Raw genomic sequence first — 72,089 nt, 5'->3', positions numbered from 1 at the left:
AGTTATACAGAACATCAACAACACCCCACATATCACTTTCATCCATCTCTCCCCGAGATGTCCAACTCATACTCAAATTATACTTTTACATTCACAAGCATATTATCACAATAATTTAAACATCTCTCATGCATTCACATACTGTCACATAAATCAAATTACAGTATACATTCCAAACATGTTACACATTTAACTCAACCCAAGAGCAAGGAACCTGGAACCGAACACCATTAAATTGAACACAATTGGCCGAACGCTAAAACCGAACGCCATATTAAACTGAACAAAATTGGCCGAACGCTAAAACCGAACGCCATATTAAACTGAACAAAATTGGCCGAACGCTAAAACCGAACGCCATATTGGATCGCGTACTGTTTGGACGAACGCTCAAATATCCAGCCTCATCATGACCGAACGCTACCTATGAAAAGTACCTGGGGACGAACCTCATCGAGAACGAAGGCTAATCGTCACTAATGTACCAATACAAAACGCTACTATCACTAGGACGAACGCTAACACTTTCTACCTGAGAGTATAAGACCGAACGCTATTATCACTTAACACATGATCAAGGCCGAACGCTAACATCACTAGGACGAACGCTAACTGATCACTAACACTGGCTCAAGGACGAACGCTAAACTATCACTAGCACATGCCAAGGACGAACGCTAACTGATCACTAACACGGGCTCAAGGATGAACGCTAAACTATCATAATACATGCCAAGGACGAACGCTAAGTTATCACTAACACTTTCCAATGGACGACCGCTAACTGATTCCTGACACATACAAAGGACGAACGCTAACTCTCGCTCGCAGGGCACAAGACCGAACGCTCATGACATTTTGGCCGAACGCTAAATTGGTCTAGCAATTGGACGAGCGCGCGTTCTGCAGAATTTGGCAGAATTATGCAGAAACACCAGATTTCCAGAAACCCCATTTTTTTCACACCCTTCTTCCCAGACTTGCATCAGACACAATTTATTTCAACCTGAAACTAAGAAATAAATCTAACTCCCCTCACTTCACCATAACCAACCTGAAACAATACGTGTATCCACTCACTATCCATTCTAACTATTTCCCAGAGTTCTTATTTGGTAAACTACTTGTCTAATTTTCATCTTACTTTCCCCCAAATTGGTCACCGGAGAGGGTTCAGATGTCTGAACGCATCAGACTCACCTTCGGCGCTAGCACATATGACTAGTCACAACGTACTGGACCAGGCCAGGGCTGCTCTATGATCAGGGATGTGCCAACTCAGGTTTTTAAGCCCCCTCTATCCTACCAACAAAGAAAGGCTTTTAACAAGTTATGATTTGTCTAATTTATTAGAACTGTCCTACATTGTTCTAGACATCAAATACCCAATTATATATATATATTTATCACCCATCCCCTCACAGTAACCTTAAACAGTACCTCTACACCTACTTACTAATCACATAACCCACATTACGTACTCCAAACCCCTTCAACAAAACAGTACAACCAACCAATATATCCAAGTCAAATCATGTTCAGCACATTATGGTTACACAACTTCCACACATCCAGCAGATACAAATCAATATGCTCACCACAAAATATAATTCAACAGTACATAACAGTTTAAATCAACACACCAATTCAGGACTTAACATGCATATATCTCATAAATTAATTTCAAACAAAATAACTAGCTCCCCTTACCTTGAAGATGAGCAGTATATCCTATTGGAGTTCCCTAACAGTACCCTCCACACAGAGCGGAACTTGACAGAACCTACAAATCACCATATTGGTGATAAAACATAGCTCTTAGAGCTCAAATAGACAGAGAATGGAAGGAAAACGTACAAGGTACGTGAACCTAGCAAATTCGCATGCCCTAGGTTCTAGAACAGTGAAAGAGAAGGGGAAAGGAAACTTACCGGTCGGAACAAGAAATTGTTCCCTGGAAACGAAACCCCCTACTCCACAGACACTTAGGCAGCACTAGAATCAACTTTCTATGGTTCCAGGTTCAAAGTATCTAGAGAGAAGGCAGAGAAAACCTTTAGGGCAAGAGTTTTTTTTTAGAGTGAGAAAGGAAAAATAGAAAGAAGAATCTGACTTTTGGGGAAAGACCCTTGCTAAGGTCATGTTCCCTTAGTTTGGGCCTGGCTGCCTCCAACTGGAAACACAATAAAGGGGAAGGAGGATAATTAAGTCTTAAAAGGGATAAAAAATAAATGCACATCTAGGAACAAGGGATATCAACAAAATATGTTTATCCAATCCAGCGCTCACTTGCAAGCTCGTAGCCATTCGGATCGTCACCAGGAGGGTGAAGAATTGATATGCAAACTCGACACCAGTGCAGTCAAGGGAAATGATATTGGTTATTTTCACTTATAGGCACCGGTTCCACAACCGAAGCATATACAGGCAAGGTAAAAAGAGTATGTTTTTTGACTCGGTTCGGAACCGAGGCATAAGGGTTCGGATTCTATCTCGATTCACAGACAACCGAGGCAGTAGAGTGTTTTTATTTTATTTTTTTTTTAGTTCCAAATGGCACATCCATTTTTCCAGACCGAAAATGGAAGGTATGCAACTTTGTTGTCTTGGATATTAGAAACTTCTTTGATTGCGTCGAGTACAAAAACCACTGTCATCTTCATCTTTGATGAAGGGTTTAAATCTGGCGAGGCCACCAATTCCACTATATGCTTGGCTTTTGTTTGTAGCTTGATACGTTGTCGTTGAGGCTATCAAATTAATACTACTTTTCAAGTCAACTTCAGTATTGCCAAGTAGTATTTAAGAAAGTAGATAGGGTTAACGTAACCCTGAGTCGTCTCCCAACGAACACGGAATTTCTTTTGAATATCTGACTCTTATGAATGTTATGCAATGCTTATGAATAAAAGTAATGGTTGAAGAATGTTTAAAGAATAAATAAGAAACTTAAAAACAGTTACGATGAAATAGGCTAATTCCACTGCTTTTCCAAGATAGATTCATCATCGGTTATTCACAGATAATTGTTCAATTGATTATTATTTAAGTTTCAAATTAATTAAAATACATTCTTAATTAATTTGAGGGCGATCATGCACTTAACCAAAGTAAATTCTCAATCAAATGCAAAACCTTACTAGATTATTCAATTAATTTCAACCAAAGTAAATTCTCAATCATGTCTATTCTTAAATCTCCTAACCAAGTTAAAAGTTAATCAACCAAAGTAAATTCTCAATTGATTATAGTTGAAATTATTACTACCAACCAAAGTACATTCTCAATTGATAGTAAAAACCATTTAATCATATGAAAGTTCCTAAACTATATCAAAGTAAATTCTCAATTAAATCCAAAAACCCTAGAACTCATATAATCAATATGCATGTAGATTCAAACACATTATGATGCAAAAACCTTTACTTTTAACAAGATAGAGAGATGAAAGACATAAAGAGAACAACTTAAACCAATAATCAAAGTAAACAATTGCATTAACTGAACGTAACCTCAAAATCCATCATGGAATTACAGCAGAATAGCCCTAGATGCTTAGCTCTCCATGAATGGAGTTGAATACAAGATGAAAGAAAAGTGAGAGGAGTATGAGAGAATGAATGAATTAAGTGAAGTTCCCTGAATCTCTTTATATAGGGCTTGATTGGGTTTGGACTCTGAATATTCAGTTGACAAAATCTTTTATCTTATATCTTTCAAATAACTAAAAGATTTAGATAATAATAACATTATTTGGAAGATATTTTCTGTTGATATTTCCAAATTAAATTAATTCAACAACTAAATTTTATCTTTTAGCTTTTTCTGTCTTTCCAAAATTGCACAAATAACCTGAAATTGTCTCTATCTGCACTTTAGCCCCTTCTAATTTTCCGAAATTGCAAGAAAGCCCCTCAGTTGACCAGACTTTGACTAGAGAAGGCTTATTAACCAGCTTTGACCAGAGGAGGACGCACCAATGGGAGCTTGCCACGTGGCTGCCCTCTTCCTTCCCCAATTAGGGTTTCAGATTGAGGAAAAGGCCTTCCCCCTTTTCGCCGTCTCCCTGCGCCGCTTCCCCTGCTCTTGCGTCTTTGATTCTGTTATGTTTTTGGATTTGTAGGTGGAGGTCCAATTGCAGAGCGGGAAGGTGCGGTGGCGTGTGATGGCTACCATGGAGGTTGGGCAACGACGAGAACGCAAGAAAATTGGATCTCTGTGGTTTTTCTGAGTGCAGGTGCGACGCTGGAGAAGATGAACGAAGCTTGGATAGCAGCGGCAAGGAAGAAGAGACGCTCTTTGTCGCGATGAAGGAAACAAAGATGGAGAAGCATGATCTCACCGTTTGTTGATGGCGCGACGGGCATGGGGTTTCTACGGCGGCGCGATTTCGTGATGTTGATGGTGGTGCGCGACGGAAGAGATAAACAGTGGCGCGATTGGGTTTTCTGGGTTTTTGGATTTGCAGGTCTGAGATGATGATTGGTCGTGGAAGAAGCTCGTGCGACGACTGCAAGATGGTTGCGGCCATGGCAGCGGCGGTGCTGTAGTGGCAAACACCGAGTGGCGTGGACGCGGCAAGGTGTCCCGCGAGCTAATGTCGCGATCAGAGATGGAGATTGATGATGGAGATCGCGGCGTGGTGGTGACACGAATGGTGGTCCGTTGATGCGCAGGCGAGAAAGGAGGAGATGAACGGTGATCGTGGCGGTTGCGATAGCGGCGGAGCAGCGCGGCGGCAGTTGACGGCTAGGGTTGGGAATTAGGGTTTCTCTGTTAGAGAAGATGATGATGTGGCAAGGGAGGTGATGTGGCGGCATGTGGTTGGCTAGATCTGTGAGGGGAGGATTTGGACACGTGGCATGATCTGGTGCATTCTGGCTTAGGAGGGGTATGGGTAGGGAAATTTAGGAGGTGTATTTAGAATAGGGTTATTGTTTGGCTTAGTATTGGGCCTGGTTAAGAGAATATGGGTGTATGTAGAGAAATTGGGAGGTGCAAGGGTAAAAGTTGTCTGTTTGGCCCATCTGTACATTGTTTTCCAAATAAAACCTGATTTTGGGCCTTTAGTTGCCATTTGGACCAATAGAACTTATAATTTCAGCTGCATAAATAAACGTAAGAACATCCAAGAATATTTTATGCGCTAAAACTCACTTTTTACGTCTGTTTTAATTCCAAACACAATATATCAAATCATCACAAATCCTCTTAAAATCAATCATTCAAGAACATGAATTTCATCAAAAATTTAATTTTAAAGCATAAATGTGGGCATAAATATGCACTCATCACACATCCATTTTTCCAGACCGCAAATGGAAGGTATGCAACTTTGTTGTCTTGGATATTAGAAACTTCTTTGATTGCGTCGAGTACAAAAACCACTGTCATCTTCATCTTTGATGAAGGGTTTAAATCTGGCAAGGCCACCACTTCCACTATATGCTTGGCTTTTGTTTGTAGCTTGAAGATCTGACGGATCTGGATTGCCAAAATCCCAACTTTGACAATAAATGTAGTCGTGCTTCCTTTCCCAAGGCCCTCGCTCTCAATCCATATGTGACCTCCCATGAGGTTTACAAATTTCAATCAATTTTGTGGAGGAGTCAGACATAATAGACGAAAGACTATCATTATTTACGCTTATTGTAATAAAATCCATTTAGCATATTGAGAATTGAGAGACTACAGCAAATTCAAAATATTATTCGATGTTTCCCCCTACCTTTTACAAATTGTAAGCCCAAGACCTGCACCACTGCTAGAGGAGGATTGATATTCCTTTAGAACAGAGAAACCTGTAGAACAGAAGAAGAGGAGGATTGGGCGTGAATCGAAACCTGTAGAATAGAGAAACCCAAAAAAACCCCAAACCTATTACCTTACCTACGTCACCGGCGAGTATTGCCATTAGCGTCACAGCTCCTGACTCGCCGCCCAATCTCGCTAGAGAGAATCACAACTCCTCGATCTCCTCTACTCGGAGCTGCCGCGCCGCGTTTCATCGCCTCTTCCTCCTTCACGCCCTGCCACCTACGTCGCCGGCGAGTATTGCCATCAGCGTCACAACTCTTGACTCGCCGCCCAATCTCGTCGGAGAGAATCACAACTCCTCGATCTCCTCTACTCGAAGCCGTCGCGCCGTGTTTCATCGCCGCTTCCTCCTTCACGCACTACCTTCACCATGCCAAATGTCGTTGGGCAGCGCCTCACCACCATGCAGCTGCTTAAGTCAGAAACTTTCATTTAAATAAACCAATCTACAGTGAAGAGGGGGAACGCGAGCAGCAAGGGAGGCGAGTAGTAGTGGAGAATGCGAGCAGTGGTGACGGGGTGCAACGGAGGAGGGGCGACCACGACGACGGAGGCGTAACGAACGTGGCGGTGGAGACGCGACGAGGGAGGCGCGAGCAGTGGTTGAGACTGAGTAATGGTGGTGGAGAGCAAAGTGTAGAGAAAGAAGAAAACTCTTCGCAAAGAAAGTGTTTACGCGAGGCAGTAGCACCCTAAAGGTTCCAGCACTCAAAATAATTAACATTATATGCCTCGGTTCCCAGGCCACCGAGGCAGCCTTGCCCAAAAAGGTGTTAGAGGCTACGTTTTACTTTATGCTTTTTGTAGCGTTAGGTGTTTCGGTTTTTTCTGATAACCAAGTTAGTAGCTCTGTTTCCAAAAAGGTGTGATATGAAAGGTCAGAATTAAATCAAATCTGAAGGGTTATATGCCTCGGGTGGTTATTTAACCGAGGTAATAGAGCTATTATGCCTCGGTTCCAAGAGAACCGAGGCCTATAAGTTTGCTAAAATTGCAAAAGTGTGACCGCATTTTCATATGCTTCGGTTTTCTATAAACCGAGGCGTATTAGCCGTGTTAGTTTCCCAATTTTGCACTAGTGCGACCATCAGGATAAACTGGAATTTGAATATCTTTATATTTTCATGTATTAAAGAAAACAAGATAAAAATGAGTCAAACTAACCATTGGGATGCCATATCTCAAAGGTAAATTTCACTAATGGCGGACTATTTGGGTAGTTGGGTGGAAAGCTCATAATGGCATTAAAATATCCTCCCTCACTACACAAAAATTAATGGATTTTTCTCTTACTTGGATATTGTAGTCCCTCACAGCTACAGGGATGAGTTCAGATCCAAAGTCATTAGAGTTAGGATGGCTTATCCAACTTAATAGGAGTGATTTATACTACTTAAATGCAACTAACCTGCTCAGATAACTCCCTTGTAGGACACAATACAATAGCTCATGGACGTCTGGGCTTCAAAAATATTCTGTTCAATTGTTAATCCCTTGTTCAACACAATACAATATTCTATTAGCCTTCAACACTACTTATATTGAATCCGCAGATCAAATGCATATACTATTGATAACAGTTGAAAAACTGTTATTTTCATGCTTAAAATTGACACAAAAAGCAACCTTTACACTTAGAAACTAGCTTGAAATCATGCTTTTCTTCATATTTTCAGAAATAAGAGAGCTGGACAGGTTTATGCTTGATTTCAGTGTTTTTGTGCAGGTTTTAAGGTGAATGAAGTGAAGAAGGAGAGAGATGGAATCAGAAAAGACATCAAAAAGTGCAAAAGGAGAAGCCGAAGTCACCGCTCAGCGGCAGTTTACCGCTGAGCGGCACTCAGGAGCTTACAGGAGGTCCGCTGAGGGGCAAAATGGCCGCTGAGGGGAAGAAACGACTCACGCACTTACCGCTGAGCGGCACTTTTATGGGCTTGGACCTAATTTTCTGTAATTTACGAATAATATATAAGCTTTAGGGTTTCCTAGGGTTAGTATCTTTGGCTGGAACGAAGCAAACACTCTCTCTTCCACCCCTTTGAAGGAGGATCTTGGATGCTGAGGCTTCCTCTTCACCTTTTTAGGGTTTTATCTTTCATTCTTTCATTGTTATTCATCTAGGTTCACCATGAATATGGTGAACTAAACTCTGTATGTTTGTTGGGGAATCAATGTAATCTTTTGAAGCTCTCATATATGGAATTTGTTTTTACATCTTTTATTTAAGATCTATGCTTTCTTTCATCATTAGTTAGGGTTTTTCCTCTTTGCTTAATGCTTGCACTGTTTAACTCATTCGATGCATGATTATTGAAAGGTACTTTAGAGAGTGGCATTAACAATGATGATTTGAATGTTGAATTCCTAAAATATATGAGAGTGGATAAGATGAAATTGACCCCCAACAACATATTCATACATATATTTCATTGAAAGTGTTTATCTTATGATTTTGCCATTGATCAAAACTTCATGCATACATATTTAATTTTCGTCTTTTGCATATAAAATCCAAATATTTTGTCTTTAAGTCTTAGCTAATCAATAAACCACACAACTAAACTAGGCCGTGAGTCCTTTGGGAAGAACGATACTTGGTCTTACCAAGTTTATTACTTGAACGATTCGGTCATACTTGCCGATTGAAAAACAAGTTTGTGACATCATATTTTGGTGTTCATAAATTTGTCCATCAAGTTTTTGGCGCCGTTGCCGGGGACTCGTGGTTTAACTGGTTAATTTGTGTGATTATTGATTATCTTTGACTTTAATTTTGAATTTCTGTTTTTATTTTTTCGGTTTTTATTTTATTTTATTTTATTTTATTTTATTTTCTGTTTTCTGTTTTTATCTTCTCCTATATCTTTTTGTGCTAACCAAATATTCTAGGGTTTTGTGTTCTTGTGTATGCAGGAGGCAATTCGAACTAGGAGCAAGAAAGCAACAGAACCTCTTCTTGAAGGTCTAGACGAGAGTAGACGGAGGAGAAGAATCCGAACATCTAGAGAACTTTTCCCTCCTCCGGAAACTCTGTTGCAACCGTCACCACAAGGTTCTGTTCATAGCACAGAAAATATGGAGAACAATAATATCAGAAGAACTCTTGCTGACTACACCAATATAGCTGGACCTCAGCACTTTAACAGTATAGCTAGACCTAGAGTCAATGCAGCTAACATGGAGGTCAAACCAGCACTGATCCAACTGGTAAAAAGCAATCAATTCAATGGGTTATCTCATGAAAGCCCATATGAGCACCTCACTACCTTCAATGAGATTTGCAACACAGTCAAAATTAATGGGGTGCCAGATGAAGCGATCAAACTTAGTTTGTTTCCTTTCTCATTGGGAGGCAATGCTAAACTTTGGTTAAATTCTTTTCCAGAAGGAAGTTTCACAGATTGGGAAGCAGTGGTAACAAAGTTTTTAAACAAATACTTTCCACAATCAAAGGTGACAAAAGGCAAGCAAGAGATATCTTCATTTAAGTAGGGCATGGAAGAATCACTGGGGCATGCATGGGATAGATACAAAAGTCTGCTAAGAAAAACACCCACGCATGGCTTTGAAGAACAGGAAGTAGTCTTAACTTTCCTTGGAGGGCTTGGTTCACAAACCAAGATGATGCTGGATGCCTCAGCAGGAGGCAATATTAAATGGAAAACTCCAGAGGAAGCCACAGAAATTATAGAAAACATGGCTACTAGTGATAATGAGCTGCACAGTGAGAGAGGAGCTCCTATGCAACAAAAAGGGGTTCTCCAATTACAGACACATGATGCCTTGCTAGCTCAAAATAAAATTCTAACTCAACAGCTGGAAACTCTGACTAAAACTCTTGCACAATTACCTAAAGAGTTGAAAACTGCTGCACAGGTACAAACCCAGTTGTGCGAATTATGTGGAGGTGACCATATCAATGGTCAATGTGCCTTTCCAGTTGAAGCTGTAGAGGACGTTAATTTCATGGCCAATCAATTTCCATACCGTCAAGGGAATTACAATCAAGGGTGGAAACCACACCCAAGCATTGGTCAAGGACAAACTGGGCAAGCTAGTCAATATAATAAGCAGCAGCTGCAACCAACCTTTTGGCAACAGTTATCTATGCTTAATGAAAGATCAACAAGGTTGGAAGAAACTCTTCAGCAATTCATACAGAAAACTGAATCTTCTCAAAAGAGCACTGAAGCTGCTATAAAGAACTTGGAGATTCAAATGGGTCAGATTACCAAGCAATTGGAAGAAAGGCCAAATAGAAATTTTGGGGCTAATACTGAGGTTAACCCCAGAGAAGAGTGCAAGGTGGTAAAGAGTGTTGATGATGATAAAGTTGAGTTAGATACAGAAGAGAGAAGAGACATAGAGAGCAAAAGTACTTTTCCTTTTCCAATCCATCAAGGGAAACAAATGGACTTCACAGAATTATTCAGAATGGTGGATAATGAAGCACCTTGGGAACAGATTTTGCAGCAAATCGCAGTTTACACAAAATCTGATGAAGAAATCTCTACAAAGAAGAGACATAGAGATGATGAGGCAAAAGAGTGTATAACTGTTAAAAAAGAGTCATTCCCTCCTAAAGCATCAGATCCAGGCAGTTTTTCTATCCCTTGTACCACAGGGAAGAAAAAGGTAAAGAAAGCTCTCCTTGATTTAGGTTCAAGTGTTAACTTGATACCTTATTCTTTACTGGAGCAAATCAGCAATGTTAAAGTGAAACCTGCAAAGGTTAAAATAGTAATGGCTGATGGATCTTCAAAGGAGCCATGTGGGATTGTAGAGGACATTATAGTTTGTGTTGGCAAACTTCAGTTCTTGGCAGACTTTGTGGTGATGAAGATGGAGACAGAGAAGATACCTATCATACTTGGAAGACCGTTTATGAAAACGGCCAGAGCTATTATTGATGTAAATGAAGGTATAGTGGTGCTCCAGGACAGAGAGGAGAGAGTGGTGGTAGACGTCTTCAAAGATGAGACGCAAGCAAAGGAGGAAGAAGCTAGTTATAAAGCTGCATTTCAAGATGCACCCATGACTAGTCGGAAAGTTGAAAATCTCACGGTTTTAGGTAACCATTGTTTGTTGTTTCAGGTACCCAAGGAAGAAAATATTGGAAGAGGAGGAGAAATTCCTAGTGATGGGGAGAAAAGAAGACTCCAACTTGGCTCACCTGTAAGAATCAAGAACAAGTTGTGGGTTGTGAAAGGCTTTAAAGAGAAGGAGATGATAGAGATAGAGTCTCCATATTCTAGAAGGACCAAGACAGTTCAGAGGAAACAGCTGAGGAGTTGGTGGAATAACAACATCAACTATAAAGAAGATGGAACTTGAATTTTATTGGGTCAAGCTAATGACGTTAAAAGAGCGCTTGCTGGGAGGCAACCCAGTGGATTTAAAGACTTTTGATTTGGTTTTGTAATTTTTTAATTTGTGAACATTATTTTTGTAATTATTTTGTTGGAGATAACATCTACTGAAGGATGCTAGGTGGTTAAGTATCTACTGAAGGATACTATGTTTGTAACACCTACTGATGGGTGTTGGTAAGAAAATTTTGCACCTACTGATGGGTGTTGGTGGAGTTTGGGTCAGGCTCGTGACGTTAAACAAGCGCTACCTGGGAGGCAACCCAGTTGATTGAATATTTCTGTTTGTTTGTTTTAGTTAGGGTTTGCATAAGCATTTTAAACATTAATTTGCAGGGAACCAGTGAGGGGCATGTATGGGAGGCACATAGGTTAAGAAAAGAAGGAGAAGAGCACATCACGAAAGTGCCGCTGAGCGGTACTCTCGAAGAATGGGCTTTAGTTCCCCTTAGCGGGACCCGAGCCCATTAGGGTATTTTTAAACCCTAAGCTATGCAAGTTCTCATACTTTCAGGCTTTTCTCTGCACAAACACTTCCACATACCTTCTCCAAGGTTTTCCACATCTTTTCACTCTTTCCTCTTAAGAAAATTTCTCTTCCACTCACTTTTTCACTAGTGTTCCATTCAAGTTTGGGGTTGGAAGAGAGTATCTTAGATTGGAAACATTCTCATTGCATCTAGTATCTCCACCCAAGTAAGTAAAATGCATTTTGTTCATTCTAGGGTTTTGATTTTGAATGTGATTGTCAAAGCATGAATATTTAGGGGTTTTGATTTCTATGCATGATTTGATGATATATTTGATGTTTGAACCGATTAAACTGCATGATTATGAACTGGAAAACTGAAAATTGCATTTGGGTGGAGTTAGGACAGCTTTAAAACAGATTTTCAAAAATCTGCAGAGTTACCGCTGAGGGGTAAACTGCCGCTGAGCGGCACTCTGCCAGATTTGGTTTTTCTGATTTTTGTGTTGGAATGTGGCACTGGTGGCGCTGAGGGGAAATTCTGGCCCTCAGCGGTGGTTTAGCTTCGAAAGGAGTTGTGTTCTGTGTTTTACTAATGATTAACATCATGTTCTGTGGTTTTGTATTTGTTTTGAATGTAGGAATGGCATCCTCTTCAGGAAAAAGATTGAAAACCATGGCAACCAAGAGAAAGGAAAAGGAACCAGAGCAACCCCACTCTAGCAGGTTCCTCTCTAGGAAACATGAGAAGCACTTTAGGGTGGTTCAGGACAGGAGACTTCTGATGGAGAGAAAGGTTGGAATGATACCTAACTTTGCTCCTCAATTTGGAGAGCAAGTGTTAGGGAATGACTGGGGAAAGCTAGCCACTTATCCTGCACCTGCCAACATAGCTGTGGTAAAGGAATTTTACACCAATGCAAAGATTGGTGATTATCCAGCTGAGAATTATTTGGGCTATGTCAGAGGCCATGCTATCAGGTATGATCCTGATTCTATTAATAACTTCCTGGACACTGTATGGGCTGGTGAGCAGTGCCAGTTTGCTCTTTGCATGGAGGAAGGTGCTGATTATGAGGATGTGGAGAGAGTACTTGTATACCTGGAGGACACTTCCAAAGGAATCGATCTGGCTCAGTGGTTAACATTAGGAGGACGGATTTGACTCCTCTTGCAAAGTATTGGATGGCGTTTTCTCATGCCAACATTCAGCCATGTTCACATGTGTCAGATATTACTCTCAGCAGGGCACTATTCATCTACTGTGCTATCAGAAACTTGAATGTTAATATTGGGCAGGTGATAGCTGATGAGATTAGTGTGTGCGCCAATACCTCAAACAACAAAGCACCACTAGGACATCCTCTTTGATCACGCACCTTTGCAAGATAGCTGGGGTGGACACTTCTGCTCCACCATTTGAGAGGCCAAGAAAAGCTATTGATGAGGCTTATTACAGACAGTACTGTGGAGGTGAGGAAGCAGCTCAGCCAGTTCCACCACGCCGTGCTCGTAGAGAGAGAGGGCCAGCACAGAGCCAGACATCTGCTGAGACACATGAAGCAGAACCATTCCAGATGAGGGACATGTATATGTCTCTTATAGGTGCTCAGTTGCAGTCCATTCACAGAGGGCAGGTGGCCACTGCTGAGATGATTGTGGGGATGTATGATACACCTCCAGCCCACAGGTGGACTATGGATGAATTCCATAATGTGGTAGCTTGGCCAGAGGAACCAGTGCATGGAGGAGGAGCTGGAGCAGCTGAAGCTTCAGCTAGAGAGATGGAAGAAGATGAAGCTGATGATGATGATGCATTTGAAGATGATGAAGATGAGGAGAAGAGAAGATACAGAGGACAGCTCAGACTGATGAGGAGCTGAGATAGCATTTACTGATAAATGCTATCATATGATTATGCTTTTGTGGTTTAAGTTTTCTGAACTTATTTGTTTTTGTTTTTAGATTAGGGTTTGATGTACTCTATTGAAACCTGGTTTGTTATGATGGTTTGCTATTAACTGTGATTGTGTGATAAGTAATGCTGAATGATGCTTATGATTGATTGATGTTGAGATGATGTGCACATTAAAATGCTTATACAGGTGATTCACAAGCTTTGTGAACAAATGCATGATATCATGATTGTGATTGTGAAATTAAGCAGGATGTGTATGTCAAATGTGAATGAGCTTATATGTGAGGTTTTGAGCTCCAGAGTTGTTATTGTTGAATGCTATTACTTTGAAAGCATGAATGATTTGCCCAGGTTTTCTATGATTGAATCAATTGCTTGTTTTGCATCATATGATCAAGGCCGTTTGTTGGAACCCTTTTTATTGGCCAAATTCATAAAGTTAGCCCACTAAAAGAGAACACTTTGTGTTCTATCCTTTGAACCCTTAGCCTTGAACATACACTGAAACCCTTGATTGAAAATCTTTACCTTGAGTTAAGTAGAAGATCTTGTGTGGTATTGTTAAATGTTCAAGTTTGGGGTTGTTGGGAAAACATGAAAAGGAAAAGCATTGAGCTAAGAGCTAAAAAGGAATATGCAAAGAAAAAGAAAAGAAAAGAAAAAGAAGCAAAGCTCAATGCAAAGCAAAGAAGTTGGGAAAATAAGATAATTGTGTTGTTATGATTCTCTTAACTCAAGGATTTTGTGATCCAGAAAAACCAATTTTCTTGTTAGCCCAGCCACATTATAAGCCATTGAAAAGTCCTTGTGATGATGCATGCTTGTGAATGTTTTTGATTGTGGTAAAATGAAAGGCAAAGTTGATTCATGTGACATTGTGATAGTAGAGTGAATGAGTGATTACCTTTATACACTTGTGTGTTGAGTGAAACACTTTACCTAGTGAGGAAATATTCCATTAGCACATGAACATCCATGCTTAATTGATTGGTCATTCATGAAAAAGAGCATTTGTTGGATTAACTGACTTTGTGAAACACTAAAGCATGTGCACATCTTGATTGAACTCTTGGTCATAAGTTTGATTGAAGTTTTTACTTATCTAAAAAGAGGATTTTTGAATGAGTGAACCATCATATGAATTGGTTGAAGATTGAGTTACATCTTGTTTGCTTGAGGACAAGCAAAGTTCTAAGTTTGGGGTTGTGATAACAGTTGAAAAACTGTTATTTTCATGCTTAAAATTGACACTAAAAGCAACCTTTACACTTAGAAACTAGCTTGAAATCATGCTTTTCTTCATATTTTCAGAAATAAGAGAGCTGGACAGGTTTATGCTTGATTTCAGTGTTTTTGTGCAGGTTTTAAGGTGAATTTGGTGAAAGAAGTGAAGAAGGAGAGAGATGAATCAGAAAAGACATCAAAAAGTGCAAAAGGAGAAGCCGAAGTCACCGCTCAGCGGCAGTTTACCGCTGAGCGGCACTCAGGAGCTTACGGGAGGTCCGCTGAGGGGCAAAATGGCCGCTGAGGGGAAGAAACGACTCACGCACTTACCGCTGAGCGGTATTTACCGCTGAGCGGCACTTTATGGGCTTGGACCTAATTTTCTGTAATTTACGAATAATATATAAGCTTTAGGGTTTCCTAGGGTTAGGTATCTTTGGCTGGAACGAAGCAAACACTCTCTCTTCCACCCCTTTGAAGGAGGATCTTGGATGCTGAGGCTTCCTCTTCACCTTTTTAGGGTTTTATCTTTCATTCTTTCATTGTTATTCATCTAGGTTCACCATGAATATGGTGAACTAAACTCTGTATGTTTGTTGGGGAATCAATGTAATCTTTTGAAGCTCTCATATATGGAATTTGTTTTTACATCTTTTATTAAGACTATGCTTTCTTTCATCATTAGTTAGGGTTTTTCCTCTTTGCTTAATGCTTGCATTGTTTAACTCATTCGATGCATGATTATTGGTTTTGTCGATACGGGCGTACGGGGAAGTCTAGATCCGGGGAATTTCTCCCAATATTATATTGGTTGTCGTTAAGCTCCTGCACTTATGAACTGATCATTAGGAATGCTAGGAATTGTATGAACTCGTGATTAGGGAGAAGCCTTCTTGAAAGGTACTTTAGAGAGTGGCATTAACAATGATGATTTGAATGTTGAATTCCTAAAATATATGAGAGTGGATAAGATGAAATTGACCCCCAACATATTCATACATATATTTCATTGAAAGTGTTTATCTTTTGCTTTTGCCATTGATCAAAACTTCATGCATACATATTTAATTTTCGTCTTTTGCATATAAAATCCAAATATTTCGTCTTTAAGTCTTAGCTAATCAATAAACCACACAACTAAACTAGGCCGTGAGTCCTTTGGGAAGAACGATACTTGGTCTTACCAAGTTTATTACTTGAACGATTCGGTCATACTTGCCGATTGAAAAACAAGTTTGTGACATCATATTTTGGTGTTCATAAATTTGTCCATCAACTATCTTTATCTATCAATCACACAAATGTATAATGGGTATCACAGTAAGAACAAAAATGCAAGCAGAGTTTACGCACGAAAGAATTTACAACTATTTTCTCAATATGTTGCCACGAAGATACACTTAGAAGCAACAATACATTGGGTATAGAGTATAAATCACCAATCAAGAAGAATTGGAAGAAGAGGGGAAAACATCTTTAACAGCGAAAGCAGTAGTGAGGTAATTAAGTGTGTTCTTCAATGTTTCCTTCTCTCTCTTCAATCTGGCGGCGGTGTCCTCCAATTCAAGCAGCGCTTGTTGCTCCCTTGGCGTGCCCTCGAAGGTGCTGCCAACGAAGAACGATTCTCAGATCCCCAACCTCCTTCTCCGGTTTCCCTCCCAAGCGGTTGGATAACCGGATAACGTCCTTCATGTAGGTCTCCACTTCGGTGGCCAGCTTGTCCAGATCTAGGTCAATGGAGGGACATGGTCGGTTCTTGAGCCACGTCACCTGTGCTACTAGGTAGGGTTTCGTGCGTACCACACTGTTCACTTGGAACTGTTCCTGGCCCTTACAGATGTGAAAAAAGAGGTCATCCACGAGACTCTCATGCTATATGACTTCGTCAACACACCCAATGGCGGCGGTTCTAGAGATGGCATCCATGTAGATGACGCCGAAGAGGAGGTTTGTTTGAAGGAGTGTGTGATGCGGTAGTGGAACTCGAAGATCTATAAGGGGAGGGTGTGGCCGGGGAAGAGCACCAGAGGGAGAGGGAAGAGAGGAAGCTCGACGACGTCATCGTAGTTGGGGGAGTTCGTGTGATGCTTCTTGGAGAAGGAAGAGGAAGAGTAGCGGAGAGTGGAATTAGGCTTCCGGCAGCAGTGGCGAAGAACGAAGAGATTGTGATGGTGCTTGTGGTGTAGTGAAATGAAGATTGTGGTTTGGGAGAAAATAAAGGCAATAGGGAAATGAAGATAGTGGTTTAGGGGAAATGTAGGTAGCGCGGAGGAGTTAGAGTTTGGGGGAAAAAAGTAGAAGGGTTGAAGGAGCAGAAAAACTATTTTAAAAATAAAAAAATTTAAATGTTAGGGGCGATTTCTATTTTAAACCGTCGAAAAAAATTTAAAAAGAAAAAAATAAAATAACTCCGATTGCAGTCTTGAACCGCCAGGAATTTTTCGAGGTTTCAAAAACCACCGAAAAATAACTTCTTCTAAAATGTATTATTTTTGTAGTGTATGACTTCAAAAAACATTACAGAATTATCATTGGATTGTTTTATACTTCTGTTTCATCAAAATCAAAATATAAAAGATGCGTTAAAAGTATTTTTATTTACTAACGTATATGACAAATATCTAATCAAGAAAGTGTTCCTAAGAGAAAAACAAAAAATCAACATCAAGTATCTTATTGGTTTTTGCACCAAAGTAGGCAAATATGCCTTCCATATTACCAAAATGGGCAAATTTTGACCCAAAGTGAAGTCGTGGGGGGCCAAAACGACTTCAAATAAAGAAGTCGTGCCCCCTCTACACGACTTCACAATGTTCATTTGTTCAGTGTTGAAGTCGTGCACCCCAAAAACGACTTCTGGGTTCTGTAATCGATTACAATGTACTGGTAATCGATTACAGAGTGTTGAAATCGTGACCCCCTGCACGACTTCAAATGAGTAGGCAGAAAACGTACTGGTAATCGATTACCAGTGTGTTTTTGGTTGTTTTTTGAAAATCATTTTGCATTTTACATATGTTATGTATTGGTTGTGTTATACGAAAAGAGAAAACAAATATTAATAAGAAATATTAATAGTAATATATCAATAATGGATTTGATTACGATTGGGTAAGATTAAGAAAAAACTAATGACGAAAGGGACAATTTCCCCTATGATGACCTTCATTGCGGTAGTAAGAGCATTTTTTTGGCTTATCTGGATTGGATTGATCCTTTTCATTATGAAGCCTATTTGTAGATGGTCTTCCGGATGCTTTGCGTCGCATTTTAAGATCTGGTATGAAGTTTGGACCTGTATACACAGACCAATAATCTTGATTTTGGATTGGGTGAAATTGTACTTCGTATGCCTTGAAAATGTTGTTAAGACTGTACACTGGATCGATTACTTGGGTTAGTGGGATATGCGAAAATGCACAAACAGCAATGACATGATGACATGGGAGACGAGTAGCCTGGAAGTGACCACAATCACACCACCATTCATTTAGGTTGACCTTGTAGGAAAGTGGAACAGGGCGGTAGTGGTGAGGTGTTGAAATTTCCTGAACATCAAATTCAGAATTTTCACGGTTGTAGCAATGAACATGACAAAATGCGGATTGTTGTTGATTTTTCCTAATGATGTCGGCGATTTGTTCAGGAAATTGGTGTTCTGCTTGTAGCATACAGTTCGCTTTTAATCCGCGTTCAACAAACCATGATTGTGTCCTCTCAAATGTTGTTTTGATGACTTCACACACTGCTAATCGATTACATAAACCCTGTAATCAATTACCAGATACTCCCTGTAAGGGATTACAAGATTTGTTGTAATCCATTACCAAATGGACTGGTAATCAATTACAGGGTTTCTGTAATCGATTACCAGTGAGCACTGGTAATCGATTACAAACCCCGTAATCAATTACCAGCCCAACCCTAGTCTATATAAATTCAACTTTTTCTCTCTCCTCACGAACACACACCACTCCCACTCCAGTAGCAGCGCCTCCCCACGGTTTTCCCTCCTCTCCAACCTCAAAAATCATCTTCTCTTCCACCATTTTCACTTCAAAACACCATTTTTCAACTCCCCTTTCAATTATCTTCAATTTGCACCGATTGGATTTTCAAATGGTGGAATCTTCAAAGAGGCAAAGACTAAGGGGCTCATCTTCTACAGCTGGGGGACGTCGCCGCTGTCAACCTTCACCCGCAGAAAACTCACCCTCGCCCTCACCACCACCTCCACCGACTGCTTCACACCAAAATCTTCAATTTTCAACTCCTGCACTAGCCCAAAGGTATTTCTCGCTATATAAAGACCGTCAAATCATTGAGCCAAAATACCTAGATGAGCAATATTTTGAAAGTCAAAGTTTTGAATTTTTTGGCATGCTCAAACATATAGGATTGGATGAATTTTCCTGCGATGTTGCGCGTTATTATCCTGATTTGGTACGTGTGTTTTATAGTAACCTAAAATTTTCTGAAACTGGAACAATGAAAACTGAGGTGCATTTTTGCTTCTATAGCCAACCTTCCCTCTATTGGGTTGAACTTTGAGGGGAAATTATTTGAGGATTGGGCCAATGAATACAATATAGACGTAGCCAGACAATTAATTTGTTTGCCACACAATCCTCCTACGAGTAGAATTTTAGCCGGTAATATGACAGCTGAGGCTAGAGTCTTACATTATGCTATATGTCGTGTTTTGTTTCCACGTGTTTCTAACTTTGCACAGGCAACCGAGGAAGATCTTCTGATAATGTGGACAATAATGACGGCAAAGCAGATAAACTGGACCCATCTCATCCGACATAGGATGAAGAAGGCTTTGAGGCCAGGTGCTCCTTTACCATATCCAATTTTGGTCACCCGCATCCTGGAACATTTTGAAGTTCCACTAGAGGATGAAATATCTGTCCCACCTAGTAGGCATTGGACAATATCAGGAGGAGTCATACAATCATTTGGATTGACCAAAAATGCTGACAATAGATGGGTTCACAGAAATTCTCCTCCTCCACCTCAACATCAAAATCAACCACCTCCTCAACTACAACCACCACCACTTCGTCAACAACAAACTAGTTCATTTGATGACGTCATGAGGGGATAAACGATCTCTGAACATTTGTTGGGGACAGCTTCAATACACTCAATGAAAGCATGAATGCAAGATTTGAACAATTGGAGCTCAACATGGGTGACCGCTTCGATACTATTGATGCTCGAGTTGAGCATGTGGAGCACGACATTGACTATCTGCGTCGTCATTTTGGTCCACATGGTGGATCATCTTCCTAGATGCCTTTCAATTTGTAGTGTCCTTTTCTTTTAATTTAAGCTTCTTCCTTTTGTATGCATTTTTATTCAATAAAATACTACAAATTTCATTTATGATTTCATCTTATGATTTTGTCTTATTCTATTACATAAAACCATATACTCTTCCTATACAAAACAATACATCACAATGTAATCAACAACAATGTGTGCTTACACAAATTCATATCAATACACTTAATAAACTTCAAAATATGCACCATAATTACAAACAAATTTTCAAAACCAACCAAAAACACACTGGTAATCGATTACAACAACCTTGTAATCGCTTACCAGAGTGGTTCTTGCACCAAAAAAACACTGGTAATCGATTACAGAAGTGTGGTAATCGATTACCAGTACGTTTTTGCCTACCATTTGAAGTCGTGCAGGGGTGTCACGATAACCACACTGTGTAATAGATTATCATTACATTGTAATCGATTACAGTCACCAGAAGTCGTTTTTGGGGTGCACGACTTCACCACTGCACATATGAACAGTGTGAAGTCGTGCAGGGGGGCACGACTTCTTCATTTGAAGTCGTTTGGGCCCCCACGACTTCCCCATTTTCGTAATTTCAGTTGAATTTGCCCATTTTGGTAATATGAAAGTAAATATGCCTAGTTTGGTGCAAAAACCTATCCTATTAGAAGAAACTTTTTTTAATTTTTGATTGTCTATTTTTCTTATTTTGAACAAATGACTATAATGACTTACTAATTTTAATTTGTACGCTTTGTCATTTATTAAAATGGTTGACTTTATTCTTTGTTTTTTTTTATGAATGATATATGCAAATTATAAATACTAAAAATCGAAAATCTTTGCTTTTTATAAATTTTAACCCCAGGCTGTAACGAGGTTGGTAATGAGGTTTCCAAACTACAAGTAGTACTACGGGTTTTAAACTACAGCAGTACTAGAGATTTTTGAACTGTCGGTAAATTGTGCTAATCTCATAATGACGTACGCTAGCTTTTCCTAAAGATTAGTAAACTGTAAGAAACACATTTAGTAGTAGTTAAAACTTCAGAAACGCCGAATATAACCTTAGCTAAAAACAATTATTTTTGTAGTGGATCAGCTTAATCTTGTATATAGTTTGGCCATTAATTTTCATACCAACAACTACAGAAAATTTTAAATTTACAATAAAGAGGAGGAATGCCAAATGACATTTTCACATGGTTTGTTAGTACCTACATCTAAGAATAAATTCTAATCCGTAGAGAAGACAATGGGCCAATGTGTCCTCACCATCTTCACCTCTTAGGTACCTTAATTGGTGACACTTTCTCTCGCCTCTAACTTGAACACTTGGAATTCAAAGTGGTGATTCAAGTTCACTGGTTAGAATCAATTGCCTAAGTCCCTTTGGTCCAATAGAACATAAATGTTCCATGTCTCGCCATCACTACAAATAGGTCCCACTTTGCTAAACTTTCAACCCTCAGAAGTACACATTTCATCTTCCTGAACTATCATTAAATTTTCACACTTATTAAGAAATAATAATGTATAACTTAATGACTAGAATTTGTTTATTAAATGCTTAATTTATTTTTGTTTTACATTCCGAGGACACTAAATATATTGTTTATTTATTTTTATCTAATTGTTACTGTACAGAGTATTGGAATATGAAAGTATTACTTTCAAACTTCTTATTTTAACGGAACACGTATTACAACTTTTAAGATGCTATTATTCCTTAAACCGGAGGTAAGAGAAAACTAAGCCCACTTTGCCATGAGAGACATGCCAGCAGCACCCAAAAACACTGCTAAGTAAGATTTTAATTGAAGGTTGACGCTTCCCTGCAATCTAGGGCTCATGAAATCAGTAGAAAGAAGATCAACCAAAGCCATGTAAATCAAAAGACCAGCAGAAGAAGCGTTCAGCAACCCCACAGTGATGAGTGCACTTGAACTGTTTTCTCTGTAGATTGTCGACAATGCAATTCCTAGGACAATTCCAAATGGGGTTGTCACGGAAAAGAAAAACATCATAGTGACATTTTTAAGGACTTGTATTGGGCCTGTTCAAAATTTGAAGGGTTAGTCTCATTAACATAGAAATTGAAAATTTAGTGATGCATGCTCTTTCTGGTATATATATATATATACACCTGCAGAATGCACCCTCCAAGACCCATGCCTTCAAACATTTGATGGAAGCAAAGCGCAGCTATTAGACCTTTTATGGTGCATGTGTTGTTTGAGGCTCCCATTCCAAGTCCTATAACCACTGAATGAACCACAATTCCAAGTTCTAATACCTGCATTTCCAATTTTCATTTATTAATCATAATATTAAATTATAGGCTTAAATTATTACCCGGATTACTGTCCCACATAATTATAATTGAGTTTTATCTTTTTGAAAGGAAAAACTTATCGTATGTATGTTAAAATTTACGAGGATTATGATAATATTGCTGCGACTTAGTAGAGATATAACAGTTGAAAATCCACACTAGACCCTAGAAGGAAATATGTAGGAGTGATACAGTCTTTTAGCTGGATGTTGGCTTAGCATAACTCGACACTTCTATTATTATCTTGTTTGACTAATAAGGTTGTTAATTATAAAAATATACTTTGATGTATTTTGAAAACTAATGAATTAAATGTCTTGATCAATCTTTTAGAAAAATTAAACACAAAGATATTTATGGATGTTGAAAAACTTCGAGAGAATTATTATATGATCTAAAACCTCACGTTCTTGTTAGTAATTTCTGATGACAAACATTTAGAGAGAAATAGCAATAGTAAAAAATAAGAATTTTAACTCGCTCATTTCATATTGATTTTATCGCAATCGAAGCAAAAATGATGCGGTTTCATTTTTGTAATTATCGCAAACGTATATGTCTCGGTTCAAAAAGAACCAAGGCCTAAAGAGGTATACAACCTCGGTTGTTTAGAGAACCGGGACATAAAATAACTGGAAAAAAACATTGATAGATTTTAGAGAGCGGTTCTTTATAGAATCGAGGCAGTAGAGGCTTATTGCCTCAGTTAAAAAAATAACCGAGGCAATAACATGTGTTTATGTTTAAATTTCACGAACAAAGGCATTTTTAGACAAAAGTCATCTTCTGCGCAGCTGCTCTCTCTCGTCTTTGATTTCGCAAGCACCATCTTCAACATTTCTTCCAATTTTTATTTCATTTTTTGTTGATTAAGTGCTCAGGAATGATTTTATTTCAATGTAACCGATTGATTTTGTGCACAGGTGCTCTTCGAATAAATGTTTTGGAATGTTCATTTCGTTTCGTTTCAACCCCAAACTCACCTTCAAGGTTAGATCCGTTTTAGGGTTTTCATGTTTTTGTTTGGTTATTTGTTGGACAACGTTTTGTGTGCAGTGTTTTCTGGATGTTTCACGTTTTCTGTTTTCCTGATAAATAAAACAACGTTTTTGGACAGTGTTTTGTGTGCGGGATTGTTTATGTGTTTGTTTCTGTGTTTCTGGATAGTGGTTTGTGTTTTGTGTGCAGTGTTTCTAGACAGTGTTTGTGTGCGAATCTTAAATGGTTACAGAAACTATCGATTTTTTTTTTTAAAAAAAAAACATACTTTAGACAACGATTCTAGTACAAACCGAGGCAAAAAAAGGTCTATTGCGTCGGTTCTGGATCTAACCGAGGCAATAGACCCAATTTTTTTTTTGTTTTTTTGCTTTACAGTTTCGGATTTTTTAAACCGAGACAAAAAGTTTCAACTTTTTACCTCGTCCAAATATACTTCGATTGTGCAACTACTGTCATAAAGTCAAAACAACCTAGACAATATCTTTTCGTTGCACTAGTGTAATGAGCAAAAATCTTACCATGGCAATAACACGATAACGTAGAAGCTGTGATTGGCCTTCTGTCTTGTTATCAGGGTGGTGGTGGCCAAAGTTAACAACACCACCCATCTCTTGGTCTCCACCACCTGCAGGGTTGCTCTCAGATGAAATAATCTCAGTCCTAATCTTCTTTGTGTAAGCACTAGTAGCCAAAGAATCCACCATCATCGTTATAATAGCAGAGAACATAGCAACAAATCCCGAAAATGGAAACTCGTGCCACAGTTTCTCCTTCAAGCAATCAGACCGCAACATGTCAAAGGAATCGGGAAGCACGTGCATGAAGCCCGTGCCTAGAATTATACCAGCCGCAAAGCATTTCACAATTACGAAGAGATCGTTTTCAGGGTTCAAAGCTGGGATTGAACGTGTCACTAAGGGTAGTGTGACACCAATTATGCTACAAACTAAAATGGCAAATACGGCTATGAGTTTTAGAGGCAAGGCTTTCTTTTTGTTGTTGCATGCGTTTGCTGATTGAGCTTCACAATCAGCCACGGCTTGAGGTGTGAGAAGAGTGACGAGAATGAAGAAAACAAAGATAATCTTGAAAAGAGTCGCTGAAGTAATTGCCATTGTGGTTGTCTTTCACAAACTCTCTAGGTCATTCACTTCTTACTGAGCTCTATTTGTAGTACAGAATCTGAGTTGTCAAAATAAATAAAAGTAGTTGTGGGAAGTTACGTAGCATAAATTTTGAAGGGTGTCAACGTACCACATCCCTTTCTGTAATTAATAGCAGTAAACAAGTACACCACACATTATAAAATAATTCTACGATGGATGCATATAACACCAGCTAAAGTGACTTCACATGAGAAGGATTAATGTTATTACAGCAAAATTAACCTTACAGAATGGCGCTATGGCAAGGGTCATAAATCAATTGCTATAGGATATATATATTATAATGAAAATGTTTTTGTACGTAGAAAATGAGTACTGAAGTTAATGTTTATCACATAGACGGAGGCAAGTGGAGATTGCACGAATGAACAAAGATATGAAGTGTTTCATGGATCATGCTGTGTTGAAGTAGTCAGATAATGATGCTATTTATAATCTATAGCACTGTTTTAAAAAACTGTGATTAAAAGAAGTAAACTGCTGAGTAGGTTCATCATTTCATGTTGTTTGTGACGAGTGCATCATTGCTCTTTCCCTCTTGTCCATTGCCAATTAATAGGGTTCTTGAGTTTGACTATATATGTTTTCTATGAATATAACATATGAAGTTACCTCATTGGATTATGATAGTATTTCAACTTGTAATTTATCACTATATTACTATTCTCAATGTTAACATCATTTATTCTATGAAACTTCAAAAGAATTATTATATGATATAAAAAGCTACTACAAAATAAAAGTCAAACAATTATGTCATGTTATGTTAATGAACATTTATCAGTTTGTTCAACCACTAATTTTATCAAATGGTTTTCTAATTAATAAGCTATAGTTTTTATAATAGCTTACAAAATTAGTTTATCATTACATTGACTAATCAACCATTAGCAGACATATATATAACATCATTAAATTCTAAGCTCAAGATTCAAGTTTAAGCATAGAAAAAGAGCAATATACAGGGGTGCATAGTCTCAGGAACATTGTGTATACATTGTGGTTAGACTTCTACGAAATTCCCTCGATAGGATCTGTGGTATGGTTTCATGAAATTCTAGCTTATTTTGCAAATGACCAGAAATTTGTTTGTACGACTTTAATGCAGTTTAATATTGACAGTGATGGGTTACTGATAGAAAATAAAAATGACTAATTTATTCAGGAGACTCCACCATCTTCAATTACAAACTTGTGAAAAATATGTCAAATAAAAACTTTAAAGAAAGGCACCAACCCCCTCTACAAACTTTTCTGAAACACCTATTTAAAAATCGTGATAAAATAAATTTAAATTAGCCTTCTAAACTCTTCCAAATATCCTTATCTAATTAAAATGATTAAGCACGGATATATTTAAGATTAACTTTGGAAAGTAAGCTAACTTGACTCGAAAGGGTTTACTTATGGTTTAAATAAAATAAATCAATTCAACCTAATTCACTTTCTAGTAAGTAAAAATTTGTAATTTAGCTCAATCCTTCGTAAGTTGGTGAGTTATAGAACTATAAGTTGACTCAATTGAAAAAAGTTCGTTCTTTCAATCTACTGTAAATATTTATTATAATACAATCAAAAAATTAATTCAACTCATTTCTTTATAATAGTAAAAATAAAAATATTCGCCATTTTTATCATATATTATTATAAATATAGCCGTTAAAAATTAAAATATCAACATTAGCAATAAATAAATTAAAGACATAATTTAATTCTTATATTTAAGTCTTTAATTTATTTTGGTTCCTATATTATATTTTATCTTGAGTCACAATTTTTCTTAAATATAGTCAATGTAGTCCTTTTCTTAAATAAACCTTAACAAGTAACCATGTCATATCAATAAAAGGCTTAATTAATTTGTATAACGAGACAATCACTACAAGAAATATTACATTTACATACAAATATTTATATACGGATTGTAATCTGTATATAATTCAAATATTACCGGATTTTATATACGGATTTTAGAAAATCATTATTTAAAAAAAATCAAAGTTTCAGACTCTTTCCTCGAACCGTCTTTCCTTAACCTTCTTCACTTTTCTCTATTCTCTAAGCTTCTTCCCCATCTTTACTCCTCTTCATGCTTCTCCTTCAATAAGACGTGAACTTCTTGGGCCCTCCTTCGAGCTTTTTCTTCGTTTTCATCGGTGCGTGCGTGTGGCTTTTGCAACCATCGAACGTTTGTCCTACCGATTCAGTCGATCTACATCTCTAGTTAGGGCTCCAACCTCTTTTCACCATTTTCTTCATTTTCAACCGATTAAATCCTCTTTTCTATCGATTAAAAGCCTTTCCACCGATTGATTCTTCGATTTAGGTTTCCTTCGTCAACCTAGGGTTTTAGGGTTCTTCGCGTCGAATCCTCTCCGTTTTTGGAGTATTCCTGGATTCTCATGGTTTGGAAGAAATTGCACACAAATGCTATTCAGGAGAACAACTGAAAGATGCGTTGTCGAGCTGGAGCCATGCTTTCGCCGTAACTGCAGGTATCACTGGTTGGGTCCTTTGTACTTTCTTTGGTTTGAGAGTGAATGAAGCATAAGTTAAGGTTGTGAAAGAGAATACTGTGTTAACTTGTTAAACTAAACGTTAAGCATCAATAATCAACAATTATTTATCTTTCCTATATTCATCACAGGGGATAAGAGCTATCGAAGGATTGTCCCTGAAACTGCATTCCAGCATTAGAGATTGCTTGGAAGCTCGTTCTTTCAAGAAAATGAAGAGACTAAGACTCCTACAACTTGATCATGTACAACTTAGTGGAGATTATGGGTATTTCAAGCAATTGGTGATTGGTGCTGTCAGAGGATTTCTAAGACCATATTCTCTTGTAAGTAGTGAAAATTGGGTTGCTCTGTTTGCATCAATGGTTAATGGTCTGATAATTGGGTTGCTCTGTTTGCATCAATGCTTAATGGTCCTGTTCAGTTTTTTATTATAACCACTTATTAGTTATGATTGCATTAATGTTTGCATCTGATATTCTTTCATGACTAATTTTAGTTCATATCTTGTAATATACCTGTAATGAAATGAAATAAAAACCAGAGAATAAGATTTTTCATTGCTCCTGCATCTCTATCCAAGTTACGCATGAGTAATATGTGGGGTGGAAAAACAAAGAAACTTACATGCTTAAAAGAAGATGTTCTATATGTGCTCTCCACTTTCTTCCTTGGTATGTCCTATATATGGATGGCTTCCTTGTCATCATGTATTTTATTTCAGCCAAGAAAATAGGTCATTTCCTTTCCATTAATTCCACACTGCCCCCTTCTTCTTTCACGTATCAAGTCTCTCATTTCTCCAATAATATAATGTCACAAAGGGTCCTCCACTTATTGTTTTCAGCCGTGTGTTTTTGTCTCCTCCCATGTGCACTTTTGAATTAAAAAAATAAATGAATGCCCATCATTCACGTGATGCACCTCCACTTCTATATATATTTTTTATTGAGTCATATGAAGTGTCGTGTGCTTGCTGCACAATCCATATTCTTTCTCACTTTCCGTACAACCCATGTGAGCTTCCAAATTCATTTTTAATGCTAGTGCTCTTTTTGGTGGTGGCCGTGTGTGTTAGAAAATGTGGCAGCTGCATTCCATCTCCAAATTAAAATTCGAACATGCATTCTCCATGCCCCACTTCTCCACTTGAAGCTTTTTATTTCTTCATTCTTTATTCTTTACATCATCCTTTCTTCATGTGCCGTCAGTTGTACTACCACCACTTCAGTTGTGTGGCATTTTTGGATATTTTCATAGAATGTTGTTATTAACAGAGATTTATGTTTGTATTTCAACCACCCATCCAGTTTTGAGAAAGAAGAAAATAAACAATATTTGATTCTTTGAAAATTGTTACTTTCGTTGCTTTGATCATTGAAAATTTGACATAAAAAAAACTCTCTCCCTAAATAAGTTTTTGAGGAAGAAGAAAATACAAAATTGATTTTGAAAATTGATGCTGTGATCGTTGTAAGTTTTGAAATAAACCAATTGGTCTATTTTAGAGGTAACTTGGAAGCTTTAGTGGTCTTTATGATGAGCAGCAACAACAGCTAGAACTTTGTTTTTTTTTCAGCGCATTAGCATTTTGCTGGTAGTAGGGGTGTGGATAAAGAGGAGCAGTGGGTAGTTCTAACTCTCGTGTGGGTAGTTCTAACTCTCCAGATTATGTTAGCAGTATTATTCTATCATGTATCCTCTGTTTATATGCTTGTACAAAATGTTGTTACTAGTTGAAATCTGTATGTTCGTGTATGTGTGATTATTAAGGTTGCTGAATTATGTTATCCCTTGCCCTCAGAAATCAAGTAGGCTTTCGACATTTGGGGATGACGTGTCTACATCCCCTGTCAAAAGTGATGCAAGATTGGTACCCGAAAGCATAAAGGATATAGTTTATGACGTAAACAGTGCACCTTTGGTCAATTTCCACCATTATGAAAGATTGCAGCAGGAAGTTTCATACAAGGTAGATGTTTATTTTGTTTTCACGATAAGTCCAACCAAGATGTATCGTTTTTGTAATTTGAATTCCATATCTTTTTGGCTATGCTTGATTGTGCTGGTGAAAGTCGGAGGGTAGAAAGCAGATTATGGTATCAAAATAATTCTTAACCAAGACTTAAAATGTATTTTATTATATATCTTTTTTATACCCTAACTAAGCCAGAGTAAAGTGATATTCTCTGCATATTTTCCAGCTGCTCAAGCTCATACACTTTTTCTATTACCATATTCTTTTAAATAACATGCATATTTAAAGTGATTTTCCTTGCCCATAAATTTACATTGGGTTATATTTATCTTCTTCCATTCTCAGCCCGTGGTTGCTTCAATGGTACTGGCATATCTGATATTGCGTTTGCCTGAATGAGGAGCAAATAGGTGTTGCACGTAGAATAGATGGAGTAAGGGCACGGTGATTAATTGCATTTCAAGTGGAAGAATATGCCAATCAAGGGTTGCTGCCACGTTATTCATCTAGGAGCTAAAAGGGTCTTTTTTTAAATTATTTTAAATGCTTATTCTTTGGAATGGTTACGTGAATTGGTATATGATGTGTCATGCATTATCTTATTTCTATGTATTGCATTTTACTGGATTTATTAAGCCAATGGGAATTGAAATGCATTCTTGCTGCACATGCTATGCTTGTTTCTAGTTGAATGAGAAAAGAAAACAAGTAAATTTTGCTGTCACGAAGACTTCCAGTTAGCTGCTATAAATTTTGTTTATATATTGTTGTCTTTGCTGTATAGACTACATAAATGCTACACTAAAAAAAAATTGTTGTATTTGCTGTAAAATCTGCATAAAACCTTTGTTGTTTTTGCTGTAAAATCTGCATAAAATCTTTACTATCTTTGCTGTTAAATATGCATAAAACCTTTGCTGTCTTTGCTGTAAAATCTGCATAAAACCTTTGCTGTCTTTGTTGTAAAATCTGCATAAAACTTTTGCTGTCTTTGCTGTAAAATCTACATAAAAACTTTGCTGTTATTGCACCTAATACCTTGCTGTTTGGGCTGTTCTGGATGCTATTATTGCAATTAAAACTTTGATGTTTGCTGCCCAAAAAGTCTTGCTGTTTTGGTTAAAATGGTGCAGAATATCTTTGTTTTAAAGCTTTTTGTTTTTTACAGATGCAATGTGGTTATTGGCCAATAACCTTAAAGGGAAAATGCAATGTGGTGAAGTTGTTATCACGGTGATGGAGTGGTGATGGAGTGCAACTGACAATATCAATCCAAGATGAACAAAATCCTTAGTGATTATTAGGAAATTATAGACTTGTCATTCTATGTTGTTTGACATGTTATTAATTGTAGAATTTATATTGTTTAACATCTTAGGAACAGTACAATTTATTTATGAATATTAGACATTTTGTAAACTTATTTGATATGATTTTTAAGTAATATATATTTATTCTTAATGTGAAATGTTTGATATGGTGTTAAATAAAAGTTATTGTGATGGTTGGTTGTTATTACAAGTTTAATTGTAATCAATGTATGTGCAGGTGTTGAATAAAACAATTTTTTCTATAAACAATGTTACATACGGATTTTTCCGTATATAATTATATACGGATATTTCTGTATGTAATTATATACGGATTTTATATACGGATTTTTCCGTATATAATTACATACGGATTTTTCCGTATGTAATTATATACGGAAAAATCCGTATATAATATTAGCTACGATCATTTTATATACGGATTTTTGTCCGTATATAATCCGTATGTAATACTTTTTTATATACGGATTTTTGAAGTTTTATACGGATTTTGGCGGTAGATAATAATGATTTTTCTTGTAGTGAATGTGGTTTTTATAGTTTTGTTTACTCAATTTTGTTTTTATATCTTTTTAAATAGAGATAATGTGGTCATTTCATTGAAATCAATGTTAACATAGTTAAGAAATGACTACATGTGAGTTCAAACCCTTTTTACCCTCTCCAACTCTTTCTTCTTTAGTAACACAATTCTATTAAGAGTGTTCTCTTCAAATCCAAAATATTTGTTTTTATAATGTCATCGGATGGGAACCTAGACCTAATTATGGCATTGAGATTCGTTCCCAAGAATTTGTTAAGGACGATACTAATGGAAAAGAACCAATTTGCCTCCATGTATAAAATACAAGAGTGAATAAAAATATAGGAATCAAATTACTAACTAAGCTTGTTACTAGAATGACATGTCACCTTCAAGACAACGTTAATGTAAATTTAACGAAACAAAAGGGACCATGTTGACTCTATTTGAAAAAAATTGTGACTCAATTGGATCAAAAATAAATATAGGGACCAAAACAAATTAAATACATAAATATAAAAACCAAATTACTAAACATAAGTTAAACATCCAAACTACTCAAACATTATCGAACAATACTATAGTTTTTAAAAGGCTTAAATGTTTACTTTGTCCCTAAGTTAAGTGGTTTTTCTTTGTTTAGTATCCGGTTTTAAAAATACATACATTGGATCCCAAAGTTGTAAAAATTGTATAAATCAAGTCCCTTCCGTTAAATTGGCAGAAACGAAGTTAACTCCAGTTTATGTGGCGAAAGAATCTGTATTTTTTCTTCTCTCTACTCTGTTTTTCCTGCAATGCCACGGTTTTTTTTTTCTGTTTTCTATATCTTTATGAAATACTTTTTTTTCTCTCTCTCCTTATTTTCACCAAACCCTTCCTCCACTTCCTTAAACTATCTTATTGTTGGGAAACAGCGGTACTTGTTCCCTCCTCCGTGAACCCCAAAATGGGCACTGTGCGGAAGCGTAAAAATGAAAGCGTAGAAATAAAGAAAATTAACACCGGAAATTTTAACGTGGAAAATCCTCTCGGAAAAAACCACGGGACCTAGTCCAGAAAAATATCTCCACTATAAAAGTAGGATTACAGTGTTTCTCTCACTCTCTGAGGATCTCTCAATTAATCTCACCCTCTCGGATGGTATACAAAACTCTCACTTTCACACACTCACAAAACAGACTCTCTCTGTTTTTCACTCACACTACCGTGGCTTCACTTCTTTCTCTCACGGTGGTTTTCTCCTTCTCTCACTGCCAGATTTCTTCACTCTGAATTGAGTGGCTTTGCTTCTCTGTATATTTTTGCTGCTGCCCATTTTACATTCATTTATAATGAATGAAGGGAGAAAAAGGAAGGAAACATAGTTGGTGAATTTGGAGCAATTCACGGAACTTTAAGCAAATGAGTGGTGCTTTTGGTGGAGGTGGCAGACACAAGACAATGCTTCCATCATTTTAGTTTAATGATGGGTCCCATTTTTGGTTTTATTCAACAAAACTCCCCCATAAAACAAAAATGGGTCTTCCATCCCGTCTTCGTATCTTAACTTAGTTGGAAGGTACCATGACACCAGCACCTTGACAACAATCTTCAACCTTCTTGGTTGGTACTGATTTAGTCATCATGTCAGACCAATTCAAGTCTGTATGGATTTTCTCTATCTTCAATTTCTTCTCATCCAGCGCTTCTCGTATCCAGTGATACCGCACGTCGATATGCTTCGAGCGTGAATGGAACATGGGGTTCTTGGTTAGATGAATGGTACTTTGATTATCACAATTTACCACATAATCATCTTGATCATGTCCTAATTCACTTAGGAAATTCTTCATCCATAGCATCTCTTTAGAGGCTTCAGTCACTGCTACATACTCTGCTTCAGCGGTGGACAATGTCACACATTTCTGTAGTTTTGACTGCCAAGAAACAGCTCCCCCTGCAAAAGTAATCAGATAACCTGATGTTGACTTCCTTGAATCGACATCTCCAGCCATGTCTGAGTCTGAATATCCGATTAGCTTTAGATCTCCATTGCCAAAACACAAGCTTCTTTTGGCAGATCCTCTTAGATACCTCAGTATCCACTTAACAGCTTCCCAATGCTCCTTTCCTGGATTCGACAGGAATCTGCTCACAACTCCTACAGCATAGCCAATATCTGGCCTTGTACAAACCATTGCATACATAAGGCTACCCACGGCAGAAGAGTAGGGTACCTTGCTCATTTCTTCTTTTTCTTCTTCATTCTTTGGACATTGAGACTTGCTGAGTTTGAAATGTCCAGCAATTGGAACACGAGCAGATTTGGCATTGTGCATGTTGAACCTTTTGAGAATCTTCTCAATGTAATCTTCTTGAGATACCCATAGCATTCTTCTAGAACGATCTCTGGAGATTTTCATTCCAAGTATCTTCTTTACTGCACCCAGGTCTTTCATGGCAAAAGACTTGCTTAATGCCTTCTTGAGAGCAGCTATTTTAATTTTGTCCTTCCCTACAATCAACATATCATCAACATACAAGAGAAGTATGATGGACTCACCATTTTCATAATGCTTCACAAACACGCAATGGTCTGCGGAGGTCTTCTTGAAATTATGTTGGATCATGAAGGAATCAAATTTCTTGTACCATTGTCTTGGAGCTTGCTTCAGACCATAGAGGCTTTTCTTCAGACGACACACCAAGTGTTCTTTGCCCGGTTCTTCAAAACCCTCTGGTTGCTTCATGTAAATTTCTTCTTCTAGGTCTCCATGTAAGAATGCTGTCTTGACGTCCAGTTGTTCAATCTCCAAGTCTAGTGTTGCTGCCAGACCGAAAATTGCTCTAATGGATGTCATCTTCACCACTGGTGAAAATATTTCGTCGAAGTCTATTCCTTTCTTCTGGTTGCACCCCTTCACGACAATTCGTGCTTTGTACCTTGGGCTTGGGTTGTTCTCTTCATTCTTGAGCTTGAACACCCATTTGTTCTGCAATGCTCTCCTTTCTTTTGGTAATTCTACCAAATCATAAGTCTGATTTTCCTTTAAGGATTGCATCTCTTCTTCCATGGCTTGCAACCATTTGTCTTTGTCTTTCATCTCCATTGCTTCTACAAAGCTTTGAGGTTCGCCTTCATCAGTAAAATTAACATATTCATCTGAAAAATACCTTCTTGACGGTTGTTTCTGCCTTGTTGATCGTCTCAATTGGGGTTCTTGAAGAGCATCCTCAATTGGTTGATCTTCTTCCGTCAGATTAGGTTGATCTGTTTCTTCAGCCATTTCATCAAGTTGTAACTCTGGTTCGGCTTGATGAGTCTCTCCCCCTAAGTTGTTCATCACAATAGGGCTTTGATCACTTATCAGCTTAAATGTTGGTTTCTCCACTTTCTTGATGTCTAGGATTGTCTGATCTTCAAAGAACACCACATCTCTGCTTCGAACAATCTTTCTGTTTGTAGGATCCCATAATCTGAAACCAAATTCATCTCTCGGAGAACCAAGGTATATGCACTCTTTCGCCTTAGCATCGAGCTTTGCTCTTTCATCTTTCGGAATGTGAACAGATGCCTTACATCCGAAGACTTTCAAGTTGCGATATGAGGCCTTTTTACCGGACCATACTTCTTCTGGTATCTTACCGTTTAATGGTCTTGATGGTGATAAGTTGATCAAATCAGCTGCTGTCACCACTGCCTCCCCCCAGAATGACTTGGGAAGTTTTGCGTGAGACAACATGCTCCTGACCTTCTCGGCAATCGTTCTGTTGAATCTTTCAGCTACACCATTCATCTGAGGTGTCTTGGGAGGTACTTTCTCATGTTTGATCCCATGAGTCTTGCAATAGTACTCGAACGGACCTCTATACTCTCCACCATTATCACTTCTCAGACATTTCAACTTTCTACCAGTTTCACGTTCAACTGAGGCGTGAAACTCCTTGAAGATTCGTAGAACTTCATCTTTTCTCTTCAATGGATAGACCCACAATTTTCTGGAGTGGTCATCAATGAAGGTAACAAAATATTGAGCACCACCAAGGGATTTTTCAGATGTTGAACAAACATCTGAGTGTACAAGATCCAAAATATGCTCTTTTCTTCTTCCATTTTCAGATCTACGGAAGGACACTCTATGCTGCTTACCTGCTAAGCAGTCTTCACATAATTCAAGTGGTTGTCCTTTTATACTTTGGAGATGATCTTTCGCAAGGATCTCTAATCCTTTCTCGCTCATGTGGCCCAGTCTTTTGTGCCACAACTCCTTACTTTCTTCTTGAGCAACATTCGTCTCTCCTTTGTATATTTTTCCTTGCATGACGTACAAGGAGCCTTCCTTTTTGCCTCGAGCAACAATCATGCTTCCTCGGCTAAGTTTCCATTTTCCATCTCCAAACTGGTTGTTCATTCCAGCATCATCTAGCTTACCGACTGAGATAAGGTTTAGACGCATCTCTGGTACATGTCTTACCTCCTTCAGCACAAGTTTGTTTCCATTTTCTGTCGTCAAAGTCACTTCTCCTATGCCCACAATTTTGCTTGTGACATGATTTCCCATCTTCACTGTTCCAAAGTCTCCTTTTTGATAGGATGAGAAGAATCCCTCATGAGGAGTAACATGGAAAGATGCTCCGGTATCTACTATCCAAGTGCAATCATCAAAAGCAATATTTAGATAGTTTACCTTAGTGATAAGGAACACATTCTCATCATTTGATACCACCGCTGTTGTAGTCTTTTCCTCCAACTTCTTTTTGGGATCTACCACATCAGGGTGTACAGTTCCATTCTTCTGATCTCTCTTCAGGAATCTACATTCTGGCTTCTTGTGACCATCTTTTCCACAATAAAAGCATGTCAAACCTTTGGAACGAGACTTGAATCTTCCTCGTGACTTTTCACGTTTTCCTTTGCTTCTGTTTTCACTCCTTCCTCTATTCTCAACCACATTGGCTTCTGAGTGACTACTCGATCCCCTTTCTTTCCTTCTGGATTCTTCATTCAGTAAACTGTCTGTGATGTTATCCAGACTGAGTTTTCCATCTGGTGCTGAGTTACTGAGAGTGACCACCAACGTGTCCCAGCTCTCCGGTAGAGAACTGAGGAGTAGAAGAGCTTGTAATTCATCATCAATCTTCATATCCGCCTTCATTAATTGATTCACAATACCTTTGAAGGTGTTGAGGTGCTCGATCATATTCTGGTCGTCAGTGTACTCCAACTTTACGAGTCGTCTGACTAGGTGAGCTTTGTTCCTGGGAGTCTTCTTTTGAATCATTGATTCAAGCTTTGTCCATAACTCATACGCATTGGTATAAGTCGATACATGCTCAAAGAGACTTCTATCGATGTATTTCCGAATCATAGCCACTGTTTTACGATTCAGAATCTCCCAGTCTTTTTCGATCTTCCCTTCCGGAATTTCCAGATTTGTGATCGGCTCATACAAATCCTTGCAGTATAGATGATCTTCCATCATCGGCTTCCAGTAGGAATAATTATCCGCAGTTAGCTTGAACATGTCTCCTTCCATCTTGAGTTTCACAGGACCGTGACTTTTTCGAACCGGTAGCTCTGATACCACTGTTGGGAAACAGCGGTACTTGTTCCCTCCTCCGTGAACCCCAAAATGGGCACTGTGCGGAAGCGTAAAAATGAAAGCGTAGAAATAAAGAAAATTAACACCGGAAATTTTAACGTGGAAAATCCTCTCGGAAAAAACCACGGGACCTAGTCCAGAAAAATATCTCCACTATAAAAGTAGGATTACAGTGTTTCTCTCACTCTCTGAGGATCTCTCAATTAATCTCACCCTCTCGGATGGTATACAAAACTCTCACTTTCACACACTCACAAAACAGACTCTCTCTGTTTTTCACTCACACTACCGTGGCTTCACTTCTTTCTCTCACGGTGGTTTTCTCCTTCTCTCACTGCCAGATTTCTTCACTCTGAATTGAGTGGCTTTGCTTCTCTGTATATTTTTGCTGCTGCCCATTTTACATTCATTTATAATGAATGAAGGGAGAAAAAGGAAGGAAACATAGTTGGTGAATTTGGAGCAATTCACGGAACTTTAAGCAAATGAGTGGTGCTTTTGGTGGAGGTGGCAGACACAAGACAATGCTTCCATCATTTTAGTTTAATGATGGGTCCCATTTTTGGTTTTATTCAACACTTATTTCCTTTCAATCTCGTAAGTCACCCACTAAAGCTTCTATAAATCTAACACTCCCAGAACGCACACAGTTCCTTTCTTTCTTCTTCAACACAAACCCTCAACACATCTAAACATTTTCCATTCATGCAGTGTTTTTAACGTTATGGTGCTACCTATATGAGTTAGTCCATTTAATCCTCAAATCTTTGTGGATTGATTAGGTGAAGAAATATTTTCAACCCACCATAAATAGATCCGACAAATTTAAATTCACAGCTGACAAAAATATTAAATCATTTAAATTATTTAAAATTCAAAGTATTGATAGTGGAACCTCATCAGTCAAGAGGTAAAAGAAATATTCAACTAACTATATTTTTATTACATTATGTGTATATCGTTATAAAAAGTAATAAATTATAATTATAAAAATACATATAAATAAATTTATGATTTTATTATAGAAAATTTATATTTATTTAATTTTTATTATAAATATCTATTTTAGTTTTAAAAAATAATTATTTTAATAAAGTAAAAATACTTACTAGAAGTAAAATTAGAAAATAAATATATTCACGAAAATGATAAAATTATATATATATATATATATAATTATATATAAAGATCATACTCTTCGGTGTTTTACTTTCTTTATGTTAATATGATCTTTTTAATTAGTATTTAAATATCACCTTAATTTAAATAATTATTTATAATAAAAAATATTTTCCAATTTTATCATTTTTAATAATTTTTTTATTTAAATAATTACTCTTTATAAAAAAAATTATTTAATATTTTATTAGGTTTAAATCCTCGGATCATCCTCATATTTGTTGGAGAATCTCAAGTGGGTACTCGTTTTTTAAACTGTCAAAATTTGGTCCATATATTTGTAAAATTGAACCAATTTTACCCTCTCCGTTGAGTTTTGATAGACGGCGTTAAAAAGTGTTGAGCTGTATTTTTTTTAAATGGTGTGGCATTGTGTATTAAATTGAATGGGTCATGGGTTATTGAATAACCATTCCACGTGGAAAAGTAAATTTTTTCACACTGCTTCTTCCTCAACTGTACACTAACCCGGCGAGCCACACTACTTCTTTCTCAACTGCGCACTAACCCGACGAGCCACTGGACTTTGTTGTCTGCTGGGACGAGCACTGGATGCGCGTCGGGGTTGGTGACTGCAAAGTTCATGGATCGGACTCTGGGTGGGTCCAACATTGCAAATCCTTTACTAAAAAACCCTTGTTCTCAAACTCACTCTCAAGTCAATGCCGAATTCGAAATTCAAATTTTAAACCTTCTCAAACAAAATAAAAAAAAAAGCTATTTGTTTTTCGATGAGTAAAATCTTGGGATTTTGAAATTTGAGTAGTGGGACTGCTTACCAGGTTCAAAGATTGGTGATGATTTTTCATGCTGGCTCTTGAGATGCGAAGTGGTGGTGCTGATTTGAAGTTTGCGATTTTGGATTTTAGGGTTTATTTGCAGGTTCGATTTGCGGCTAACCGCGGTCAACTCACGTTTCAAGGGTTTTCCTTTTGTCTAGTTCTTAATTTCTTATTTGCAGGTTGGATAGTGAAGAAGGTGTGAAGGGTTTTTCAGCCCTTCCATTTTGGTGGATCCTCTCATCAAGATGCCACTCCACAGATCCTCCTCCCAAAAAAAGAGGCTTTTTCACACTGCAGTCACTGCCTCTGACTCTGTCTACAACACGTGGCAGTGCAGAGTGATGTACTTTTGGTACAACAAATTCAAGCATGGACCCCAATCTGGGATGGGAGGCTTCACTCAGATCCTTCATTCTGGGAAGCCTGACCAGTTCATGGATGAGATCCCCACCTTTGTTGAGGCCTTTACTTGATGAGATGGATCAGGTTTTGCTTTGCTTCTTGCACAATTATGTTTTTTAGGTTCTGTTGGGTGTTTTTTGTTGTGTTTCCCTGCTGTCACTGCGGATATTATTCTTATGAAGTTAAAAAAATTGAATTTTTTTAAATGGGGAGGTTCAATTTCGGAATGATTGAAAAATCTTATGAATTTGTGGGAATGGTATAACATTGTAAAAGGTTTTTAACTGTTTTCGACAACATGCACTAGTGCAATAAGAGGAAATGACACCGGTTATTATTGTTTATATGCACCAGTTCTACGACCGAGGCATATACGAACGAGGTAAAAAGGGGTAGGTTTTATGACTCGGTTATAAACCGAGGCGTAAAGGGATAGGATTACGTCTCGAGTCACTGTAACCGATGTCATAAGGTTTTGGTTTTTTTTTATTAATCCCCTGCTATACTCTCCCACCGTTTCGAAGAGTCCATGAAAGAGTCCCCATCACTGAAAAATTGAACAACAAAAATGTCTCTGGATCAAGAACAAAACCAAGAACAAGATTGACAGTGGAGGATTTTATTTGAAAACGGTGTTTCCAATGTCTCTAGATCCAAAAAGAAGACAGAGAACAAGATCTAAAAACCCAGGACAACGCGGCATGGCGGCAACAGAGACGGCAGCGGGGAGGCAGCAGCGGTGACGTTGTGGATGCAGCGGGGAGGCAGCGGCGGTGGATCTGGAGCGGTGGATCTGGAGCGGCAGATCTGGAGCAGCGGATCTGGAGCGGCAGATCTGGAGCAGTGGATCTGGAGCGGCAGATCTGGAGCAGCGGATCTGGAGCGGCGGATCTGGAGCGGTGGATGAAGATGAAGATACAGAGGAGGCGTGAGCACTGGCGCGACGACGAAGGAAGGAGGCAGGCAAGACCATCGGCAGCACAATGACCGGCGCGGCGATGCAAGGAGTGACAGAGGAAGAATGGGAGTGCACGACGAAGAAGATGTTGCACATAGGAATGGGACAGCACGAGAGGGAAGAGGAAGCTGCTGAGCGATGAAACGTGTTAAGGTCAGAAAATGAAAGCTATACCCGAAGTAATAGCATATGGCACCGGTTAAAATCTACACCCGAAGTCGAAACGTGTATAGGCATTGGTTTTGTAGCCAACCGAGGCAATAGTGCTTTTCAAAAGGCTGTCAGTCTGATTTACAGTGTTATGTGCAGAGGTATAGGTCTCGGGTCATCCAGTAACCGAGGCAATATCTGCATTCTGCTTTGGGTCATCCAGTAACCGAGTTATATAAGTTTGTATACTTCGGTTTTTGTTTAACCAAAGCGTATTTGGCGCGTTACTAGTGATGGTAATATGTTGACTTTTGTTTTTTGTAATTTCAAGTGGTTGGGTTGTGTTTCTCTACCGCAATGACTATGACTATTCAGAAAAAAAGAACGAACTAATTAAGGCGCAATTTGGGATTTAAGGTTTTTCTGACTTTGGTTTGAGTTTACAGATTGACGAATATGGAGAAGAAGGTTCCTGGTGGGTTTTATTTTTGGTGGCGCGTTTTTTGGTTGGGTTAGAAGAAGATGGTGGATCCAACGAGGTTGACAGTGGAGAGGGTCTACAACACATAACCCATTTAATTTAATACACAATGTCACGTCATTTAAAAAAAGACAGAACAGCATCTCTTAACGCTGTTTGTCAAAACTTAACAACGGAGAGGGCAAAATTGGCTCAATTTTAGAAGTATATGGACCAAATTTTGACAGTTTAAAAAGCAAGTACCCACTTGAGATTTCTCAACAAATATGAGGGCGATTTGAGGGTTTAAACTTATTTTATTATTATAATTATATTTTTAATTTAAAAATTATAATAAAAAATTATTTATATAATATTATTTATAATATTTTTATTTCAATAATTAAATTTTATTTTATCTATATTTGTAATTTTATATACACATTTATTTTTATAATTTTATTCTTTTAATTACAACTTTTAAAATTTAAATAATTTATAAATATTTTAAAAAACTAAGAAAACAAATATAATACTTAGTTTACACTGATAATAATAACTTATAAATAATCATAATAGCTTAAATATAATACTTAAGTTTACACGGATATCGATAATAATAACATATAAATATTGTCACATTCCAAAATAACACAACAATTATGAAAACAATTAATATAGAAAGAGAAAAAGTTGAGGCATTGCAGGGAAAGCAAAGGAGAGAGAAGAAAAACTGCATATTCTTTCACCACATTAGTTGGGAGTTAATTTTGTTTCTGACAATTGAACGGAAGGCACTTAATTCATACAATTTTTATAACTTTGGGACCCAATGTATGCACTTTTAAAATCAGGTACTAAAATTAAAACTAATAAATAATCATAATATAAAACTTATGAAAAAGACCATAAAAAAAACTTGGGATTCTTGTTGGTGGAATACACGACAAACTATTTAGTTTGGTTCATACTCATTTAACCAATAAGTTAAGGGAATTGAGTTCGATTTGACCCACATTGAAAAAACATGAATTTTTTTCAACATAATGGCTCATGCCTAAGATGAACTAGATTCATTAACGTATTAGAATCAATTTTAACATGTCTACATTTTGTACGCCCAATTTTGAAATGCTTATTAAAAAAAATATAGAAAACACACTGAAATTTTTATCTTATAAAATAACTATTTTCAAATGTATAAAACAATATAAACCGTAAACTAGAAAAACCTAACAAACAATATAAACCGATTATTGTGTTTAGACAGTAATCTAATATAGTATTTTGGTTCCAATAGCCTCCTCTCAAGCTGGATGGTGTATACTCACTAATCCAAGCTTAGGGACGATGGATCTGAACCGTACACGATGGGAGAACTTGGTGAAGATGTCAACCAATTGTTTATCCGAGCGAACTTGAAGGAGATGTGGAAGATTAGCCTGTATTCTCTCACGAACAACATGGCAATCGAGCTCTATGTGCTTAGTCCTTTCGTGAAAGCTCTGGTCATGAGTTATGTGCCTTGTTGACTTGTTGTCACAATAGAGAGCAGAAGTCCATGCTTCCTGAATTTGAAGATCTTGTAGGAGATAGTGGTCCCATAGTATTTCGCATACAGTAGTTGCTAGAGCCCGATATTTTGCTTCAGTGGAAGATCTGGAAACAGTGTTTTGGTTCTTGGATTTCCCTGAGATGAGGGATGTTCCAAGGAAGATGCAAAACTCTGTAGTAGACCTTATAGTATTGGGACAGGTTGCCCAATCTGAGTCACTGAAGGCCTTTAGGTGTATTGGAGAGTCAGCTGCAAAAAATAATCCCTCCGAAGGCTTAGATTTTATGTACCTAAGAATATGTTGCACAACCCGATAATGATAGTTAGTGGAGGATTGCATAAACTGACTTAACAAATTAATAGAGAAACACAAATCAGGTCTAGTATTGGTGAGATAGAGCAACTTCCCTATCAGTCTTCGATAGGAGCTAGGATCATCCAAGTGGTTGTCCATTTATACAATGAGCTTGTATCACTTAGAAAGGGGGTAGAACATGGTTTGCATCCCAGCATTACTATTTCCTCAAGGATGTCTAGACCATATTTCCTTTGACACAAATGAATCCCTTTCTTAGATCTGGCCACCTATAAGCCTAGGAAGTATTTAAGCTCTCCCAGATTCTTTATTTGGAATATGTTATGCAAAAGAGTCTTCATGTGGTTGATTTCTGTCAAGGAATTCCCTGCCAATATGATGTCATCTACATAGACAAGTAGGGCTTTGAAATATGTATGTGTCTTTTTGGTAAAAAGTGAGTGATCAGACTTAGATTGAGTATAGTTGGTAGAAATGAGAAAAGAGGATAATTTTTCAAACCATTGTCTACTGGCTTGTTTTAGTCCATATAGAGACTTAGTAAGCCTGCAAACCTGACCATTTTCATGGACATTAAGACCAGGTGGTGGCTCCATGTAAACTTCTTCATTTAGGTCCCCATGTAGGAAAGCATTGTCCACATCAAGTTGATGTAGAAACTAGTTATTTGACACTGCAAGAGCAATGAGTAATCTAACAGTAGTGAGCTTGGCAACAGGGGAGAAGGTGTCCAAATAGTCTATCCCTTCTTGTTGGGTATAGCCTTTTGCTACCAGGCGAGCCTTATGTCTTTCTATAGTGCCATCAGCCTTGTATTTAGTCTTGTACATCCATCTACAACCAATTGGGAGTTTTTTCGTGGAGGCTATTGTGCTAAATACCAAGTATTATTGTCCTATAAGGTCTTGATTTCTCTTTGCATAGCTTCTACCCATTCATACATGTTTTTGGCTTCATTATAAGAGTGAGGTTCATTATTTGCAGTGATGGCCATAGTATACTTCAAGTGTTTTCCTAACAAAGATTCACGGGACAATAGATCAGAAATGGGACAAGGGGTTTTAAAATTGTTTTTCATAGATAAGGATTGATTGAACTGATGCACATAGTCATTTAGATACCCTAGAGCCCTTCTAACTCTGTTAGATCTCTGCAACTATGATTTTGTTCACTATCAGCCGTGTTGTCATTGTTATTGTTGTCAGTGGCAGTTTGTTGTGTCTTCCTTTGATCATTTGTGTCTGTTTCAACATGTCTCTCATCATCAATTGAATTGTAGTTACCTAGAAGATCATTAAGAAAAGTAGTTTTGTCTGCTTCTTTGTCATTGATTTCTCTGCTGCTTTACTGGTCTTTGTAGGGAAAAATGTCTTCTTAAAAGACAACATTTCTACTTATGAAAAGTTCTCTAGTGTTGATGTCAAGAACAATGTAACCTTTGACACCACGCTTGTAACCAAGGAAAATTCCCTTCCTAGCTCTTGGGTCAAGCTTATTTCTACTGTTTTCAAGAGTGGAAGCAAAGCATAAGCACCCAAAGGTTTTCAAATTCAAATAAGTGGGAGGAGTATTGTAGACAAGGTCATGGGGAGTTCTGTTATTAAGAATGGGGGAAGGTAACCTATTTATGAGGTAAACTGCATGACTGAAAGCATAGGATCAATAGGCATTAGGCATATTAGATTGAAAAAGGAGACTACGGGTCACATTAAGGATGTGTTGGTGTTTACACTCCACAACAAAATTTTGTTCAGGAGTTTCATCACAGCTATTTTGATGGTTCATGCCATACAAATTATACAAGTTAACACAATTAAATTCAGGACCATTATCTGACCTAATAGTTTTAATCGTTTAATCAAACTGATTTTTAATTTTAACAATAAAGGTTTGCAATAAATCTCTAGTTTGGCCTTTATTGTTCATTAAAAAAGTCCAGGTATGTCTGCTATAGTCATCAACTATAGTAAGAAAATACTTATGACCATGAATAGAAGAAATAGAAAGAGGACCACATATATCACAGTGAATCATTTCAAAGCATTCAGTAAACAAAGAAGCACTTCTAGGAAAAGGCAGTTTATGTTGTTTAGCATAGTGGCAAGTATCATAAACAATGTCAGGACTCATTTTCATATAAGGAAAACTCTCACATATTTGTTTTACAGTCTTGTGTCCAGGATAGCCTAACCTATAGTGCCACAAATTTACATCAACATGTTTATCACAGAAAGCAGACTTTGAAATAAAATCTTGGTCGGGATTGGGAAAGGCTTGTAGGTAATAAAGAACTTTGTAAGGATTAGCACACCTAATGATCTTCAATGTAGAATTCTCCCTTATCTGACAAATCTCAGAGGAAAAAGTTAGACTGCAGTTTAAGTCTTTGATAAGACTTTGGACAAAAATCAAATTAAAAGAAAAATCAGGAATATATAGAACATTAAAAATAACAAAAGCTTTAGAGAATTGGACAGTTCCTGCATGTTCAGTAGTGATAATAGAGTTATTTGGGAGTCTGACAAAAATAGGCTTAATTATATAAAAAGTGACAAAGTTCCTTTTCTCATGTGTCACATGATCAGTAGCCCCAGTGTCAATAATCCAAAAAAAATACCTTGTTTGTCTTCTATGTTATTTCTCTGCATCTGATTGACCTTGTGAGTAGATTCATCAACCTTTTATATCATTCTGACAAGCTTTTGCATCTGCTCTGGGGTAAAGGAATTGGAGGCAGCATTGGTGCTGAACTAGTGAGTGGGTTGAACACCTTGTGGACCAGAACTGCTCTAGCAGATATTGGCTGAATTCTAGTCATTTTTTTTGGTCTTGATTGTTGTCAGTTTTCTTATACCAAGGTGGGTAACCGTGCTTGGAATAGCATTCATCCACAATATGATTCATTTTGTGACAGTGGGAACACTATTTTCCATAGTTAGGATTTCTTCCTCTCCCTCTTCCTTGGCCACGTGATCCAGCACCACACCCTTGGTTTTTCCAGGTTTGGTCAGGTCTCCAAGTGTTGTTTTCGTCAGCAACATTAGCTAGAATTTTGGTTTCAGCAGACCAGTTCTAGTTCACAGTTCTAGTATCCTGTCTTTCTTCCTACATGATGAGGGAGAAAACACGATTGATGTTGGGGAGGGGATCCATCAAGAGGATTTGAGTTCTCACAGTGTTATAGGTATCATTCAACCCCTTTAAGAAACATATAACATGTTCTATTTCTCTGTATTTCAGAGAAATCTTTGAGAGCTCATAATTGCAAGAGATGTCACACGTACAACTAGGTATGGGTCTAAGGGATTCCAATTCTTCCCAAAGGATCTTTAAATATGTGAAAAACTGACTAACACTTCTTTCTCCCTGTTTGATTGAATGAATGTCTTGAAGTAAATCAGAAATTTTAAAGTAGTCACCTTTAGAGAATCTTTCCTTAAATTCATCCCATAATTCTTTGGCTTCTGCAACATATATCACACTTTCTGCAATCTGTGGAGAAAATGTCTTTATAATCCAGGAACGAACCATCATGTTACATCTTTCCCATGCATCGATTAAAACTTCACTTCTTTGAGGTTTTTTTATTGACCCATCAATGAACTTGATCTTGTTTTTGGAAATAAAAGTTTTTCTCATGCTTCTGCTCCAAGAAGAGTAATTAGTCTCACTTAGGACTTGAGACATGAGGGTAAGTCCTGGATTCTCCCCAAGATGTAGATAGAAAGGACTGGCAGGATTGGTGGACTGATTCATGTGATCCATTACAGCAAGAAGCAAGAAGAGTCCAAAAAATAAACCAATAAACAACATGAATGAATTCTGGGGCAGCGCAAGCAGAGCAGGTATTAAACCTGCTCTGATACCATATTGGTAATAAGGCCCAATCAACCTTTAAACAAAAGGCCCACTCTTTAGAGCCCATAAGAGATAAAATATCTCTTGGGAAAGCTTCTGCCAGAGAAGTTGTGTTCGTCACACGCGAGTGAGAAAAAGAGCTCAAGGCTCTTATGGAAACTAAAGAGAGAAGAAGTGCAGAGCTTGTTGGAGACATATGATCATGTTTGTTGGGAGAAGAAGAGAAGAAGATTTGCACAAGGGCTTCATCAAAGGTAAGAAAAACACAAACTTAACACAAACTTTCTTCATTCTCTGTAATGATGTTTTGGTGTTATCTGTTTGATAAATGTAAACTTTACTTGTATTTGTTACTTAAAATGTTGTGCTTTTGAGTAGTTTAGTGTTTATTCTCATGAAAAGTATAAAAATGTTGATGTAAGTATAGTTTTGAATGTTTAAATGTCTATTGATGCTTTTGTATGTTTGTATCCAAGAATAAGGATTGGATAATATCAAAGACTGAGAGTGCATCACTCGCCCAGCCAACAGGAGCTCCTCGCCCAGCGAGCCTGTACCAGTTGCCCAGCGAGCCGACACCTGTCGCCCAGCGAGCCTGTACCAGTCGCCCAGCGAGCCTGTACCAGTCGCCCAGCGAGAGGACACTAGTCGCCCAGCGAGAGGACACTAGTCGCCCAGCGAGAAGAGGCCACTCGCCCAGCGAGAATTCACTTAAGGTTCTTCCCTTTAAAATGTAGCGAAACTGAACCAGAGAGGAGGAGAGAGATAGTGGGAACGCTGCAGCTCGCGTCTAGCTCGTGTATGGGTGCTTCCAAGGTCCAAAACCACCACTTTCTACCATCCAATCCATCAATTATTGCTTTTGAGATGCATATGTGTAGCTAAAACTCCATTTCACTGGGGTTGAGAGTAAAGTTCTGAAACTCTTTGTAACTTACCTATTAATACATGATCTTGTATGAATTTTGTGTTCTATCTTGATTATTCATGCCTACGATGAAAATATGAGCTAATTGAACGGTTAAATCATTGGGAAATGCATGAGACCGCGGACCTAGGATAGAACAACTAAGGGATTTCAATTCTAGACATAGGTTGGAACTTTTAGTCATCTGTGACATTGTGTTTAAGGCAAATCTGAGAACTGAATTTGCTAAGGGATTAGTGATTTAGTTTGAATGATTCAAAATTTTTCATCTGAGGAATCAGAGGCTTGTATGCGCCTAGGATGTCCATGCTTAATTTTGAGGAATTGTGTTAGTAGAAAATTATATGAGTGATGAACTTGAATGCCAACCCCAGTGAAATTCGACTGTTTTTACCACTTTTTAATTCTGTATGTTAATCTTAAGTGTGTTATAAAAATACGTTTAATAATCGCTAAATTAGTAAACTTTAACAATCAGTGAATCTAAACAAATCTCTTAGGAAACGATATCCGAACTTACCCGTTTATTACTTGAACGATTCGATACGCTTGCCGAGGTCTCAACAAGTTTTTGGCACCGCTGCCGGGGATTTGTTTTTGTCTTTGTTTATTGGGTGTTGTTTATCTGGTTTAGTTGATTTTAGCTATCTTTTGTTTAAGTGTTTATTGTGATCGTATTTGAATTTTTGTGCATAATTGTTATCATCTGTAGAAATTGTGTCTTTTTAGATTGTGTTTTGTATGAGAAGCAGAGAACAGGTTGAAAATCTACTTTTTGATCCGGAAATTGAAAGAACTGCTCGAAGGAACAACAGTAGAAGGAGGAGACAAAGTAGAGAATCCAGAGAAACCTCTTTTATTTCTGAAGAAATTCTGGACTCTCCATCTAGTCAAGAAAAAGAAGAAATGGAAGATAATCGTACTGGAGAAGGTTCTGGGCAAGGAAGACGTACTCTTGCAGACTATAATACTTTCTCAGGACCTCTACACTTCAATAGTATTGCAAGACCAGTGGTGAATGCTGCTAACATGGAGATGAAGCCAGCTCTTATTCATCTGGTGCAGAACAATCAGTTTCATGGATTATCCCACGAGAATCCATACACTCACTTGGCTACTTTCATGGAGATCTTAATACAATGAGGATTCACCAGGTTCCAGATGAAGCAATCTGACTCAGCTTATTTCCATTCTCATTGGCTGGTAATGCAAAAATGTGGCTGAATTCCTTTCCAGAGAATAGTCTGACAATCTGGGATGATGTAGTTGCTAAATTTCTGAATAAGTTATTCCCTCAATCCAAAGTCAATAAGGGAAACCAGGAGATCTCTTCTTTTCAACAAGATGTTGATGAAACTCTAGGTCAAGCATGGGATAGATTCAAAGGCCTACTGAGAAAAACCCCTACTCATGGATTTGATGAGCCTACACTACTAAATCTGTTTCTTGGAGGGCTGAAATCTCAAACAAAGTTAATGTTAGATGCATCAGCTGGAGGTAGTATCAGATGGAAGACGCCTGAAGAAGCACATGAACTGATTGAAAACATGGCTGCAAATGATAATGAAGTTCAGAGTGAAAGAGCTCAATTTCAACAAAAAGGTGTTCTTCAACTTCAATCTCAAGATGCTTTACTAGCTCAAAACAAGATTATGACTCAGCAACTTGAGACATTAATGAAGAAGTTATCTCAGCTACCTAAAGAACTGCAGAATGTTTCTCAAGCTCAACATCAGATGGTTCAAAGTTGTGAATTGTGCGGAGGAGATCATAATAATGGTCAATGTGTAGTGCAAAGCATGTCTCATGAAGAAGTACATTATATGGGAAATCAAGGTCTTCAGACGAATTATGATCAACGTCAAAGTTTTAATCAAGGATGAAGACCTCATCCGAGTATGGGACAAGTTGTTCCGTTCAACAGACCACCTCCACAGAACTTTCAGCAACAACCTACTCTGACAGAAAGAACTTCAAAACTGGAAGAAACTCTTCAGCAGTTTATGCAGGTATCAATTTCCAACCATAAAAGTACAAAAGCCTCACTTCGGAATTTGGAGATTCAGGTGGGTCAATTAGCTAAAAAGTTGGAAGAAAAACTAGAGAAGAAATTTGTGGCTAACACTGAAGTAAATCCAAAGGAAGACTATAAAGTTATTACTACAAGATCAGGAAGAATTCTGGAAGAAAGAGAGAATGAGAAAAAATTGAGTGAAGAAAAAGATGAGATGAGTAAATAGGGAGATAAAAAAAAGAGAAAGAGGATAGAGAAAGTGAGAAAGAGAGAGAGGGAGAGAAAAAGAAAGAACATGTGTACGAGAAACCTCTTCCATATCCAAAGGTTTTCTCTAGAAAGGAGAAGGAAAGACAGTTCAAGAGTTTCATTGATATTTTCAAAAAGTTGGAAATCAAGATGTCATTCTCAGAAGCACTGAAACAAATACCTTCTTATTCGAAATTCATGAAAGATTTGCTCACAAAGAAGAAAAAGTATATTGAGGAAGAAACTATAGAAGTATAGGGCCAGTGTAGTGCTATCATTCAGAAGTTGCTCCCACCAAAATTTAAAGATCTAGGCAGTTTTACAATTCCATGCACCATTGGTAAACTGGCTATTGGGAAGGCGTTAATTGATCTTGGAGCCAGCATCAATCTTATGCCTCTGTCAATGTTTAAAAAGATTGGAGAATTAGAGTTGAAGCCCACACACATGACTCTACAATTGGCAGATAGATCGATCAAATATCCGCATGGAGTAGTAGAAGATGTTTTGGTAAAGGTAGACAAATTCTTATTTCTAGTGGATTTTGTTATCATGGAAATGGAAGAAGATACGGAAATTCCTTTGATTCTGGGAAGGCCATTCATGAAGGCCGCTCGAGTGTTAATTGATGTTGATGATGGAAACTTAAAGTGAGAGTTGAGAATGAAGAAGTAAATTTCAATGTTTTTGAAGCAATGTCTCACCCAAATGATGAAGATACGTGTTTTCAAACTGATGAACTTGAGGAAGTCTGCATGATTACACAGAAGACGATGCATATATCATCACCTCTTGAAAGAACTCTTATTGATGCTTGTGAATTCTTACATGCAGAGGAAGAGAAATTAATTGATGAATGTATACAGAATCTAGATCCTTTAAAGGAGATTCCATCTGATGAAGTGGAGATTGGAGAATTAAAGACTGAGGAAGAGATAAAAGAAAAGAAGCTGGAATTGAAGTTGTTACCTTCACATTTGAAGTATGTTTTTCTTGAAAAAGATGATAATAAACCTGTGATCATCAGCAATGCTTTATCCACTCTGGAGGAAGAGAAGTTAATTGAAGTCTTAAAAGTAAACAAAGGAGTTGTAGGTTGGTCAATTTCTGATCTGAAAGGAATAAGTCCTTGCATGCATAGAATATTCATGGAGGATGATTTCAAACCAGTGGCTCAACCACAGAGATTTTTTTAGTGTCAAGCTAAAGACGTTAAACAAGCGCTTACTGGGAGGCAACCCAGCTTTCTAACTATATCTCAATTTTTGGTTTCAGTTCTTTTATTGTCAATTTACTTGAATTGAATATGTTTGGTTGTGTGGATTGAATTATGTTTTTGCAATGATTTGATTGTGAAATGTTTGTTTGAAGTTTGATTATGAGTTTTGAATTCTTTCCATCATAACTGGCATGATTGTGAGATTGTTATTGCAAAATCTGAGTTTTAGAACTTGTGTTATGATTATATATGATTTGTTCTTGGATCTAATTGATTGTGACCCAGAAGTTGAATAACTGAGTGTACTGAGAAAGCTCTGAGAGCAAGTGAGAAGTTTTTATTGCTATGAATTTGGTTTTTGCATAATTCTTATTAATACAAATACATTCTGGTTTAGAAATGAGAAAGGCAGTTTTTTTTGTTTTTGAAATTAACTACTTGGCCAGATGACTACCCATATGTGAATATTCATCCTTTGTTATCTTGTTTGAGCCTTATATATTTTTTTGTGAACCCTGAGCATATTACAGAACAATCTACCTTATCCAACACTCTAGAAGAAGAGAATAAGAAACATATTTGTCAAGACATAGGTAGAAATTAAGTTTGGGGGAAATCATAATCAATTGAGTCTTAAACTGATTAAAAAAAATCAATGTGTTATGTGATGAATGAAGAGGTAGTTGATAAATAAAGTTTCAATGTTGTTATGTTCTTGTTCTCCTCTTCTTTAGTGCGGTTTTGTTTCCTTGTAAAACCATGTTTCTTCTAGCCAAGCCAAGTTATAACCTGAGAAAGTCCTTTTGATTTAAATCAAAATGTGTGAATTGTGTATGAGATGACTTGCAAAAGTTGATGAAGTAGTTGATGACAATCTGAGTGTGAATTGGAGTTGTAAACACTTACAGGTTGAGATAAACACTGATTGAGCATAGTTGTATTATTCTTTTTCTGGTTGTCTTATCATTATGGATTCAAGAACTTGTTAATATAGAAATTATAACATTTGATCTGAATATTTGGAGATGTAGGTACAATCCTTACTTTTGTGACAAAGATTATGTGATGGAATATCAACTGCTCTTCTGGGTTTGTTTTCTTTTGTTATTGTTTATTTTCATGAGGACATGAAAATATATAAGTTTGGGGGACTTGATAAATGTAAACTTTACTTGTATTTGTTACTTAAAATGTTGTGCTTTTGAGTAGTTTAAGAATGAAAAGTATATAAATGTTGATGTAAGTATAGTTTTGAATGTTTAAATGTGTATTGATGCTTTTGTATGTTTATATCCAAGAATAAGGATTGGATAATATCAAAGACTGGGAGTGCATCACTCGCCCAGCCAGCAGAAGCTCCTCGCCCAGCGAGCCTGTACCAGTCGCCCAGCGAGCCGACACCTATTGCCCAACGAGCCTGTACCAGTCGCCCAACGAGAAGACACCAGTCGCCCAGCGAGAAGACACCAGTCGCCCAGCGAGAAGAGGCCACTCGCCCAGCGAGTGAAGGCTTGTCGCCCAGCGAGAATTCACTTAAGGTCCTTCCCTTTAAAATGTCGCGAAACTGAACCAGAGAGGAGGGAAGAGACAGTGGGAACGCTGCAGCTCGCGTCTAGCTCGTGTATGGGTGATTCCAAGGTGCAAAACCACCACTTTCTACCATCCAATCCATCAATTATTGCTTTTGGGATGCATATGTGCAGCTAAAACTCCATTTCACTGGGGTTGAGAGTAAAGTTCTGAAACTCTTTGTAATTTATCTATTAATACATGATCTTGTATGAATTTTGTGTTCTATCTTGATTATTCATGCCTACGATGGAAATCTGAGCTAATTGAACGGTTAAATCATTGGGAAATGCATGAGACCGCGGACCTAGGATAGAACAACTAAGGGATTTCAATTCTAGACATAGGTTGGAACTTTTAGTCATCTGTGACATTGTGTTTAAGGCAAATCTGAGAACTGAATTTGCTAAGGGATTAGTGATTTAGTTTGAATGATTCAGAAATTGTCATCTGAGGAATCAGAGGCTTGTATGCGCCTAGGATGTCCATGCTTAATTTTGAGGAATTGTGTTAGTAGAAAATTATATGAGTGATGAACTTGAATGTCAACCCCAGTGAACCTAAATTCGACTGTTTTTACCACTTTTTAAATCTGTATGCTAATCTTAAGTGTGTTATAAAAATACGTTTAATAATCGCTAAATTAGTAAACTTTAACAATCTGTTACAACTAGAAATGAAAGACGCACTAGTAAAAAAACGGTGTTTAACCTCGCCAAATAGGCTTCGGTTAAATGTAAAAACGAAGCATATATACTATTACCTCGGTTAAAGGAAGCACCGAAGCCTAATAGTCTGTCAAAATCTCACATTTTCCCTGTCACCTGACCTGCTTTGCACTACGACATCGGTTGCTGCAAAACCGGTGTATAAAGTTGTTTATGCTTCGGTTGTTGTAGAACCGAGGCGTAAAAGGTGAAGAAAATTACAAAAACTGCCATTAATGATTTTTTTTTAGAGGAGAATAGGCATCGGGTTGTTACTTAACCAGGGCATAATGGGTGTATTGATTCGGTCGGTGGTAGAACGGAGGTAATAGCTCTTGCATTTCTACCCAGATTCAAAAGTTTTTACCCTACTTTTCATTTCTTCTCTTCATCGTGCACGCTCTCTTCTTCTTCGTCTCACCCTTCATTTTCTTCTTCTTCGTCCCGCGCTCTCTTTCTACTGTTCATATCTTCTCGCCCTCCATTGCTGCTGCTTTGGTGCTCCGCTTGACGAGTTCACGCCGCTGCAGACCGCCGTCGTTGCACCGCCCTCTTGGAACGACGCTTTCGCCTCCTCCGGCATGTCCTAAAATTCCTCCACTTTCCAAATAAATAAATAAAAATAATGCCTTTCCTTTTTATTTGCATGCAAACAATGTTCCAGATCTGTTCAAGTTTATCTCTTTATTTCCTTTCTCTCCACCACTTTTTCCTTCACTTTGATCCGGCTTACTGGGTCTCCTTTTTTGTTCTAGGGAGAGAAATATTATTCTCGCCCCTTCACTTTCTGTCTCGACATCCGTGACCCTCTAATTTAATGGTTTTTGGTTTGCATCCAGATCGAAATTCGAACTCATGCAGAGGCGAAACCCGATCGTTCCTGCGCAGAATCGACGTGAATCGGTTACCTTCGACTGTGGACATGGAAGAGGAAGCGGGAGTTTCATCTCCGAACAGCACCGTTTCGAGCGTGAGCGGAAAGCGAAGCGAGCGAGAACCCAACGGCGAAGAACACGACATGAACAAAGCCTGTTACCGCGGAATCAGAGACGAAGAAGACGGCGAAACCTCAAAGAAAAAACTCAGACTCTCCAAAGACCAATCAGCTATTCTGGAAGAAAGTTTCAAAGAGCACAATACCCTCAACCCAGTAAGCTTAACAGAAGGCAAAGGTTCAAGTTCCTGGCTTTTGTTTCACTCAATTACCTTTTTTTTTGCTTATTTTCAACGTTCCAAACCAAGTGGAAGTTAATAATATGAACAAGAATAACATTTAGATTTTCAACGTTCCAAATTACTCTTCAATAATTCTACTGCATATTACAATTTGGATTCAAATTTTGTCCTTTTTGCATTTATGTTTAGTAACTTGAATTTATTTTATTATTAATAATAACGATTAGAATATTATTCAAAAAATCAAAGTAAATTCCTTCAACCCAAAAGTAAAGGTTGGCACAGTAGATTGTCATGTTCATCTTCTAATTGTAGTTTAAATGCCTATTTACTTGCTGTTCATTTTTTATCCTAATAGTTACCAGTTACCATCTTCATAACGTTTTACTGTTTATTGGAAAATTACATTGTTAATTATCTTATTGGATTTTTTCTGTCATATTATCATTTTCTTGATCTTTCATCCATTTCTCCTTTACTTTCCACTATAAATGAAAGTTCTTTATTTGTTTGAAATGAACAGAAATGCGGAAATACTGACATTGAGGGTGTTGATTCAACTAATGCATGCTACGAGGGAAGTGTTGCCCTGTTTAACTGTGTTAATTTGGTGGAGAACAACTAATCCAGTGAGTGTTTTACTCCCTTTGACTTTTGGGATCATATGCTTTAAAGAACAACTTGCAATTATTTTCCAGATGGCTAAAATTATCCTTGCAAGTTTCTCTTTATTTTTGTTTTGATATGACATGAAGGATAGCATTTTGATTATTCGTGTCCATTTTACTTTCACCCATAACCCACTGATGTTTCAGATGCCAATTGCTATATATTGACATGTTCTTTTGTTGTAGGTTGTTGATGGAAATCTTTCACAAACTTGTTACCTCATGGCTCTTGGTGTAGGCCTCAAGACGAAGAAAAAAAAAGGACCTTATTGCCTCGGTTCAAGCTCCAACCAAGGCAGTAGAGGGGGAGAAAAGGCCTCGGTTCGTAAGGAACCGAGACATAATCCTACCATTTTATGCCTCGGTTCTGAACCGAGGTATAAAGTCTACCACTTTTTGCCTCACCTGAATATACCTCGGTTCAGGAACCAATGTCTATCAACGAAAATAACAGCTATCGTATCCTCGGACTGCAATAGTGACAAAAACTCAATTTATAAAGTTATTGGGAAAAAGAAGAAAAATCATAAACTAGAAAAATCTAACCAACAATATAAAGTGTGCTTAGAACAGTAATCTAATATAGTATTTTGGTTCCAAGGGAGTTGAGCATTTGTGGTGTTGATGTCAATCAAATTTTGACATGAGATGAGTGGATTGATAGTTAGACACTTTGGTTCTTATGTTTTTTAAAATAAATGAATTTAAATTATTAAATGAATGAATTGAAATTATATACATTATAATATATAGATTATAATATGATTATAATATGATTTAACATATACATGTAGATTTTTTTTTAAACCTGATCCATATGTTTATATATTGAATTATGATTATTGTGAATTATACCTAGCATATAATATAATACTATAAAAAGAAAATATCTGAAGTGATAGAGATGAAAATAGGTGTTTATACGAAAAGATAAGTTTATTTTAGAAAACTTAAAAAAGTAATGTAAATATTTAAATATGTTTTTCTTACAAGTTGTGTAAATATAAGATGAATTTCTATAAAAAGAGAAAATCATTTTAAAAAACTTTAAAAAATAATGTAAATATTATTTAAATATTTATTTGATATTATAATAATGTGTTTATTAGTGTGTGTTGGATATTATGTACTTAATTAAATGTACGGGAATGATTTATGATTGGTTAGTAATTTTTTGTACAGAGTGAGTTTTCATTTTGTTTAGCTACTAAGATTTTAGTTAAATGTTAACTTCAATATCATTATAGCTAATTATAGGCTTACTATCTCCTTTTACATAAAGACTTGGCTAGCTCTACAATATTGTACATAAGTGTACAGAAAAATGTAACAAAGTTGCATATATATATATATATATATATATATATATATATATATTTTGTTAATTTGACCCTTATCTTTCAAAATTCCTAACCGGAAATTTTTATAGTTTTAGAATACGAGATAAAAGTACAACACTTTATTTGTCTTTTATACTAATTGAATTGAAAATCACCCAAGTATCTAGAATACAGAGCCTTAGGTTGTTGTAAATGGTAGCTAATAATAGGTGCAAAAGGTGACTTACACTTTTACTCTTTCTCAATTTCTTTCAATTCTAGTCGGTGGAGTTGGCCGTTGGGCATTTCAATTGTCTGCTTTTCATTTTTTTATTGTTCAGTTTGAATTGCAGATAAATATACTGTTGGACAAGGTGACAGTGACTCCTTTTAATGTCATCCTTGCCTGGTATCTGGTCTTGTTTTTATTATTATTTATAAGTGCCTGCATGATGTTTGTTTTATGTTCCAACTTGGCTCAATACTTTTTACTCAGCATAATCGTGGGTCTCATAGATCTCTCTGCTGCATCTGCAGTGTACTGTGATGTGTCCCTAGCCTTCTCCATTAAATGGACGTGGTTCTGAAGCCAAGCAAAGGTACAATAATAATAATAATAACAGGCATCAAATTTTATTTTTATAACACATGGTGGGACTCTTGATATTCTATATTAGTCTCTCGTTTTTGAAGGGTCTGATTCTGATGTGTCATCTGAGGGGTCAGATTCTGATGTGTCAGTCTCTACTTAGCACATGGCTCTGCTAATGCCCAACAACACATCTACCATTACCCACCTCATATTTGGCTACTTCTAGTTTTGCCACTTTCCATACACCTCATTGGAACAATCCAACCTATTCATCGATTCTACCTCCATTATGGAGGTAAGGTATCATCCTGTCAATTACCAAGGGCCCCATTACAAAATGTCTCTCAAATAGACAACTATTCTAGATTATGACTCCATTAAGTTATCTTTTATCAAACAAGAGTACTCAATGCTTTGTTATTAGAATAGCAATCAAAATACAGCAATAAGGTAAAAGATTTTAATATTTTATCTGGATGAAAAGTATGATTTACGTACATATCAAGGTCATTCCGATGCAGATTTAGCTGCTGGATTGATTTTGTGTATGCTTGTTTTTCAATATGAAATATGTGTTTGATATAAAATCGTTTTAAAAGCAATACAGAAGTAATTATTAAGTGACTAAGAATCACCCCAAGTTGCACTTGATGTAGCAACTTTAAAAAACATGTTATATATATAAATTAAGAAAACTTTACAGAAAAGAGTTTGCTAAGCCTTAGTTTGTATTAAGATAATGGAGAGGAGAAAGTGAGGCATGTGAATGAGTGGTTTGGCGAATTTGTGGTTGAGTGGATAATAGTGTATTCTATTGGTTGTGCACAAACTTGGATTTTATTCCAAAGAAACATGAATGGGGTGGTGGACTGAAAAAAAAATATAAAAAAATGAAAAGGCAATTGAAGAGGAAAGTGTAAAAAAGATATAAGAGGACTTATGACATTTCAATCATTTCATTCCAATTGAGAACAGAAGTACAGCTTAAACCATGCACACCTTTCTTTTCTTTTGGTGACAGACAAGTCACAAGAGAAGATTATGTATTGGGAAAAGATAAAGTTATGAAATACTTCTGACAAAGGACACTCTCTTTGGATCTCTGGTTTCTCAATAAACATGGGGTCACTTAACTCACATCAAATAATAATAAACATAATTAGCACCATGAAGCTATTAATTCTAGTTTATTAGAAAGATAAGTAAGATTCAAACTAAAGTGTCTACAAGAGTAAAAGTGCTGAATTGTAGTATGATGAACGAGAAATAGTATTTGTAAATCTATGATGAACGAGAAATTTGGGATGGTTTTTTTTACGAGTATGACTGAATTCTGAACTGCATCATTTAGGAAGTTATGTTTTAGTTTCGTAAGTAAAGCAAATCTAGCGTGGAACCTGTGAACGCATGACCAAACGCTCCTACAAAAGAGTAGGCCAACAACTGACGGTGCGTCCTAAGGTTCGACCTTCACGTCCGTCTCTTCCAATGCTTTTTCCAACAACTCTTTTCCTTTTGCTCCCACCCACAGGGTGATCATCGCAATGACAAGGACGAACGAACGGGAATACATGACAAGACAGGAAATAGGGTAAGCTTATGTAATTTAATTCAAGTATCAACATATATTTCACACAATCAACTAAACAAGATAAATCATTAACTCTTTCATGCAAAGCCTAATACTAGACTATGACTATCCGGACTGTATGAATTCTGTGTAGCTACGGTGTTCGTGCACCCGGGTGATGTAGTAACTGGGATACCCTCAACAGCTGTCACCCGAGGTTAGTCCTATCTGTCCAAATTAACCATAAGGACTAGGACCTCCTGTCATTCCCACACATGACTCACCCTTCTCTACGTGAGAAACTAGTAATCACAGAATATCACGATGAACCGCCAGCTTAGCTTTATCCACATTCATACTTTACCAATTTCCAATATCCATTCATGAGATATTCCTCCCCGGAATACTCTTTCATAATCAAAGTCATTTCATCCATATCATATTCCATCATTTTTCATCATTAAAACTTCAACTTAACCAATTTGAATAAAGATCCCGTAGGATACCAAATACCGAACGTTAGTTTCTAACCCAAAACGAGACTAAAAACTTGGAGTGAGACCGAGATGTCTCCAACTTAAAACTAATCAAATCGAGAGAGTTACTCACTCGTTGTGAAAGGGACCGAATACAATAATACTTCTCAAAGACCAATAGAATCGAACGTTATTTTCCAAGTAAGCCAATTTAATGAACTGACTCTTGAGATTTCAAACCGAACACCGTAAAGCCTAGGCCGAGTACTAAGACTCTAGGCCGAAACCAATTAAGACAGATATTGTAGGACATCAAATAATAGCACTTGACGGAATCATATGAAGAAACCGAACGCCAACAAATATTTAGCTTCTTAATGAGTTAAACATCAAGGAAACCGAATGTCAGTCGAAGACAGGGCACTGTAGAGAGCGAACGCTATTGAGTTTGGACGAACGGTCTTATTATAAAGATAGATTACGGAAATGAGAACTAGCGCCTAGTGTAAGACCGAGCACTTACTTAGTACGAGCGCTTGGTGTAAGACCGAGTATTACTTAACTTATAGAATAAAGGCTTGATAAATATAAGATATCATTTAACTAATGTTCAAGAACGAACGAAATATACAAATACATATAGATATACTGAAGTTTATAATCAAATACCAAGGAACGAATATCGTTGGTTGAATGCTTAAGTACAAATATTACAAAACGAAACGAGCTAGTCTTCAACTAGAATTCTCTCCAAATGAAAAAATTCAGTTCCAACCGAGTCCACAAGAAAACCGAACACTATATCGAACGAGCGCTGATCTAATATCAAACACTTATTAAGAACGAACGCTATTGAGAACGAACGTTGGTATAATTGAATGATCAATACTTACTCTCGACAACATGGTCTAATACTAAACACTTATTAAGAATGAACGCTACTGAGAACGAACGCTTGTATAATTGAATGGTCAATACTGACTCTTTACAACAAGGTCTAATACCAAACACTTATTAAGAACGAACGCTACTGAGAACGAACGCTTGTATAATTAAATGGTCAATACTGACTCTCGACAACATGATCTAATATCAAACACTTATTAAGAACGAACGCTACTGAGAACGAACGCTACTGAGAACGAACGTTGGTATAATTGAATGATCAATACTGACTCTCGACAACATCCCTACCCATTTCATGGCTTTCATTAATCATCAATACTTTTAAACGACATACCATATTTCATCATCAACCAAATCATCAAACACAATATCATTTCAGTTCCTCATACAGTCAATAATGCAGTAACAACCATTTTTCATATTCATTCAAAAATCAACGAATATGCATCCATACAAAGCAAGAATCTAAATCAAATTATTTAAGCTTCCCTTACCTCTAAACTAACCATTTTTCATATTCATTCAAAAATCAACGAACATGCATCCATACAAAGCAAGAATCTAAATCAAATTATTTAAGCTTCCCTTACCTCTAAGCTAGCCGAACACTCACAATTCTACAGATAAAGGCTCACCACCAGATTCCTTTGAAGACTACGGTTCACGATTTAAGAAACTACGCAAATACCAAAGCAGAACATCGTTCAGAATGTGAAAAGAAACCCATACACCCAGAAACTTGGTTTGTATGTTCAAGAAAAACCACACGGCTGAGGAAAGAGAGAACTTACCAACTCAGAACCCAAAACCGATCGGCTCAAACGGAAGCCCTTGACATCGGAGGAGTAGAAACAGTGCCTGAATGGTGATCGGAGAAAAAAAAATGTGAGAATTTCCTAGAGAGAAGATGAAGGAGATGTAGAGAGAATGAGGAGAAAATGAATTTCAATAGATGGAAGAAGATGATTGCATGCAGAGAGTAGTGTAAATTTTGAAACTGAATTTTACTTCTACTGTCAAAACCGAACGTTCAATCTACATCACACACTTGTCTTCTACTATCTGATTTTCAGATATCCCTTCCTTGACATTTGTAATCCAGTATGCATAAGTTTTTAATAGTTTTAAATGGATTGTGACTGGTGTCATTGCATAAATATGCTTATTTGAAGGAAAAAAATGAGAAAAAAATTGTAATTAAAAATATTTATGATATAAAAAACAGAGTTCTGAGTTATTGTTCATTAAATACTTTCAAATTCCCTTTTGGAGAAAATTAAATTTATGAGATTAGGATGAATAACACAAAAATCACAAGTAGTTTTAAAAGTAAAATAGAGATTATTATTTTATTTTTTTAATAGAAAACTTATTCTTTAAACTTCTTTATTCTATAAATATAAATAAATATAAATAAAAGTTATTAAAAATATAATATTAAATTCTAAAAAGATAAAAATAAAAGAATTATAATAATTGAGCAATAAGTATTATTTTATTAAAAATATAAAAAAAATAATGAAAGATAAATATTAATGCCCATCTAAATATTACAATTATAAAATTAAAAGTTACATTAATGACTATTTAAATATTATTTTTATTAAAATCATGAGATAAAAACATGTAAATGAAGATGGGAGGATCATTTAACATTATCAATATAGTGTAATTCCTCTAAATTTTTGTAGAAATTAGTTATTCTATTTAGTGGAAAGGGTTATACTTAACCTTATTCTGTCGGAAGTGTGAATTGAGAATAAAGGCTAACAGTATCGGTAAGAGGGGACAAGCAATCGAGATACTTTTGCGAGTGTGGGGGAAGAATTGTAAGAAAAGAAGGGAAGAAGTAAAAGAGTGGGAAAAAGAGAAGGTAAAAAGAAAGAGAAGGGTAAGAGATAGGAAGATGGTGGCACAAGAAAAAATGATGGGTATTGGTTATTAGATATTGAAACTTTATATCAGTATGGTTGTGTTATGATGACTTCTACTGCAGAGTCGTCTTCAGTGTGCAGCACCCAACAGAGACTTATATTTCTTTCCTATTCACTCTCATTGCTTTCCCTTTACATGGATATTAGGTCCCTTACAACTTTTCAGACTTTTCCTACTCATTCAACCAACATAATCAAACCAAACAAAAACAAAAGGAAAACCACACCTCACCCCATTCTTATCAATCAAACCAAACAAAACAAAACCACTCATCGCCAATTCATACCCGTTTCCGGAATCCATGCCCACTTCTGCTGGTGACCAAATACACACCACCATTGACCTGTTCCCTTCAACATTTCACACCCATCATCACAACAAAACAACTTTCTTAATGGTGGGATTGATTCCTCTACTCTTTTCTCATCCAACAATTCATTCACTCAAAGTGGGGGGACACACCCCTCTTGCTTCCTTCTCTTTTCTTCTCCTATTCAATTACTCTCCAACCACTCTCTTTATCAACTCAACAAAATATCAAATATTCTCTATTCTTTTCTTAAACTCAACAAAATATCAAATATTCTCTATTCTTTTCTTAAACCTATAATAGATGGGATTCACATACAAACAAAAACTCAAAATTCCTTTCTCTTTGAATGTATTGTTGATGAAATTATTTCATTCCAATTAATATAACTCATTTATAAACAGATTCTAGAAAGAACAAGCGAATGCAATTAAACTGTATGAAATCAACAAAAGAATTATACCATCTACCTTTATCTGATTCTTCTTTCTTGCAGTGAGTGTCCTTTGGACAGAAAACAAAAAAAAAAATACTGTAACTATTTCCGATGGGTGTGGAGGTAAATGGGGTGTAAGGAAAATGCTGTAAATTGCTAAGAGTAATTGACATGGACACTGGCATTAATGCCAAAGTGACAAAGAGGGCAATTGTGAACGGTGGACCCACACATTGTGCACAGACACAGATGTCTACATGGCAACAACAACACTATCGATTCTCTTACCCCACACTCGCTGCACATCCTTCTTCTTCCCACAACGCCATCGTTTTGCTTTATGTTTCCGCAAACTTCGTTCTCCTCCACCTCCTCCGTGCCGCGGTTATTGCTTCCGCAACTGGACTCGGCGGGGGCGACCCCGCCGTGATTGCGGTTCTCCTCACTAACGTGAGCCAGCACCTCTTCGAGATTGTTCCTGAGCGAGTTCGCGGTGGCCTCATTGTTCTGCGCCAACTCCCTCCAAATCTGATTCTTCTCTAACGCTGAGACTCTTCACCCTTTCTTGAAGCACCCAATTGAGCTTCCCGAGGCGTTGAATCTCCTCGTCTTTTTCCTTGAGTTTCTTCGCCACGGCCTCTTGTATGGCCTTAACCAACATTCTTGATTGCCTCACTCGCTGCTCCTCCAGCTCCATCCACACACTCTGCGTCTATGAAACGGAAAAGAAAATCATTAGCCACGAGTTTTCATTCGGCCTATTTGAAGAGATTAGAAAAAAGAGAAGGGAGAGGGAACCTACATGTTGCGCAATGAAACGGTCGATCTCGGATTGCTGGTTCTGGAAATGGAAGACGAGGTCTTGGTCGAAAGAGGAGAGTTTGATTTTGTTGGACGCAGGAGGAGCAACGTTGGATTCGGTTACGGAATCTCTGGAGCGTTTCCTAGGGAGGGGGATGTTGTAGGTGAGGCCGCTATCGGACTTGTTGATGGAGTTGGGGTCGCAGAGGGTGGTGTGGTGAAACGGAAGCACAGTTGAAGGAAGAGCCACAGCACCTTCGATTTGCGCGTTGTAGAAGGCGCGATTCGGTTTCGGCATTTCTCTGATTGAAAGAGAAAACAAAGAGCATGAGTGAGATATGTGAAAATGAAGAAACAGAAACAGAAGAAGAAGAAGAAGGAATGGTTTGGTGTGTTACCTGGCGGTTAGTAACTGCGCGGGGAAGAGATTCATGTGCTGAGCCTCAACTGCCATGATTTGGAGAGTTTGTTGTAAGTTGCCGTTGCTGTTCCTTGGCTCGTTGGTTGGGTTGGGTTGTCTTATAGGAGTGTGAAGTTTTTGTGTGGCTTTGGTTTGGTTGCAATGTGAATGAATGAATTAATGAAAGAATGAATGGTGTGATGAGAAAAGAGTGAAGAGGAAACGAGGGAGAGAATAACTAGGCATGCAAATGAGGTGGCGACTACAAGGGAGCCTCAATGAATGAGTCCCATTTATTTAAGGCTTTGGCTCTTGTGCCATTTCTAGAGAGAGAGAACAAACAATAAAGTCAAAACTCATACCATTTTCCTCCCCCCAAAATCTAACAATAAATTATTTCTTTTTCGCCTTTTCATTCATTGCCAAAACAATTTTTTTAACATAAACATTAAATGCACGTAATAATAAAACTTACTACAACACACTGTAACGCATGAGGATATGGCAATCACGTCACTCCTTTACCAATTTGGTTTTCGTATCATGCAACCATACACCTTCACTCTTTCTCCCAATAAAAAAAATTATCTTTAGGGTTAGTTCAGGTACTGAAGAGGTGCGGTTATTTCAGTGGCACGACGAGGTGTGGCGGTGCGGGGAAGTGGGCACGTGATAACGCACGTGCGACGTGCTTGAATGGAGGTGGGGACATCAAAGACTGACCCCTCAGCCACGTAGCGGTGGGACCCACCTCTGTTCGGGAGCGGTTTCCTCGCTGTGTTGCCTCCTCATTTCTTAAACTGTTGTGTCTGCGTACGGACCAATTGTCTGGAGTGACTTCTTCGGTGCGGTGCGGGTCCACGCTATCTCCATGGAGGACATATTCGTCAACGTTCATCTGTTTCTCACTTCTTACCTCATCAAAGGAGCTACTCGGACCAATCAAAACCATGCCAGCCAACTTTTCTTTTCTTTGAAAAGAGACGTTTTGCAGTTTCATTACGGAAATCAGCTAATAGTTATGATATTTCCAATGGTCCACTATGAATTTCATGTTTTTAAGTCATTCCTCTCTTTTTACTCCATTCTAGTATTTATTACATTTTTTAACTTTTCACAATTTTCAACAGTTTTCCGTTAAGTCTTTTAATCTTAAACAATTTAAATATCTCTGTTCACTCATACTTAATACTTAAAATAAATATTCCGTACTGGAAAAAACAAGTCCATTCAGTAGTTTCAATGCACATTTATGTAATTTATTAATTTCTTTTTACCACCATAAAGAATTAGAGTTGTTTAAAAATACATTTTTGTAACAGTTTATGAAAGTTACACTCCACATCTAGCAAATCTGTTTTGAATTCTAATAATCGATATTTTGACTTTAAAAGGCCAAACAGAAATTTTAAAAAATAAAGTTAATAATAGTAATCTATCAGTTATGGTAAGCAAGAAACGAACAACCCTTCACATAGTTGTTTATAACAGCTTGTGATGACAATGAAGATCTTTGTATTAAATTAAATTCAAATAGAATATTATAAGATATTCTGAATGTAACATTTCAAAATAAAGTGATTTTTTTTCAAAATTCAATTTGGACGTTTTATTTTTACAACATTTTAGTCTAAAATCAAAAGTCATGGCTTCTATAAGTAAAATTGTGGTAACCCTATTTTATAATGATGGAAGAAGACTGGGCATTAAATTTAAGAAGACAGAACCACATTCTTAATTAATTAAACATACAACCTTTTTCCTTCAAAATCTGACCCAAACCATGTGCAGGTAATAGATAGATAATAGATAGATAACAGAGAGTTCTTAAGTTTATGTCTGCAACGTGCTACTTTTGTGTGAAGAACAAAAATGGTAATAAACAAGTCTGGTTTAACTTTCCAAAATAATAGAGAATCTCAAACTATATTATACACATATGCAAATCATGCACACATTGCTAAGTAAGAGAAGGAGGGAGGTGAAGAAAACCCATGAAAGGTTCCGTCCCTTAGTTGTCACAGTTATGTATATGTACCTAATCTTGCTCAAATTCTCAAATCACAACATTTAAGAGTTATTAATATTTAATTCACAATTCAATAAGTAATTAAAAACTGTACATGTAAGGTGTTTTTCTTTGCAACTTGTACTTGATTAGGCATGTGGGTTTATTATTTATTGCTTGAATTTTAAACTTTAATATATAGTTATTCAATCCAAGAAAACTTTCAGCTTATTTAAAAGATGGTTTTAAATCTAAATTAACTTTATAAAATCAAATTATAAATTGAGATCCATTTATATACTGTACATTTAGTTTATCTTTAATCGATAGAAAATCTCTAATATATTTATTTTATCTTTAATCGATGTAAAATCTCTAATACACCTATTTTATCTTTAACCGAAGATACTTTCTTAAAATATATATTTTTCAAACATAAAATTAAACATTAATAAATGATTTCACAGCAGATTGCATAATAAACTAAACAATAAACAAAAAAAATTTGTTATGATACACTTTAGTCAATGTTTTTTATCATATTATAATGTAAATTATAATTCCAATTCAATGTTATAAAACTTATATGTTAAATTTGTGGATGTGTATCCACCAACTTCTACTTTTCTTTTGGACTTGGAAAACAGGTTGTGTGATGCTACCATTTCCTTAAAGTGCAACCTACAGCGATGCCCATGTTTGTCTTTTTACATGAAAATGTGCTTGGCATAAACCTCCATGCAATGGAGCAGAATCACTTTTGTGCAAATAAAAAGAAAGCGTAGAATAAATTCACGTTACCTAAAACAACAATATACAAAGGAATATGTTTTGGTGTGTATATTTTCATTGGATTCTATATATGCTAAGAAACCGCAACTTCCTTAATGTAAATGCGCACTTAACTTCTAATCTTTCTCTTTGTTTATTTAACTTCTTGTACAAAATAAATGTGTAGTCTATCTCATCCACAAAATATTCCCTTTAAATGTTAAAAATTAATGCACACAAATGAGAAAATATTTAATGCAAATAAAAAACTAAGGATCTTGCTAACTAGTGTGTTTCGGGCATTGGGTGGGTCAAGGAATTTTGGAAGGTGAAGTTTTTAATGGAAACTATATCAAAGTTAACAAACATGTAAGAACGTGTGTTTCTCAACACCCTAATATTCTTTGATAAAAAAAGAAGGCATGTGTTAAATATTAACAATTGGACTAAACAATCATTATTTATTACATTAATCCTTTTGTTTTTACATTTCTAGTCGAAAATTAAATAAGGATTTATTTTAGAGAGAAATATTGATTATACTTTAAAATTCTAAAATTGATGACCTTGTTTTAATAACAAAACAAATGAGTTTACAACATCCTTAAAATATGAAAGGAAACCTCACATACTCTTATTCGTGTTTACATCCAAAAATTTGTATTTAATTGATTTTCAAGTAATATAGGACAATAAAACAATATGGATAAACTTGTACACAAATTCTACATGGAATCTTTGTAGGAACGCTTAAGTGTCTCAGAAAAAAATAATTTTTTATTTTAAATAGGAAGCTAAAAATCAAGGTTTTTCTGCTATATTGTTTCTTCTACATTGCATTTTCTAACCTATGCTCCCAACAACTCTCCTTTTTCTTGTTATGATGTTGTCTAAGTTTTTTTTTTAAAGGAGAAAACATCTTTTTTGAGTATAGTGAGAAGAAATGATATCTTGAAGACATATTTTATTTTAGGATATAATAGGAAAGATGTTACTGAAAAACTAGGGAGAACTTTGTTTTTTGGATAATACTTTGTAAATGTTTTGGGATTGAAGAGATTATAACCTGTATCATAATACAAGATTTATTATGCGGAAATAGTTTTGTTTTTGTAATATTAGTGTTAGAGAATGAGACAAGATTTCAAATCACATGTGTATGTTTATCTTTTAACATTTTTGTGTAAATGAGTTGGAATATCACTAATGTCTCATTCTTTAATTTTATAATTAGTAAATAATGCATATAAAAAAAAAATGAAGACTAGAATAGAAACTTGTAGTCCCTTGCGTCTCAATCGCTTCCGCTCATCACCACCTTTCGCTATAGTAATTACTACAGCAGTTACCTCTCTACAAGCAGCTAATATAACGAGTTTAACAATTAATATGGCAGTTATCTGTCTAAAAGCATGTATGAGAGCTTTCAAGGTTCAACAATTTTTAGGTCAAAAGTAACGTAGACTAACTAAATAGCTCTTCAATCAAGGTGTATACCATGCGTTTGAACGTGTATATGTATATAATATATGCAAGCTAGCTAAGGGTTGGAAAGCTTAAAATTTTACGAAACGTGTGTTCTAGCTCATTACACTTCTAGATCTTGATATGAAAGTTGATTTTTTCACTAATTAATGCATAATCAAAGAACCGATGGTCTGAAAAAAAAAATTAATAAGAGGAAAAGAGTTATAGTTTTAAGCGTTTTTCTTGAAAATGACTTTTTAGGTGCTTATGGATTTGAAAATTCTTTGCTCTCGAATTTCAGCCCTTCCGGAATCAATCAATCAATCAATAATAAATTCAAAATCTCAAACACGTAACACTTCATGGTTGCACACCATATTACTATAATTCCATAATTGAGTGTGTTGAAACATCATTTCTTATCTTTGATAAGAGAGAATGTGCTTGGATTTCAACGGTGATATTGAAATCAATTTTTAATTGCCATTGAATATGGTGTGAAATGACGTTTTACTTAAAACAAAAACACACAATGTTATGTTGGTCAAATTCATGGTTGGTCAAATTTCCTTGCAACGTTTTCGGCGAGAATATGTGAAGAAGATGTTTTTACCTTTCATTGCTACAATCACAATGTTCGGGGCAGTTTCCCTAACGTACAATTGTCTTTTGTCAACCACACTTATCATCATCGTCGTCGTCATGTTATTATTATTATAATTTATAATGATATTGAGTTTCGATTTATCTAAAAAAGTGGAAAATAACATTTAAGAAAAAACTTATACTATCATCTCAAGTAACCTTATAAAAGAATAATGAACTATGTCATGAGAAAAATAACACTTACCAACCAAAAATAATTATTATAAAAGAAATATAATTATACATGTCGAAAGTTTTTAAAGCTAGAAGGTAGAAACCCTAACGTAATATAAATTGAGTATTAATATTTATGGATCGTGCTCCTTTTTCTCCTTGAGTACGGTTAATCTAGATTTTGACGTGAGATATTTCTTATAGAAAGGTATCCATTGCTATGTCACTTTCAAGGGAATCAAACAAAAGAATAGCTCTCCCATGCAAGGGCTACCATAAAACCTTCAACTAATATGGACCCCACGCACCATTTTCTGAACACATAATTTATTATTTTTGTATCATATGCTAAGAAAATAAATTTTCATCATAAAGAATATTTTGACAGGTAGATTGAATGAAAAGGAAGAACACTCATCCCGCCTTGTTCCTTGCCATCTACCATTTCCCTATTTTCCTCACAAACACGCATAATATGAATAAGGGTGCACGAGATAAATAAATAAATAAATAAATAAAAAGTAAAAAGAAACATAAATACGACACATGATTCCTTCATACACCTCTCCCAATAACATCTTCCTCTCTAAATATACCTTGGAAGATACAAAGGTATCTTAAACAATGAAAGAACCTTGATAGAAAAAGAAAGCATAAAAAAGATCATGTACTCATACAACTAGGCATGGTAAAGTTGATTACTTGTGCATGTATAATTAATTAATGAGTCATATATACCTAAACTTTCTATTTTATTTTATTTGGAAATCTCGTGGATCTACATATATTATTGGTTAGTGTTATTCACCCAAGGTAAGCCAATCTTGGTGTGCTGGATATGTGAAGATAAGAACAATAATTATAAAAAAAATTATGTAGAATTTTCAAATAGTAGGGTTGAAACAAACGTGTGTGATGATAGAGATGTGTTTAGTAGCTGAAGATGACATTGTCCTTCACATCGAAAGGTCCAAAACCTAACTATGGAGGCAAAGTTTGGTTGCATTTGATTATTACATGTGGGCGTAAAAACTCATACATGGATACGACATATAAGAACCCAAGTGTCTTCAAATTAATATAAATGTACTTTACTTGCTATGTCATTCTAATCGAGGAAATATCACACATAACTTTTTCAATTTGACATAAAATGTATGGAGGATTTTCCATATAGCTTCTAGCAACCCTTATGAGTACAAATAGTCAAGCTTTTTTCATGTGTTTGGTTAGTCTCAATTAGTGATAAAGTTTTTTTTTTTGTAGTGTTAAAAGTAAGAAAAATTATATGGTTAGGGGATATGATTTTATTTGATAAAAATCCACCCAATTGGATTTTTCACCGATAATGTGATCTTGGAGTGGATTTTGAGTGGGTGGCTAAATGATAGCTAAATGGAAGCCATCGAAAAAGTTACCTCACTTTTATAGATAAAGTAGAGAAAGGGTGTAAAAAAACTTCAAAGATATAGTCTTTTGATTAATTAATTAAGTGACTAATTAGGGTGATTATTGACCAATTCTAAAAGGAAAATGATATTATTAGTTTAATTGGGATACTAATCAAGATTAACTGATTTGACCCCATTGTGTCTCATTCATTGACGCTGCCTCATACAACATCCATAGATATAATAGTTTAATGTAAATAAAGGTAATGCTTAATAGTGCAAATCGATGTTTAGGTACCTAAATCTTCGTTGCTTTCACATGATCGAACCTCACCATGTTAACTTTTTCTATGGCATCACAACCAATTAAGGTGTTCACGATTAATGTTAATTTTAAAAACAAAAATGAACGAAGTCCAATGGATGTTCTTTTGTACCTAGAATAATAATAATAAAATAAATAAGACAATGACAAGATGAATAGGTTAAGGATCTAATTTGAAATATGAGAGACAACAATTCGGATTGATATTTTAATTGAAAATGTTGAACTAAAAATAAATGAGTTTGAGTTAATTTAATTTGAATGAATTAGAAATATCACCAAAACAATCATATAATCATTTCGGTACTTATTTTTATTTATCAAAAATATTTTATTTTTAAAGTACATGTTAAAGTAAAATTCATGCAGAAAAAAAATTAAGCAAATGGATATAAAAGGGAATTACCATGACACTAGTAAAAACAAAACTTTGTTATACCATGCTTTTACACTGGTTATAATTCATTAGGTATAATAAATGATACAGTGATAGCTTCNGTTTCTCTGTTAGAGAAGATGATGATGTGGCAAGGGAGGTGATGTGGCGGCATGTGGTTGGCTAGATCTGTGAGGGAGGATTTGGACACGTGGCATGATCTGGTGCATTCTGGCTTAGGAGGGGTATGGGTAGGGAAATTTAGGAGGTGTATTTAGAATAGGGTTATTGTTTGGCTTAGTATTGGGCCTGGTTAAGAGATATGGGTGTATGTAGAGAAATTGGGAGGTGCAAGGGTAAAAGTTGTCTGTTTGGCCCATCTGTACATTGTTTTCCAAATAAAACCTGATTTTGGGCCTTTAGTTGCCATTTGGACCAATAGAACTTATAATTTCAGCTGCATAAATAAACGTAAGAACATCCAAGAATATTTTATGCGCTAAACTCACTTTTTACGTCTGTTTTAATTCCAAACACAATATATCAAATCATCACAAATCCTCTTAAATCAATCATTCAAGAACATGAATTTCATCAAAAATTTAATTTTAAAGCATAAATGTGGGCATAAATATGCACTCATCACACATCCATTTTTCCAGACCGCAAATGGAAGGTATGCAACTTTGTTGTCTTGGATATTAGAAACTTCTTTGATTGCGTCGAGTACAAAAACCACTGTCATCTTCATCTTTGATGAAGGGTTTAAATCTGGCAAGGCCACCACTTCCACTATATGCTTGGCTTTTGTTTGTAGCTTGAAGATCTGACGGATCTGGATTGCCAAAATCCCAACTTTGACAATAAATGTAGTCGTGCTTCCTTTCCCAAGGCCCTCGCTCTCAATCCATATGTGACCTCCCATGAGGTTTACAAATTTCAATCAATTTTGTGGAGGAGTCAGACATAATAGACGAAAGACTATCATTATTTACGCTTATTGTAATAAAATCCATTTAGCATATTGAGAATTGAGAGACTACAGCAAATTCAAAATATTATTCGATGTTTCCCCCTACCTTTTACAAATTGTAAGCCCAAGACCTGCACCACTGCTAGAGGAGGATTGATATTCCTTTAGAACAGAGAAACCTGTAGAACAGAAGAAGAGGAGGATTGGGCGTGAATCGAAACCTGTAGAATAGAGAAACCCAAAAAAACCCCAAACCTATTACCTTACCTACGTCACCGGCGAGTATTGCCATTAGCGTCACAGCTCCTGACTCGCCGCCCAATCTCGCTAGAGAGAATCACAACTCCTCGATCTCCTCTACTCGGAGCTGCCGCGCCGCGTTTCATCGCCTCTTCCTCCTTCACGCCCTGCCACCTACGTCGCCGGCGAGTATTGCCATCAGCGTCACAACTCTTGACTCGCCGCCCAATCTCGTCGGAGAGAATCA

At 36.7% G+C, this 72,089-nt stretch overlaps 2 protein-coding genes, 1 long non-coding RNA gene, 1 other non-coding gene and 2 pseudogenes across 7 annotated transcripts; 2 read left to right on the top strand and 4 right to left on the bottom strand.

Annotated features, from left to right (window-relative positions):
• Window positions 1–21,699: 21,699 nt before the first annotated feature.
• Window positions 21,700–24,595, bottom strand: LOC124834572 (fe(2+) transport protein 1-like). Its single transcript, XM_047309284.2, is given in 4 exon segments — window positions 21,700–22,145; window positions 22,148–22,157; window positions 22,248–22,397; window positions 23,957–24,595. Coding segments are annotated over 4 exon segments (1,050 nt in total). The 5' UTR covers window positions 24,554–24,595; the 3' UTR covers window positions 21,700–21,852.
• A 2,012-nt stretch (window positions 24,596–26,607) lies between these two features.
• LOC148194948 (uncharacterized) lies at window positions 26,608–30,566 on the top strand. 3 transcript variants are annotated; one of them, XR_015781076.1, is made up of 5 exons: window positions 26,610–27,099; window positions 27,252–27,446; window positions 28,925–29,092; window positions 29,444–29,619; window positions 30,267–30,566. XR_015781076.1 is itself a non-coding variant. In XM_088095579.1 (4 exons), the coding sequence occupies exons 2-4, from the start codon at window positions 27,333–27,335 to the stop codon at window positions 30,333–30,335; spliced, it is 351 nt and encodes a 116-aa protein (XP_087951705.1). In that variant the 5' UTR covers window positions 26,608–27,099; window positions 27,252–27,332; the 3' UTR covers window positions 30,336–30,566. The 3 variants fall into 3 exon arrangements, 2 of the variants coding, with proteins under 2 accessions (XP_087951705.1, XP_087951706.1); XM_088095579.1 differs by lacking the exon at window positions 29,444–29,619 and having other exon boundaries at window positions 26,608–27,099; XM_088095580.1 differs by having other exon boundaries at window positions 29,444–30,566.
• Window positions 30,567–44,413: 13,847 nt separating this feature from the next.
• LOC148194945 (uncharacterized) lies at window positions 44,414–60,449 on the bottom strand. The gene is made up of 3 exons (XR_015781001.1): window positions 60,382–60,449; window positions 60,181–60,266; window positions 44,414–44,682 (listed from the first exon to the last, which is right to left on the bottom strand). It is a non-coding gene; the product is annotated as an uncharacterized LOC148194945 (long non-coding RNA).
• LOC148194946 (uncharacterized) lies at window positions 47,812–49,365 on the top strand (annotated as a pseudogene).
• Window positions 48,441–48,542, bottom strand: LOC148194947 (small nucleolar RNA R71). Its single transcript, XR_015781281.1, has one exon. It is a non-coding gene; the product is annotated as a small nucleolar RNA R71 (small nucleolar RNA).
• A 1,826-nt stretch (window positions 60,450–62,275) lies between the features above and the next one.
• LOC148194944 (BOI-related E3 ubiquitin-protein ligase 1-like) lies at window positions 62,276–63,987 on the bottom strand (annotated as a pseudogene). The gene is made up of 3 exons (XR_015780591.1): window positions 63,471–63,987; window positions 63,074–63,374; window positions 62,276–62,983 (listed from the first exon to the last, which is right to left on the bottom strand). The product of XR_015780591.1 is annotated as a BOI-related E3 ubiquitin-protein ligase 1-like (transcript).
• Between the last annotated feature and the right edge of the window lie 8,102 nt (window positions 63,988–72,089).

Source organism: Vigna umbellata, chromosome 7 (assembly GCF_029865625.1).
Source record: "Vigna umbellata cultivar VRB3 chromosome 7, Vumbellata_1.0, whole genome shotgun sequence".
In the NCBI taxonomy this organism is placed as follows: Eukaryota; Viridiplantae; Streptophyta; class Magnoliopsida; order Fabales; family Fabaceae; genus Vigna; species Vigna umbellata.
The sequence above is the reverse complement of the archived record's forward strand: the minus strand, read 5'-3'. Positions and strand labels throughout refer to the sequence as shown.

Excerpts from the sequence above, each read along its gene's own strand:
- LOC148194948 (XM_088095579.1), top strand. The coding sequence starts at position 27,333 with ATGAAGAGACTAAGACTCCTACAACTTGATCATGTACAACTTAGTGGA. Across the intron at positions 27,447-28,924 it reads TTCTAAGACCATATTCTCTT|AAATCAAGTAGGCTTTCGAC; the intron begins GTAAGTAGTGAA and ends CCTTGCCCTCAG. Across the intron at positions 29,093-30,266 it reads AGCAGGAAGTTTCATACAAG|ATGCAATGTGGTTATTGGCC; the intron begins GTAGATGTTTAT and ends TGTTTTTTACAG.